Source organism: Solanum dulcamara, chromosome 3 (assembly GCF_947179165.1).
Source record: "Solanum dulcamara chromosome 3, daSolDulc1.2, whole genome shotgun sequence".
NCBI lineage: Eukaryota > Viridiplantae > Streptophyta > Magnoliopsida > Solanales > Solanaceae > Solanum > Solanum dulcamara.
Window position 1 is genome coordinate 72,864,094 of NC_077239.1, and position 72,089 is coordinate 72,936,182.

Consider the following 72,089-nt stretch of genomic DNA (forward strand, 5'->3'; position numbering starts at 1 on the left):
AGATGGCTTAACCGTGAACTGAGGTGGAGCCCACTTAATAGATTTTTATAAAAAGGACATATGATAATTTATATGGATAATGTATGTGAAGTTAAATACAACTCAAGGAGGACCCTTGAGCCAAATCCAAGTGTGAGCCCTCCAAAAAGATGTTTTTAAGTTATGTTTTTGGGCAATCTGACTTGGGGAGACCATAACGCCATCATGGCTCAGGAATTTGGGAAACCTTATGAAATAAAAGTTGTAGATAATTGGATTATATTTCCAACCATAGGTTGTGGTAATTTATTCGATATCGGTATCAAGAGATGTGACTGTTTTACTGAACAAAGGTGCTGGCTGCGAATTTTAATTCCGAATTTTAAAAATGGCTCGATCGGTTTTCAAATTTTTACTGATATAGAAATATTAATCAAGATTAGGAATTAATTAACCATGGTTGAATTATTAAATAGGAATTTGAGATTAATTGAGATTAATTAAGTTAATAGTGGATGAAAAGTGGTCCCCACTGCCACATGGCCAATTCCTATTGGCCCACATTTTTGTAAGGGACAATTAGGCCTCTTGGGCAGCCACTTGGTCCCCCTAATTGACAAAAATCTGCATTCACTTCTTTTGCAACTCTAGAGAGTTCTCTAAGAAGGAAGAACTCTCATTTTCAACAAATGAAGATATAGAGAAGTAACGAGAAAGAAATTGAGAGAGAGATTAAAGGGTCAAGGTTGGTGATTATTCAAGTTTATGGCAGCAAGGATGGGTCCATTAAAGAAGCAAAACCATTTTTGACCAAGCCCTCAAATTTTCAAGCAAATTGTGTCAAAAAAAACCTAAGGTAAGATTTCATCTCCTTTTTCGTTTTTCCCTCATCTTGAAGGTAATTGAAGCTTGTGTGAGTTGATGAATGTATGAAATTATGGGTGTTGATGTTGAGGCATGGTAGGAGACGTTTGGGGCTGTTTTGGTGTGGAAAATAATGAATTAATTTTGCTTAGTATTTGATTGTTATTGTTATGGATTTTGGGATGAGAATGAAGGGATTAAATGGTTAAAGTTGAGGTTGAAATTCATTTGTGGGCTATGGTAGGACTTGTGGTGATATTAACATGGCTTTCTTGAATTTAAATGAGTGATGTTTATGTTGAGGGGCTGCTGCAATAGGTCACGAAAATTGTTGAAAAATAGTATGAAATAAGGTGTAAAAATTATAGGTGGTTTGTTTGGCTTGTGGTAGGTGTTTATGAGGTTTTTGAACATCTTTATGTTGTTAGTTAAGGGCTATTTTGATAGGTTGTTATTGTTCTTGTTGAGATTGGAATATTAATGATAATTAAGGTTATAATGAAGATATTAACTTGTATTAAATGGACTTGGAAGCAAGAAAATCCCATGATTAGTGTTGGTATTAAAATGGACAGATTTGGAGTATTTTTGAATATCGTCTTGTCTTGTCTTGACATGGAATTTGAAGGTGTGATTATTGATGTTGCTTGGGGATTTTATGACTGATTTGAAAGTGGAAAAAAAGTGAGCAATATAAGGGAGTTGCTGCCCAGAATTTTGTGTTTTGCAAACCCGTTTTTGGATGGGACTGCTGTTAGTAAATTTAGCATAACTCCTTGTGTAAAGCTCCGTTTTGGTTGATTAAAGATGTTTTGGAAAGATATTTGATAGATCTAAAACTTTCATTTAGACTCTAAAACCCAGTTTTACTTTTATATACTCGAAAAAGGGTGATGAAGTTAAAGGGAGGTGCTGTCCAGTTTTTTGTTTGTTAGAAATAATCTACTAACAATAAAAACGTTTTATGCCTTTCCATATCTTAACCATAACGCTTAACGTATTAATATCGGTATGAGGCAACATATACATGTTGTGTGTGGATAAACACTAAAGGTATGTAAAGCCTATCCCTTCTTTCTTTTGGCATGATCCATATGAAATCAACGGACGATGAATGTATAAATTCCAAAGAAACTCCTATTCTTAGAGACACTAGGATGGCTAATGTTCGTAAATTCCTAGAAATTATATCAATGTATTTTGATACATGAGTTTGATTCTAGCCATCCTATTTTGATATAATTCATCTTTTGATATAATTCATGCTTTAGTATAATTCATAATGACAATCGAAGGTTACTTGAAATAACTATTATCTTGATTTTTAAATGATAGTTATTTCAATTATTCAATTGATCCCCATATTATGTTTTGAAATATGAAAAATGATTTCTGAAAGACTGTTTTGACATAGACCATCGTAACATAGGAAAGATGTACACTATGATTATAGCTCAGTTTCTTTTATATGACTTGTCATCAGGATTAAGCTATTGAGTCTCTATAAATGTTTTTATATTTTAAATTGCATTTAGTTTCTCACTACTCTACTCGTGCATACTGTAACCATTCTTTCACTGAGCCTGGGCCAGGATATGTTATCAAGCGTACTTTTCTGCATTTTTTTCGCCATGCCCCGACGTGAGGGGGCAGGTATGACATGTACATGGGTTGTGGTGTATGTTATGCCACGGAGTTATGCTGTGTCATGTACATATATAATATGATATGATTTGATATGGCCATCTGATATGATATGATCTGTTACGGAGATATTTCCTACTCTGGTGTTATGATGTGTTGTGGCGCCAATGACAGGAGGGCGACCACGTTTTGTTCACCGAGTCCCATGAAATGGGGCCGGATACGGCATATGTATTTGCATATATGATTTGGGATTATGATAAGTATTTTGAAATTCTGAACATTTATTTTGTTTTCTGCACATACTATTCAGATTATGATTTTATTGTTACAATTCATGCTTTACATATTCGGTACATTTTTCGTACTGACCCCCTTTCTTCGGGGGCTGCGTTACATGCCCGCAGGTACCGAAGTTCGATTTGCTGATCCATCTGTTTAGGATATTTGCTGCGTCGTTGACAGTGCTCCCTTGTTCGGAGCTTGTATTTTGGTACTGACTTTATCTCTGTATATTTGGATATTTTGGTCAGGGGTACGACGGGGCCCTGTCCCGTCATATGACTATGCTATCATCTGTAGAGGTCTGTAGACAGAGTTATGTTGTGGGTTTTGTATATATGTTTTGGGTTGCGTGTGTTTCGTGACGGCCTATCAGCCCTCGTGCCTACATCTATTTTGTGATCTATTTAGCAATCTTTCCTAATCACTATCTATGTTTATTCGGTTAAAAGGCTAATTTGGGATAAGGGTACGTTTGGGTGCCCAACTCGGGCACCAGTCACGGCCTTCGGGGTTGGGTCGTGACATTAAATAACTCGAAGTGATGGAGGCTCGTGATAATAACGTGTTATAAAATAAATGAACTTAACAAATTAATAAGGAATAGTAAGAGAAAAAGACAATGGAGAGAAATTTTGTATCCGTGTATATTCATTTTCTAGTTTCCAAGGCTATTTATAGCCAAGGAAATCAGATGATAGGTAAGAGAGAAATGACAATTTGTCATTTAGTGGGTGATAGTGGAACATCCACTATGTTTTGTCCTAACAACTAGGAAAAATTCAGTAAAAAAAAGCCTAGTAAAGAAATAAAAGTACACACATCTCATAATATGACTTGAATGTTGCCTCTTTAAAAGATTTTATCAGAAAAATTCATTTGGGACAAGTCATGATTAAGCAAAATAGTATAGTGTGTATTTCACTCCCCCTGATGAAAAACTTTACTTGATATCTTGGAGACGCATTTCAATCTTATATCTCAACTTCTCATATGTTAATGTTGGCTAGTGAACAAGTTTGTAAGATCATCACTTGAACGGATATGTTGAATTTCTATCTCACCATTTTGGTGAAGATCATGTGTAAAAAAGAACTTTGGTGAAATGTGATTTATTCAGTCTAGTTTGATGTATCTTTCCTTCAATTGAGTTATACATGTAGTATTTTATCTGTACATGGTGGTTAGTATAGTCCTTTTTAAAGAAAATCATACATTTAATGAATATGATGAGTCATTGATCCAACAAAACACACTTCCAACTTGCTTTATGGATAGCTATTATTTCTGCATTATTGAAAGAAATGGATACAAGTGTTTGCTTCATTGAATACCAAGATATTGTGTACCTCCACATGTAAATACATATCTCATTTGAGACCAAGCTTATACATATCGGATGAATATTTTGTATCTGCATAACTAATCATTTCTAACTTGAATTCAGGGGAATCAAATAAACTTATATCCATGGTTTCCCAAAATTATCTAAATATGTGTTTAACGCCATTTAAAGATCTTTCCATAGGGAAGAAGATAAATCTTGCCAATAAGTTCACTACAAAATAAATATTTGGTCGATCATTATTAGCAAGGTACATCAATCCATCGATTGTATTGAGATATGGAGTTTCATCACCAAGAATCTCTACATGTTTATCTTGAGGTTGAAATGAGTCTTTATTTATGAAAAATGATCTCACAATCATTGGGTTACTCAATGAATGTGATTTATCCATGAATATCGATTTGGGATCCATTTTTATGTGTGGTGGAGTAATTAAATCAGATATCGCACATTCAAAATATAAATGAAAATTATTTGGTTCTTGATCTTGAGCCAATCATATAGCGGAACTTTATTGGCTTGATACGACAAGTATTGTTACATGTTGAATAACACATCTCATATCAAATTTTATTTGGGAGTTCTATTCTAACAACTAGTGGATTAGCTATAATTAGAGACATATAATTTCTTCTAAATCAACCGGCATTATTAATATAACTTTTATAGTTTGGAACTATGCTTTTAATTTAACAATTCAAAAAACAAAATCTTACAAAACAAAAAATGGTAAGTTGATAGCAAATCACGTGTGACCATCCCATAAATACAACTATTAAAATCATATAATTGCAAGCAGTCCATATAACAGGTGAACGGGCCAATATTCACCTTTTTATGTTACAAAACTTTAGGGGATACAATTCCAACCTTAGATGGTCATGAGAACAAGCAACACAAGCGAATTCTTGAAGAATATTTTCAACATATAGCCATGTGAATTTTTAATTACTTTTGCATCACATTTGAACCGAAATGGTCAACCAGTCATGCCAACTGATCTTTATTCCATTAAACTTTTAGTTTACTTCTTCATATGATTCCATCATTATGCACACATTTATATACAACAAACAAGAGAAAAAGACAGGTAAATTTATATTCTGCTTCAATTGTAGTAATCTGGAGATATTCTTTCATAATTTTTGGTCTCAATATAATTAAAAAATCAATTTCTACAGAACTTAAAATTTTTCTTTTGAGACTTACTATAACCTCAATATTATTCCTCTAATAGTAACACAATAGCTCTTTAGAGCTTACAGTTAATTTTATGTACAACAACAACAACAACAAATCCAGTATAATCCCACCATGTGGGGTCTGGGGAGGATAGAGTGTACGCAGACCTAACCCTCACCTTGAAAGTTAGTGAGGCTGTTTCCGAAAGATTCTTGGCTCAAGAGAGAAAAACAAGATAAAAGATAAAATAGGGACAAACATATCAAAAACAAGATGAAAACAAGTAATAGCAAAAGTGTAAAAGTCATGGTAGAATAGTACGTAAGAAAGAGGCATTAACTACTATAAATAAATAAGATAATCAAAGTACAACGGCCCCACACCTATAAACAGCAATACAATGCAGAAATCAAATGGCAATAAACAATGAGCAGAACTACAACTAATATGGTCTAAGGATAGGTCACCTAGCCTTTTATCCTAATCTGAGTCCTCCACAAAGAAAATTATAGTGCACTAATGCGCTTACTAATAGTACAAGCAAGACATGTTTCTTGATTTACTTTTGTCATATCATAGGTACACAACTAATGACAAATTTGTGTTGCCACACAATAATATTATTTTTTTCATGCCCCCAATCTTTATAGGCAAAATTATTTCTTTTTTTTGCCCTTCCGATAATTTATAATAAAACATATCACAATATTTATAACGTACAAAAGTATACGACTAATGACCACTCACGACAAAATTAAATTTGGTTAATTTTTCTCAAACCTCCCGTAGAAGTGAGTTGTGGTATGATCCAATCCATAATACTTTTATCACATCATGACCCATTCACCTTCAGAATGGTCGAGCATTCACGATGCTTATCAAGAGTCACATTCTCTTCAAGAATAGATTAATCATTTGTATGTACTTCATAAATTTGTATTATAAACTCATTGCCATGCCTTTAAAATTTATTATTTTTGCATGACACACCTCAAAACCACTTTAAAATTTCATGTGCACCACCATTTTATATTTCTTTATTTAGATGGAGAACTTGAAAAACTTATCAATTTAGATAGCACGACAACTGCATGTTCAATACCTTTCAAAACAAATTAATGATATTTATTACATTCACTCTTTGAAGAATTATTTTGAGAATCCATAATGTTCTTTCTTTTGTAATTAACAAAATGATGACTATTATAATTTTGTCCCTCCACACCCATATTCATACATTTAACCACTAGTCTTCTTTGAGACATATGATGTCTTGCTACCATATTCACATAAGAGAATGGAGCAAATCAATTAGGCGAATTTCATGAATTTTAGTCAAAAATATATTATTGTCTTAGTCACCATCATAACATCAAAAAGTGCATTGAGACTCAAACTCAATGCCTTACCCATATAAGTGTGTGTTAGACCATATTTTGTTGGGACTTGAACTCAATATTTTATCATCACAGTTGTTATGGACTTAGACTTTAACTAAGACTTATGTATGACACTTGACAACTCACTCATCACTCTTTCACGTTCTTGTAAGCTCAAGTAAGCCTTTTAGACTAAGATCGAGGGAATGGTAAATTAGAAGAAAGACAAGAGAGTTTTTGTGAAGAAGGCTTTGTATATTTCTTTGGAATATTGCTTGTTACTTGATGACTTTGCAAATGAATGGCCTCTTCTATTATACTACTCCCTAGAGGCTTAAGTGTAAATAAATATTACTATACAAGTCCTTTTATATTTATAAAGAAGTCCCTATTCTAGAACTCTCTACACACCTAGAAAATTCTAAAGCTTTCAAGACTTCTCTACTAGGTTCTAGAGTCTTCCATTAACCTCTCCAAGACTCTAGATTCTTCCCTCTTTCCATTGATCAAGTGGCAGGTCATGACATTCTCCTCCACATGATGTGGCAACAACCACGGTGCACTGCTGCTGCAAGAACTCCCAGACTTTGTCTTTAAACTGCCACAAGTCGTCATATCATTCCCATATGTCCTCCTCCGAAGATTTTCCCTTCTAGTGGACAAGGAATATAGAAGTGGCTTGTTATCCCGGCTTTTGTCTGACCTAGTAGTCAATAATGGCCTCAATGTCTTGGTCATGAGAGGTAGTGATTGTGATTAGTGCCCGACTCGATATTTCTCAGTTAGGATCATCCTTGTCCTCATGGTATGACTTGAGGACACTAGCATAGAAGACAAGATGAACCTTGAGATGCATTGGTAGCTCCAACTTGTATGAGATATTTCCAACCTTGGCAATGATCCTGAAAGGCCTTTATACCTTCACACCAAGTTTTGATGCACGCCTCGTAATGCCTTGGGTTGAACTTAACCAAGACCATGTCTCCAACTTTGTAATCTGCGGTCGGCAAATTTCTTCATCTTTTTTATTGCCTTATTCAAGTAGGACTTGGCAGTTTCAAGTTGCTCTTTAAAGTTTTTGGCCATATGTTAAGCCTCAAAAATCTTGCCCTCAAACGTGGTTGGTAGTGAATATAGAGTTTGTGGTTGTTGGCTTGTGGTTAACTCAAACGGTATCCATCATATGGCCTCACTCCGCTGCAAGTTATATGAGAATTGGGCTACATCCAATAGCCTCGCCCAATTCTTTTGTTGAGAGCTCACAAAGTGCCTTAGGTAGCACTCCAACAAGGCATTGACTCGCTCCGTATGGCCGTTCGTCTACAGGTAGCAACTAGTGGAGAAATGTAACTCCATGCCAAGGATCTTGAACAACTCTCTCCAAAAGTTTCCTGTGAAGTGTGGGTCTTTGTCGCTAATCATATGCCTTGGAAACCCCCAATATTTTACCACATTCTTAAAGAATAGCTTGGCAGCCTCCTTAATAGTGCAACTTGCTGTAGCGGGCATAAAACTGGTATACTTAGAAAATCTATCTACTATTACCATGACTGTCCCATACCCGTTGGACTTCGACAAGCATGTTATGAAGTTCATAGTCACTCTCTCCCATGGACTCTCCGCTATAGGTAATGGCTTCAGGAGTCCTCCTAGCTGTCGCTGCTCCACCTTGTCTTGTTGTCATATAAGACAAGTCTGCACATAGTATTTTTTATCTTCCTGAGTGTGAGGCAAATAGTAAATCGCCTCAATCAATGCCCATGTGCGATGCTGCCCTGGATGCCCAGCCTACAATGTGTCATGACTCTCCTTCATAATCTACCGCCTAAGGGTTCCAAACTTGGGAACATATATCCTTCGTCCGGCGGTGCGCAGTAGTCCGTTTTCTACCTAGAAGCACCTCGTTTTACCCTATGCGGCTAGCTCCATAAGTCGTTTTGCCTCTGGATTATTTGTAGTCATCCCTGATTGCATCTTGAATGTCAAAATAGGTTGTAGTGATGGCAGTAAGCTCAAACTTTTTGCTCAAGGCATCAGCCACAACATTACCCTTGTTTGGCTGTACTCCAACTCATAGTCGAACTCAGCTAAGAACTCTTGCCACTTAGCTTGATTTGGTGTGAGTTTTTTCTGTGACTGGAAGTATCTAGTGGCCACGTTATCAGTCTTGACCATGAACTCGGATCCAAGTAGGTGATGTCTCCACGTGTGTAGGTAATGAACAATGACAGTCATCTCCTTCTCTTGGATGGTATACCGCCGCTCCATCTCATTTAGCTTATGACTTTCGAAGGCAATGGGATGCCTCTCTTGCATCAATACTCCTCTTATGGCATAGTCGGAATCATCCTGTGTACCTCGAATGTCTTGGAGAATTCAGGCAACGCTAGGACTGGTTCCTCTATCACGACAACCTTAAGCTCTTCAAATAACTTTTTGCAATGCTCGCTCCAAACCCACAACTTATTCTTCTTCAATAGTTTGGTCAGTGGAGCAGCTTTGGTGGAGTAGCCACTTATGAACCTACGATAGTAGTTAGCAAGTCTAAGAAAAGATCTAAGTTCGGTTACCTTTGTGGGTGCCTCCCACTCCTTGATAGCTTAAACTTTTGCCTCGTCCATCCGTAACTCACCTTTACTAATGACATATCCCAAGAAGTGAACCTCGTGCTGGGCGAACTCACACTTCTCCTGCTTGATGTAAAGTTCATTCTCTCGCAAGACTTGGAACACCTTCTTCAAATGCTCCATGTGCTCCTCCAAGGTGTTGTTGTAGATGATTATGTCATCCAAGTATACTACCACAAAATTGATCAAGGTAGGGGTGGAAGATCTTGTTCATCAGTGTGCAAAAAGTAACAGGTGCCTTGGTTAAGCCGAAAGGCATCACCAACCACTCATAGGCCCCGTATCTCATTAGACACGTCATCTTTTGCTCATCTCCCTCCACTATGCGCACCTAGTAGTAACTTTTTCTTAGATCCACCTTAGTGAAGTACTTGGCTTGACCAAGTATATTGAACATGTATAAAATGAGCGGGATAGGATACTTGTTCTTTACTGTCACCATGTTGAGCCTAATAATCTATGCACAGACGTAGTGAGTTATCCTTCTTCTTTTGAAATAGGATCGATGCTCCATAAGATGCTTTAGATGGACGGATATGACCAGCCTCGAAGAGCTCCTTCAACTGCTTCCTTAGCCCCTATAAATCAGGTGGAGCCATGCGGTATGGTGGGTATGCGGGTGTCCTGGCTACAGGCTCCAACTCGATCTTGTAATCTACCTCATGCCTTAGAGGTAGGTATCTCGGCAACTCTTCTGGCATCACATCCTTGTTCTTTTCAAGCACTTTCTCTATGCAAGGTGGATATACCTTTTCAGAACCATTGTCTTCATCCACGCTTGCAATGGTGGCTATGAATGTTGGCTCCCCCTTTTTTAAGCCCTTCACAAGCTGCATGGACGATAAATGGGCTTGTCCTTCCGTCTTTGCCACCTTGACTAGAGGTACTATTCAGGGTTCTTCTCGCTCCATAACCAATATTTGTTGGAGGTAGGGGTCGATCATCGTATGGCATCTTTGGAAGAATTCCTGCCCAAAGATTATATCAAAGATATCTAAGGGAGCGATAGTGAAGTTGGTCATACCTTACCACTTTCCCAACGTGATGTCTACTCCATGAGCAACTCCGCACATGGTGTCAGTGGTGCATTAACCTTCTTTAGGTGGGTGTTGCTTGGATTGTAGCTTAGCGCCAACCTTGTTGCAGCAGACTTGGTCATAACATTGGCTTCCTCTCAAGAGTCCACCATATCACGAGCTGGCTGACCATTGATGGATATGTCCACATACTACGTGGAGTAATCCTCTTCCATTTCTTCTTTCTTTGCAATGGCTACGCATAGCCCGATCATGCTCAACTGTGTTGTGCCCGAACTCTGCCCTTGGTCTTGTACCTCCTTATCCTTTCGCTCTTGCAATATGGCACCAAGGTTTTTTATCTCTGAGAACCTAGAATAGCCGTGAGGACCTCCACATATGTAACAGTCGCTTTCCTTCGTGATCTGCTCTTGATTCTTGATATAGCCCTATTGTCCGAACTTTTTGTCGTCGTCTTTGTCATGAATCTTAGAGTGTAGGTGTTGCTACTTGCTCTTGATGTGATTTCCCCCACCTTTAGCATGACAACTCCTTGCTTCTTTTCTTTTGCTTATGTCATGCCTAAAGTCCTTTAGGGCTTCAGCTTGCGTGATGGCTTTATCGATGGTACTAACCTATCGGCGCTTTAACTCCATCTTGGCCTAATTTTGTAGCCTATCCATGAAGTGGATAGCATGTCTTCATCCTTGAGGTTGGGAATTTGAAGCATGAGAGTAGTGAACTCTTTCACGTATGCCCTTATGCTACCCGTTTGCTTCAACTCTCTAAACATGTGCTTCGCCTCATAGATGGCATTATTAGGGAAGAAGGTCTTCTTGAACTCATCCCGTAACTTCTCCCAAGTGTTGATGGTGCATAGCCCTTTCCCTATCTCCAACTCCTTGCACGTCCATCACAACATGGCCATCTCTGATAGGTATAGTATGGCTATTTTGATCCTCGTCTCATCTATCTTTACTTTGTTACACTTGAAGTAGTTCTCCAAGTGACAAAGGAAGCTTTCCACCTCTTGCGCATTGCAAACGCCTTTGAAAACAGGTTGCTTGGGAGTCTCAATCTTAGCCTCATTGTCTCCATTGGACGTTGCGCATCTCCCAGCTTCTACATCTCCCTTGAGAGTGCATCCATGAGCCGATACTCCAACGAAATAATCATCTCTTTCATCTCGCACTCTGCCGCCTTACGCGCATCCAACTCTTTCAGATGTAATCATTCTCCTCAAGGGTGAGGTCCTCAAGGGTCTTAAACTTACCGTCGAACTTGTTCAAGAACTTGCCCAAAATCTCTAATCGCCTGCCTTGCAGCATCCACCCTTGCAATCCATTCCATTCCGGGCGTGACATCCACAGATTGCTCGCCTCACTCATTGTCACTCACCTCAGTGGATGAGGGTAAGTAGGATGTTAGGGCCTTACTTGGTATAGGCTCGAGTGGCATCTCCTCGTTCCTCTTAGAGTTCTTCATTCCCTTGCGGTGCTTCTTTCCAACATCTTGCCTGACGTTGGTGGTGTTAGTGGCATTGATGTCTCCCTCGCTTTCTATATCCTTTAATAGAAACCTTGCTCTGATACCACTTTTTCATGGACTTAGACTTCAATTATAACCTTTTGTGCAGCACTTGACAACTCACTCATAACTCGTTCACATTCTTGTAAGCTCAAGTAAGTCTTTTAGACTAAGGTCATTAAGGGAACACTAGATTAGAAGAAAGACAAGAGAGTTTTTGTGAAGAAGACTTTGTATATTGCTTTGGAAGATTGCTTGTTACTTGATGGCTTTATAAATGAATGGGCCGTTCTATTTATACTACACCCAAGGAGCTTAAGTGCAAATAAAAATTACTATACAAGTCCTTCTATATTTACAAAGAAGTCTACATTCTAGAACTCTCTACACACCTAGAAAATTCTAAAGCTTTCAAGACTTCTCTACAAGGTTCTAGAGTCTTCCATTAACCTTTCCAAGACTCTAGATTGTTCTCCCCTTTCGTTGATCAAGTGGCGGGTCATAACAAAGTGTACTGGAACTTTAACCCAATGTCTTCTCCTTTTAGTGCGATGGGACTTGAATCCACCGTCTTTCCCTTCAGCCAATAAACGTAATTAAGCCCATTAATAGATAACCCGTCCAATCCGCCCATAATTTTAGGAGTTAGGTACAACACAATTTAAAATATGTAATTTACATAAATCTCATAGTGTTAAGAGTTAATTATATTATTTTCCTACTCTTTTTCAAATTACAAAAATTTCTTAAAATTTATGACTTTCGGATACATCACTAGACTTTCGGATGCATAGGGGAGGGATGTATCCGAGAGAGGGGAGATGTATTAGAGAGGCGATAGGATGTCCTTATACATAGGGGAGGGATGTATCCGAGAGGGGAGGGATGTATCAGAGAGACGGATAGGGATGTATCAGAGAGAGGGAATTTTGAATTTTTTTAAAATGGTAGAAAATTTTAGAGATTATGATAAAATAAGATGTGTTTTTAGTTAATTTTTCCATTTAAAATTGGGTCAATTTACAGCCTAGTATAGCTTAACTTATTTTATATTAGGAAAATTTCAGAAATGACAAACATATTAAGCTTAATAATTTCCTATGGGTATAGTTTTCGTAATTACTCTTTATAGTTATATTTATGTTTTCTATGGTCATTAACGTTTGTATATCTCGCTACATTATACAAATTGAGATTTTTCCGTTTGTATATCTCACTATATTATACAAATTGGGCTTTCAAAGAGATTGTATATATTCGGTTCCATATTTGTATATTCTCTTTCAGATGTGTATATTCGCTTCCAAATTTGCTTTAGAGATTTATATGTTCGCTTCCAAATTTGTTTTAGAGATTTATATATTCGCTTCCAAATTTGTATATTCACTTTTAGATTTGTATATTCGCTTTCAGATTTGCTTTAGAGATTTGTATATTCGCTTTCAGATTTATATATAAGCCCCAAAATTGTATAATAGCAAATTTCATTAAAGTATAGCTAATTCGTGCACTTAATTGAAACTATATCCTTATCGCGTAATTATAGCATTAATGTTTGTCAATCCTCGTAATTTTCCCTTAAAATAATCCTGAGTTGAGCCAATTAAGTTCCAACTTCAAACTGTTTCGTTAAACATATATCCTAAAGTCAATAGTCTCGCAGCTTACATTTCACAGGTTTCACCATAGAATTCCAGTTGCTCTTCCCAGATTTTGACCATCTTTTTCTCTTCATGCAGTGAGAGTTCAAGCGTTGTTTTGCGATTCTGAGTTCTGACCATCTTTCTCCCACTAACAACTCTTTAAGATATATTTTTTTCTTTTGGGTTTCAAAGGGTTCAGCTACAATGAGTTTTAATTGATTTCTTGTCGTTTCTATGCTAATTAGAGGTTTGTTTACTGTTGTATTTTGGTTAATTTCAATTGGGTTTTGGTTATTTTTTAATGAATATAAAGTTTAGATTGGGTTGTTTCTAATTTGATACGAAAATGGGTTTGAAAAGGTAGAAGTACTACCGATCAGAATAGGTGTTTTTCTTTTGGGCTTTTGACTATTATGTTACATAGTAGTCGAAAGTATATTAGGACTCACCCTCGATCCTTTGAAATATATATAGGGATAATTATAATAGATGGCTATTCGGTTATTTTAATTATCAAAAAAATAATTATTCGGTGTATATTCATATATAGGTAGATGTATAGAATGTATCATAATATATATTCAGTGTATAACTCATGTATAAGTAACCTATATTGTATAGTCCGTGTATACTTTCTATGACTTTTGGCAAGCTATATTGTATAGTCACCATATATTTTTCTATGATTTTGGTTATTTCTTATGTAAATGAACATGGCTATGTTTGTTGTAAACCAATTAGTTTATTGAATATATTTGAAATTGTCCCATATATGTTACAACTTTATATGAATAAGTAAATTAAGTTTCAACAAGACATGAAATAAAAGTGTAGCTTTGTATTCCTTCTTCACATGTTTGCCCAATTCAGAGACAAACTTTCTAATTCTTGACCTCATATCCGGAACCATCTCCAGAGCATAACGAGACAACTGGATAAATTTGGGACTGAACTATTTCACAGTGATCTTTTTTGTTTCAGGTTCACAAACTCCTCCAGATTTACCTCGCTTAGCTCTTGGGGAAAGAAGTGATCCAAAAATGCTTCCTCGAACTCATTCCGAGTTGGTTCTGCATTTTCACCACGACTCTCCTCCTACCGATTGTACCAAATGTTTGCCACATGAGTATGGGGTGTATCTAATCTTGCATAGTAATCTTTTTTTTTATCAGTGATTCATCTGCAAGCTTAAGCCAACTAATTGGATAAAGTATAATTTAATATGCAAATAAAATATTCCTATGTACTCTAGCATCTTAAAGTGAGATAACATATGTTTAGATTTACTGTACAGGTTAGCATCATGTTTGTTGCCCATTGATTTTCCTCTTTCTTTGCTTTGATGGATAAACTTGATCAACAACTATTTACTCCTCCTCATTATCACGATTAACATGGATAACGTGGTGAACAAATTGAAATTAGAAACAATTCGTGTTAATAACGTATTATAAAATATTAGTAATATAGAACAAGAAATATAAATAAGAGACAGAATAAAATGCAGAGATTATCTTATTCAATTGTCTTTGAGTGTATCTCACAATGGTGAATAACAACCTTATTTATAGGTTAAGAAATCACTTCAAATGTTGTCATATTAAATGTTATAACAGAACCTAGGAAATATATTACATGAATAAAATGAATATAAGTAGTTCATATATTAAGCAAATAGACAATCCACTAATTCAATGAATTTTTTTTGTTTTATTTTTCCTTTTGGGATCAAAGGAAATGAAAAACATAAGAAAAAACTAAAGGTTTTTAAAAAAATTATAAAAAAGCTCTGGGCTTTTAGTGCAAAATTTTCTTTTCTTTTTATTTGAAAAAAAATATTGGAGTCAAGTTAAAACTGTTAATAGCCACTTACAAAATCGGAAGAAAATGATCATTTTCAGATCTCTTATTTGTAAAAAAAAAAAAAATATCTTGTAAGAAGATAATAACTAAATAAAAATTGTAGATGGCCTACAGAACAAATAATGCAAATAAATTACATATTTAACTGAAAAATCAAGGGCCAAAATAATAAATACATAACTAAGGGGAGTAGAGAGAAAACCTTATGGACAAAGAGTTAGAAGCTGTCTAGGAAATGTATCAAGAGCCTCAAGAAGCACGAACCATGCACATACATATTTTACTAGGAACAAGATATTTTATATAGATGATACCACAACATCAATGACACAGACAGACCCAAATTTACATCTATGTCAAACTACAGCCTGCATCATGATGTATGTTTCTATCCTATTAAGGACCACACATTTTGGCAGTTACAACTTCAACTACAATCTTTGTTTCACACGTCGACCATTGAAATCACCGCCGTCAAGGACAACCTCATTCCCTAGCTTGTTGGTAATGCCAGAATGTTCATTTACCCTAGCAACATACTCCAACAGTTCTGTGAGGACATGAGGACAACTTTCTCTCAGATAGTCAAAACCATCAGTTTGCATTACAGCTGCATAAAAAGGATTATATGATCAATACCAACTAATAACATAACTCTGACACTTGTATGACCCAGATGAAAATTCACTTTTGTTTCTGCAATGCTGAACCATATGCATGGAAACATTTTTCTAAAGAAGCAGTAAGAAATTCCTCCACATGTGATTACAGTGTGAGCATCAAGTTAATTCCATGACCCCCAGTTGACAAATGACAACAACAAACTGTAGAGTAGCAAGCCCTCTTTCACTTTTTTTTCCTTTTTGGGCCTAAAGCTGAACCCTTTAGAAATAAGGACAAATAATAAAATTTGATTTCAGGGTTACTAATATAGGTTGCAACGGTAGCCAGACATCTCCCCCTTCCAAGTTCAACTTAGGGACAATACTTTTAGCAGTACCTAAAGAGAATTGTTGAAAATGCGATTAGAACTTCTAAATTTTCACTTTAGAGAGATCAAACACGCAGGAAACATATTTATTACAGCAAAAAAAATTTAAAAAGGGGAATTAAATCTTCTAAGAATTATACTTAGAAGAGATTATTTGTAGATCATGGTGACAAAATTATAAATGTAAACTTACCACAAAAACTAGAGTACTTGAACCAAAGAAGTGAACGGAATCACAACTTTGATGTAACATTTTAACATAAGTTGATTAGAAGATAAAAGAGCACCTCTTAGATTTTCTGGCATGGCAACAAATTTGAGACAGACGGATTTCAGCTGGAAACAATGGTGCTGTTCAGCCAGGGCTAAAGTTGTTGCAACAGTATTAATAGCAACTTCCTCACACAGGTTAGCCTCACAGAGCAACCTGAGCCTATCTAACCCATAACAATCAGCTGCCGCAAGCAGATGTTGAGACATCAAGGTTGATGCCCATTTTGTGTTCAACCCTGTGAGTTCTTCCATGTCTGGCAGCACATCCCAGTAAATGAAATGAAGAAGAGCCTGTCATCAACATACACGAGAATTAAGCAAATAATGCAAAACTAAATCACAATGTTAAATGAAAAGAGTGTCACATCAAAATTGGAAAAAAAAAAGTTTTAGCGCAAAAGCGAACTCCAGGTATGGCTTCTCTCTATCAGCATCCTTTCAGCGACTCAGCTTCTAATTGATATCGTAAAAAATTAAACAGCTTCAATGAGTATGCCAGATATACAATGTTTTTTTCTATCACAAGGGAACCCGCAGCTGAAGATATGCATGATAATAAAAGCATGTAATCAAGAGAGGGTTCATAAGAAATGAAAAAAAAAAGATTAAAAATAAATAAATATGTAATGCCAGAAAAAAGTAAAGATAAACTTGAACAACAATTATATTAAAAGGAATTAGAAAAAACTACACTAAAAATATGTGAGCAAAAATTATAAATCAAGTTCAACACCCGACTTAAATTTCTAAATCAAATGTAAAGATAAAATTTTATGTATTTATATTCTCCTAATCATACAAATACATCCATAACAATTCATTGAGATTTGATGCATCACCCAAGCCAATATATAGTAAATAGGCAATGATGTGCACCATTAGCGCCTCGGTGCCTACACTGGAACAGCACCAAAAGGGAGGCAAAACGCCTAGCTTATGTTGTATCTAACCTCAAGACTTAAAAGCGCCTCAAGTGAGCCTTTAAGAACATTGATCATGCCTAAAAGTAGGGATCAGATCAATGCGTAAAAGAAAGAGGCAGAAAATAACAAATAAATGGAGCATTGAAAAAATTGCCTGATCTCACTGTGATAGAAGAAGCAATGACAACTGAGAGAATGGATGGATGAGAAGTTCTGTAGTAGTACAGCTTTGCAGGTTATTAAGTTCAGCAGGTGGTATCTTGAATAATTACAGATTGTGTTAATGATAGATACACTACAAGCAGTCAAATCAAGATAAGGGCAGGAAATGGGTGGGAGGTAGTACAAGGCTTTGACCTTAAAAACTGGGGCTTCCATGTCTTCTACGTTTATATGCTCTGTATTTTGATCCTTCATTGGACCAAAAAGTTGGGCTCTGAACACAGGTGACCTTGCAGCAAGTACCAATTTGTGAGCAGCAAATACCTCTCCATTAACGTCGAAGTTCACATCAGTATCCTTCCCACTTTCAAGGAGCCGTCCAAAATGCAGTCCAATATCTGATGGAGATAGAGGAATCGAGTAGGTTTTAGGTCCTTCGGTGCGAGACCTCACTACACCAACACAACAATGAACTTGCAGGCAATCATCCTTCAGGTAGTCTGATGATTCTAAAGCAGTTCTTTTAAAGAAACGCTTATATCCCCTGCAGAACCATAATTTGGTCATGTAGATTATTGCACGCTGTGTGTTGAATAAAAGAAATGTTCCAAAACATGGCTAGAGAAGTTAAGATGTGAATTAAAAACTTTTAAGTCAAATCTTGCTAGTGAATTCTGGTATTAAGACTGAAATAGTAAACTCTTGCTAAGAATTTCAATCTACAAGAAAACCACCACCAAGCTTCAACAGACTTCAAAAGCTCTTATGAAACACAAACAGTACGCCGTTGCTCAAGTCGAGTAATGAAAATAGAAGTTACAAGAATAAGACTGAATAAGCATGTAAAGGTTATGGAGATGATGACTAATGAGCCGTGCAAGGAAAATGCTGCCTGCAGTTTCTTATAGTAAAAGTTCGGCAAATCTATACTCTGATTCACAAAGACAAGATCAAAGCACTCGGTGTCACAAAATCACAAGGGTATCACAACATAAGCCCATATATTTGAAGGAGGCAGAGTAGGTGTCACTTGTCAGTACTAGAAAATCTTCAACGGTCTAGCTTTGAGATGAGCACATAGGAAAAAATAAACATTTTGATCATTTCATTACCATGATGATATTTGTCTCTATTATACAACCATATACATAAAATCTTCAATTTTGTGTTACATATAATCAAAATGGAAAATGAAAAGGAAGGAAAATCTTAAAGTCAGTGAGGAAAGAATATGATCAGTAAAACACATGGATTGTTTTAGAAAAGTGTTGCCAAACCAAAAACGCCTAAGAAATGTGTCAAGGTTTGTCAAGATTTAAGCAGAAAGCACAACCAAAGGGTTCTTCTTTAACCAATAAAAAGGCCAGATGAAAAATATAAGAGAACATATGTGTAATGCAAGAAAAATAACCATGTGAAAAAAGGAACTGAGAACATAGAATTGAACTAAAGCAAGTAAAGTAAGAATTTGTAAACCAGGTTCAAAAATTATGTTAAAATCGTGATTCAATTGAAAAAATGATAAGCTTGTAATGTTAGAATTATGTATAAATATGGACTTAACCATTAACTTATTATTATGGTTTAGTAAAACGGGCTGAAGTTAGTAGTTGTTGGACAAGACACTGGCAGTTTATTTGTGTGGATTCCATTTCATGACATATGTGTGGGCAATAGTGTAGGCCTGTTGAAGACCAGTGAGCCCGTAATGGGAATGCATCTTAGGTTAAACCAGGAGAGGGGACCTAGCTCATATTTATAGGCTTAAAAAGCCTTAACCTAGTGTGCCTCCCCATTACGGACTCAGTGGTCTTCAACAGGCCTACACTATTGTCAACCCACACATATGACATAAAATAGATACAGGCCCATATAGAATCCACACAAAAACATGTGTCTTATCCAACAACTACTAACATTTAGCCCGTTTTACTAAAATGCAATAATAAGTTAATGTTGTCCAAGTGGGAGAATGTTAGGATTATTTTTTGTCAAGGTTAAGAATGGATGGTACCTATAATCAGACCCAACCGTTGCAAATGTGGACTTAACATTAGCTTATTATGTTTTAGTAAAATGGACTGAATGTTAGTAGTTGTTGGACAAGACACGACCGTGTATTTGTGTGGATTCCATATGGGCATGTATTCATTTCATGTCATATGTGTGGGCTGGCAATAGTGTAGGCTTGTTGAAGACCAATGAGCTCGTAATGAGGAGGCACACTACGTTAAAGCTTTTAAGCCTATAAATATGAGGCTAACTAAGACGCATTCCCATATGGTGCCAGTCGTCATAATCTTAAGGAGAGGAAGACTTAGTCTAGCTCGTCTTTAGTTGGTCATGTCTATGATGGATAAAGGTATGCACCTCCTTTTTCCGTATTTCACTATATTATATAGGTGTTCTCGATCTATGTAATTATTAGTAGTTGTGTTTATAGTTTATTCTAACATATAATTCACATTAAGTGACTAATTCTCCAAATTTCCAGTACCTAATCGCTAATTGATCAATACATATCATAACCATAAAATTTTCAATTCATTAACAACTAATATTTAAGTTTGTCAACTACATTTTTGAGCTGAGGGTCTATCGGAAGCAACTTTTCTACCTAAGGAAGGTGGTAGGGATGAGATCTGCATACATCCTACTCTATCTAGACCTCTACTTGTGGGATTACATTGGGAATGTTATTGTTGTTGCTAGCTACATTTTAATTGAGCAAAGTTACCAACAGCACATTTTAGCATGTCTACTGCACTGAAATGCCATCTAAGCACAGAAAAGTGCTAGTCCTACAATTTGACGACCTTATCCATTATTATGGCGCAGGAGAACACCACATTACTATTCAATCTTTTCTTTTACGAGAATATTATAGATGAACTATTATTGCTTACTTCCTTTAATCAAAAAGGATTGAGGTCGGGAAATCATAACCACCAAACAAGAGCAAACTAGCCAATTAATTGAGTCTCAGTGGTAAAGGATCATGGGGGTCAGGGAAAATCATAACCAACCCACAACAAGAACTGTATAGCACATGAAACTCACCACATGCTTCCACGGTATTTAAGAGTGTACGGTCCACTCTCCAACGCTCTCCCAAAATGGCTATGCACTTTATGCCTACTCTTACCACTTTGATCAATTAGCGTCAGCTCAAAAAGAGCCCTTACATCCGTCCCTTCGCTTGCTAGAGAAATAAATAACGACACATATGTTGAATTATCTTCAGTACTCTTCCCATCAGGATAGAAATAAATCGCCCACGTATACCCACCTACCATAAACGTATCGGAAGCGACGTACTTTCCAATCCCAATCCCCTTGGACAAAGAATACCCAGTAATCTTAAAATCATGAGAGCCATTCACCGTCTCCGTCACCGATGTTGACGTAGTCACCGTAGATGATGATGAAGGGGAGGACGATGAGTAGGGTTTGGCAATTGCCTCTTTTTCAACCCTTCCCATGCCCACCATACGTAAAAATTTCGACTGAAAAACGTCAAATTTTTTTCTAATTGAGGTGAATTCAGAAATGTGGATCAGATCTAGGGATTTGGGGTTTATCGGCGAAATTGCTGGGAGATTTCTACGGTGGAGAGGGAATCTAGGCTAGAAATTAGGAATTTTCTAGGGTTTCGAAAGGCAGAAAACGAATAAGAAATGGAGTAGATGAATGACTTATATAGTTGTGCCAGAAAATGATGATTAGGTGTATATGATTGAGTTGGAACGGAAATGCGGAATGTAACCGTTGGGTCTAAAAGCAGCTGACAAAATCTTCATTAATAAAAATAATGCATATATTAATTTTATGTATTATTAATATCTTATTTTGATATATTTTTTATGCTATGTATATATTACTTTAATGTGTATTAAGATATGTAATAAAATTTAATGTGTACATTAGCATGGTTAGAGATTCAATTATTCCTCAAAATCTTTTTTATATATTTGTCATCATAATTGTTGAGAATATCTTTATAAATAAATATTTTTATGCAATGTAAGTTATTTTTAACACAACGAACTAAATAATACATAAGAAATAATTTATGTATAATTAATGCAATCACAACTAATATAAACATTACTAATATACTCTATTTAGCATTATTTTATATCCTCTACCAAACGAGCCTTAAAGGAGTCGTTTGATTGTTGGTGAGAAATGTACCTGTATTAGTAATATGTGGATGGTCATTGGTTATGAGAAATGAACCAAGGTAAGTTTTGAGCTTTCGATAGTGATGAGTTGGCCAAGATGATAGCAGGCGGAGTTGAGTGAGAGTAGGTGGGGAAGGGTAAGTGTTTCTTGATTGTGATAGTTGTGTTGAACTTGTCTAGTTGAGGATAGATGTGTGGAAAAGGAGCGAGATGAGACCTTGTGATGTGCAATAGATAGATAAGAGTATGTTAGTGTGTCTCCGGGTAAGAGGTCATATAATAATGAAAGTAGAAGCGTTAAAGTAAGCATGACAATTCTTAGATAGGGTTAAAGTGGTTAGAGTGATAGGCTTAAGTGTGTGGTGGTCACTATGAGAGTGATGGGAGTAGGCTATTGTTGACTTTTGGGGAAGTGATTGGATATACGTGAAGGGTGTTATGAGGCTTGGAAAGAAAGGGGAGCTTGGGCACCGATATATTGCCCGTACGAAATTATAAAGAGAATTAAGGATGTCACTCATGAATTGAAGTTCGACGGTTGATGACCTAGATGTTTTAATGATTCGATTGATAGGGTTTCGATTTTCTATTCGTGCCTAATGATGAGAATGACGAAGGAAATGTCCCTACTCTTGACTTGAATTGATTTGGCTATTCTTGAGTTGGAATAGTTGATTGTCTAGATTGCTTAATTTGATTGAGTCTCAATTGTTATTCATTCCTCGAGTCCATCTCTACTTGACCTTCATTCGAGGACGAATGATCCCAAGGGGGAGATAATGTAACACCCCGGATTTTTTTTCGCAAAGACTCGAATATTTCTTCACGTGTATGTAGACTCGAATCGTATGACTTGTAATTTTATATATGAGTTAGGATTAATTCCTAAGTATTTGAAGTGTGTTAGATGTGTTTAGGGATCATAAGGGATCTCTAACACCAAATCGAGTCTAAAGATTTCCAATCGATTAAGTTTCCGGATGGGTTAGTATAAGGGTCAACTTCAAACGACCATATCTTCTAGAATATAATGAACTGGGTGGACCATGACCTACCAAATTAAAGTCTTTGAGTCTTCTTTCCAACTCCACCAAGATTGCAATTTTTAGAGTTCGGAGTCAAAAGTTATGACCATTTTACTACAGACTAGTACTACAGGAATTTCAGGCCTGGGCGACCACTGCAGGAAATTTAGGCTTGGCGCTCCAGTGGCGTGACGCGCCACTATAGCGCCAGAAAACAGCCTCAGTAGTTTGGTCCTTGGCGCGACGCGCCACTATTAGATGTGCAGGGTTTTAAGCCTATTTTGGCTTGGCGCTGCAGTGGCGTGACGCGCCACTATAGCGCCAGCAAGAGTTTTGCCCAATTTTCCAGATTTTTGAAGAGGGGCAACTTGGACTTTTTCCCTAATTATATATACCCAACTTGGAATGTTTTGGAATGATATTTTCAGCCTCCTCACCTCCCAAAAATCCTAATCTTCATCCCCTCTTCTCTTCCAAACATCTCCAACAAGAATTTGCCCTCAAAAGCTCAAGGATTCAAGCTTCTCATTGAAGACCCAACAACAAGGTTTCTTCAAAATCTACTCTAAGGTATGTAAGGCTAACCTAAAATATGGATTGAGTTCTTCCATATGCCCATAGATGTGTTGGATAGAAGTTGTGAAAGATTTGAACCTTTTATGAAGATTTTTGTTGAAATTTCCTAAACTATAGAATATTACTAAAATGTGTTAATGATGTTCTTGAGTTGACTTTGTTGAGGGTATGGATTCATGTATTCATTCACATGAATCCAAGATGAGATTTTTTTTTGGTCATAATTTATCTTGAGGATGAGATTGATGATTTTTATGTATAATAAAAATAATATTATTTTTATAGTGAAACGAGGTATTCTTTTACTTGAGTTTGATGAATTGATTGTGAGTTATATGAGAATTGGGATAGTTACAATGTGAATGGCATAAAAAGAAATAAAACGTTGGTAGAGCTAGAATGTCACTTTTGTTTCTATAAATATAATATAGAATTAAATAAGGATTTTGGAGTAGATGTTTGATTGTGATGTGATGATGATGTTTGATGATGATGTGATGATGATGTTTGATGATGATGTGAATAATGATATTTGATGATGATGTGATGATGATGTTTGATGATGATGTGAATGATGATATTTAACGATGATGTGAATGAAGAGGTTATGTTGATAAGGATGTTGTGTGATGAAGTGGATTGGAGTCTAATGTGATTATGTGATATGTGGTTTGCATAATTTGAGTTGATTGGAGTCTTATGAACATTTTGAAAATAAATGATCTTTTGAGAAGGAGTTTTAAATAAATAATTTGTAAACCTTTTTGCATAAACTATTTATACACTATTTTGAGTTTAAAGAATGATTATTTTCATCTTTGATTTAAAAAGGAGTTTAAGTATGAGTTGAGTTTGAGGAGCCTCCAAATTATCGTTTTTTTTAACATTAATATTTTGAGTATAAATAAGTTGAATATTTTTACATAAAAGTGTCTATTTTGAGGTAGAGTTGAGAAGTTGGAATTATATTTTAAATGCATATAATATTTTTCTATATCCATTGAGCTGAGATGGTATCAAATTTGAAGAGAAGAGTTTGATGATTGAGATGAGTTGATTTGAAAGAAAGTCCAATGAGACCAGATTGATTGAGTTTTGAAAAGAGTCCAATCAGACTAAATGAGTTGATTTGAAATTAAGTCCTAAGAGACTAAATGAGTATTTTGAATATTTTACTCACTTGATAGATATGTGCGTATTGAGTCTTGGGAGGAGTATTGAGAACCAAATTGGGTAAAAGTATAGTCCATACTCGAATCCCATAAACTATGCCGCCAACGTAGGAAGGGATTGTACTGTGTCGGATGTTTCCCTATTTCATTGTCCTGAAATGATAGGACTTGATTGATTGACGGATCCATGATTGGTTGATTCGTTTATACCCTGGCAAGTATGAACGGGCGTGGCAACGACGTGGCTCATTGTGCATCACCTATATATAGGTGGTGGGATTATTGTCGGTTAGAAAAACTCCCAAATTGAGTGGATTATGCATGATTTGATTACTTTGATTGAGCTTGTTGATAATTGAGTTGGATTATATCACATTACTAAGTTCTAATTTGCATATTTATTGAGTTGAGTCCTTTGACTTGATTGTTGAGTTGATTGTATATGATTAAATTGGATTGGATGATATATGATTGGATTGTGTATGATTGGATTGGAATAGGTGATATGTGGTGGATTGGATTAAATGATATATGATCGGATAGTGTACGATTGGATTGGGTTGAATAGAGCGGTATGTGAGTGGATGGGATCGGATTGTAAATAATTTAATTGAACTGTATTATACATGATTGGAATGGGTTGTATGGTATATGATCGGTCTTTGTCTAAAACTGTATCCTTACTTTAGAATTATGACACTTTGATTGAGTCTCTCTTATCTTTCTGAATTGAGATATTTGAACCAACGTTATTCTTTCTTGAGGTATGTTTCATTCTGCCATATTACATACTCGTACATTCCATGTACTGACGTCCATTTGGATATGCATCATTTCATGATGCAGAGATAGGTTTAAGAGATCGTCAATAGGAGCACCATTGAGGACCTATACACACTCAGCGTATTGGTGAGTCCTCCCCTACATTCGGAGGACACCGCTTATGTTATTCTTGCGTCAAGTTAGCCCTTTTCATTTTGATTTGAGGTAGCCATGAATGAACATGTCATTGGCACCAATTAGATAATAGTGATAGAGGCTTCATAGACTGGATAGTGATGGATCGATGAGTATTTTCTTTCCTTGAATTATTCTTGTCAAACTATTTTAATGACAAAGATCGGAGTTTGATTTGTTGGCTCATGACCTTTCTTTCTTGAGTTAGATCGTTGATTTGGATTGCCCACCAAATTATTTCTTTATTTTAAACTTTCCACTGGTTGATGGATATTAAATGGATGTGTGAATGAACCAAGTGGTTCACTTGGGGACCAGCAATGGTCCTTGAGTGCCGGTTACGCCTAGGGTACCCTCTCGGGGCGTGACACATTTTCTTTTTGGTCATAATTTGTCTTGAGGTTGAGATGGATGGTTTTTGTGTATATGTATTGATTGGAATGAAAAGAATGAATTGGGATAGTTATGAATGTGAATGGCATAAAAAGAAACGAAACATTGATAGAGTTAAAATGTCATTTTTGTTTCTATAAATAGAAAATAGAATTAAATAAAAATTTTGGAGAAAGATATTTGATAATGATGTGAATGATGATGTTTGATGATGATGTGAATGATGGTTATTTAACATAAGTAGAATGATTGATGAAGAGATATGTTGATGACGATGTTTGAGGTGAAATGGATTGGAGTTTAATGTGACTACATGATATGTGATTTGCATAATTTGATTTGATTGGAGTCATGAATATAAATTATTGTTTGAGAAGGAGTTTTAAATAAATGATTTGTGAACATTTTTGCATAAACTATTTATACAATATTTTGAGTTTAAAGAATGATTATTTTCATTTTTGATTTAAAAAGAGTTTAAGCATGAGTTGAGTTTGAGAAGTCTCTAAATTATTATTTTTGAACATGAGTATTTTGAGTATAAACGAGTTGAGTATTTTTTACATAAAATGTGTATTTTGAGTTTGAGTTAAAAAAAATTAATTTATAATTAATTTTAAATAATTAAATTATAACCAATAGATGATCGTCATGTATTTTAAAAAAAATATTCAAATTATTTAATTAAAATTATGTTAAAGAAAAAGTCATTTTTGAAACTAAAGGTAGATGATTATCATATAAAATTCTGAAAATTAATGCCTTTGACATCCACCTTTAGGTCCATGATATTTTCTTTAACATAATTTTAATTAAATAATTTTTAAACACGTGGCGGCCATCTATTGATTACAATTTAATTATTTAAAATTAATTATGAATCAAAATTTATTTAACAAAATGTTAATTAAATAATTTGAATAATTATTTTAAACACATGGTGACCATCTATTAGTTACAATTTGGTTATTTAAAATTAATTATGAATTAAAATTATGAAAAGGCCCTAAAATGACCTCGATTTATTGAAAATGGTACAAAAATGCCTCTTATGTCCTTTTTGTTAAATAAAAGGTCATTTTTGGACCTAAATATGGATGTCAAGGGTATTTTAGGCCCAATAGATGATTGAGGGACATTTTTATACCATTTTCAATAATTCAAGGACATTTTAGACCTTTTTCCGTAAATTAAATGACATTGGTAGTATGTTTTTTCTAATTGAAAGTATAGAAAGCGTTAAAACCAGTTGCAGAATATCATATGTGATACCATCAGTAATTCAACAAATACATATACGAGTTTAGTGGACTTCCCAACAGCATCAACTGGTAAAATTCCTTCAAATCTGTAAAGAAAAAAAGTAAATTAGTTGAGTAAGACCAAACAAAAAAATTAATCATTCAAGAAAGCTTAATATCATGGCGCAACGATATTACTTCAGGACAGGGTAGGAGTGACCTTTGTAATGGATAAGGTGAGAGAAACAAAATTGAGATGATTTGGACATGTAAAGAGGGGATGTATGGATGCGCTAGTAAGGAAGTGTGGGAGGTTGATTATGGTGGGTTTGAGGAAAGCCCGAGGTAAGCCGAATAAGTATTTGAGGAGAGCTGATTAGGCAAAACATGACACATTTATAGTTTATCAAGGATATGACCTTAGATAAGAGTACGCAGAAGTCGAGGATTAAGGTAGAAGGGCAAAGGCTAGTAGGTACTCGAATGTTGTCTAGTTTTTTTTTTCTCAATATTATTTTTATTACTCTTCTCTATTAGCTTATTCTTCAAAAAAAAAAATCAACTTCATTAGTGTATATTTTTTTCCAACCCGTTTTGAAATGCTTTACTAGGAAACAATTCCTTTATCTTCACAAGGTGAGTACCCACCACCCACCTTAGATCCCATGCTTTCACACTTGTGAATTATACTAAATATGTTATTATTGTTATTGTTACTAATACTATTTCAATTGGATTTGAAATAATATTTGCTTATTCTTTAGATTCAGTGATCTCCAAGGAATGGACTAATGAGGATGGAACAACAAATAGCATTTCAGCTTCCATCCATCAATGTTCTGCCTTTGAATAGAATATATGAAGCTAATTAATTTGGGATGTATTTATTAAAAAAATTATCTGTGGTCTACCTTTAGTAGATAGTAACAATTCTTAGCAGTATAGGCTTCCTAGTTTCTAGATTTGATTTGTAAGGCATGCATCATCATATTCATTACTAGTTCTTCCATTTCACAGTGAAGAGTAAAATGAACATAACAGAAGTTGTAAGCTCTAGACGAGTTGTCAAAAGAAATACTACTCCATTTGTTTCAATTTGTTTGTCTGAGTTTAACTTGATACAAATGTAAGAAAGTAAAAAATACTTTCCACATAACATGTGGACATTTTGGTACATTCTACATATTATTTTCTTAAATTTCGTGCCGAGTCAAACCAGACAAACAAATTGAAACAAAGGGAATACTTAACAAGCTAGTTTATAAAGACAATATGTTAGTGTGAACATTTTAACATTTTATTAAATTGCAATTTTAGCAATTGTCCATTGATGACATTTAATGTCATCTTTATTATTCTTTCTTTAGTGCATAAAAATGTCTTTCATTATCATCTTTATTTAGTGCAAGACTAAATCATTCCATTATGTATTTTTAATCTAATTATCACTAATAAGTGGTGCACTAAATCATATTATTATGTAATTTTAATCTAATTATCACTAATAAGTGGTGCACTAAATCATAATGGTACACTAAATGATGATAATGATGGCATTCTATTATTTTTTCATCTTTGTATGATTTTCTCTCCTATAAATAGAGAGGTCTTCTTTGTTTTGAATATAAGAATAAGAGAAGAAAAAATTAAGAGAGTTAAGTTTATATAAAAAAGAGAGTTCTTATTAGTTGAAGAGAGGTATTCTTTGTGAAGAGCTTTAAACTCAACTCTTGTCCAGAGTTTGTTGAGTTACATTTTTGTGATAAGGTTGTTGTATCCTGGAGGGGACAAGTCAAGAGGACTACTGCTGGACCAGTGAAATAATTTACTGGGCTTGATTCTCCTTAAAGAAAGCGAGATATCCGCGCCTCAGCCAAGAAGTGAAGTTAATTTCTTCATTTTATTTTTCAATTGTAATTTGTAATCTTGTAATTTCACCAACAATTTTAAGGAGATTCATTATGGCTACAATTGAAAGATCCGCGGATATCAAGATGGGAGATCTAAACAAACCATTTCGGTTTAATGGTAATCATTTCAAGAGATGGAAGGGTAAAGTACTTTTCTACTTAAGTCTTCTCAATGTTTCATATGTGTTAACTCAAAAAAATCCTAATAAAGTTGACATCCTCTCCATGGATAACGATAAACTAATTTCTCATCAAGAGAAAGTGGAAAAGTACAATAATGATTCCTACAAGTGTCGGTATTATATTTTTAATTGTCTATCTGATAATTTTTATGATTATTATGATAGAACTTACTCTAGTGCAAAGAAAATATGGAAAGCATTGCAGAGTAAATATGATACCGAAGAAGCTGGAGCGAAAAAATATGCTGCTAGTCGATTTTTTCGTTTTCAAATGGTGGATGATAAATCAGTGATAGACCAAGCTCAAGATTTTATAATGATCGTTGGAGAGCTCAGGTCTGAGAAAGTCAAAATTGGAGACAATCTTATTGTTTGTGGCATAATAGACAAACTTCCACCTTCATGGAAGGAGTTTCAAAAAACTATGCGCCACAAACAAAAGGAAACCTCTCTTGAGACTTTGATCATGAAAATCCGCATGGAAGAGGAGGCAAGGGGCCAAGATGCACTTTTACAAAATGAAGAGAGCAACATCACAACGAAGGTAAATTTAGTTACTTCAAAATATATTACTCCTGAATCTAACAAAAATACCTCTTTGAAGCCTAAGAAGAAAAAGTTCAAGAAAAATAATGGTAGACTTTCCAAGAAAAATAATGGTGAAAATAGCCAAGCACAAAATCAACAAGTTTATGATAAAGGACCGTGCTTTGTCTGTGGCAAGAGTGGGCATATTGCTCGATTTTGCAGATACCGGAAACGTGGTCCTATACCTCAGGCAAACGTTACCGAAGAGCCTTTTGTGGCAATGATTACAGACATAAACATGGTTGAGAATGTTGATGGATGGTGGGCTGATTCTGGTGCAAACCGTCATGTCTGTTATGACAAAGATTGGTTTAAAAAATATACTCCTTATGGAGAGCCCAAAACCATCATGCTCGGTGATTCTCATACTACTCAAGTGCTTGGAACGGGAGATGTCGAATTGTGTTTTACCTCTGGAAGGATATTAAATTTGAAAGATGTACTTTATACTCCTTCCATGAGAAAAAACTTGATGTCTAGTTTTCTTCTTAATAAAGCAGGCTTTAAACAAATTATTGAATCTGATCAATATGTAATTGTGAAAAAAGGTATTTTTGTGGGAAAGGGGTATGCTTGTGATGGGATGTTTAAACTGAATGTTGAAATGAATAAAATTTCTACTTCTGTTTACATGCTTTCTTCTACTAATTTTTGGCATGCTCATTTGTGTCATATTAATGATCGTTATGTTGGAATCATGAGTAATTTAGGATTAATCCCAGTGATTAAAAAGAATTTTGAAAAGTGTGAAGCTTGTAGTAAAGCAAAAAATCACTAAAAGGCCTCATTTTAAAGTTGAAAGAAAAACTGATTTATTAGAATTAGTTCACACTGATATTTTTGAACTTGGAGGAATTTTAACTCGTGGAGGAAATAGATATTTTATCACTTTCATTGATGATTTTTCTAAGTTTACATATGTTTACTTAATGAAAAATAAAAGTGATGCTTTTGAAAATTTTAAATTTTTTCTCCATGAGGTTGAAAATCAGTTTGGAAAGAAAATAAAAAGAATTAGAAGTGATATAGGCCGTGAATATGAGTCAAATGAGTTTAATTCTTTTGTTAGATCATTGGAAATAATTCATGAAACTACTCCTCCTTATTCTCCTTCATCTAATGGTGTAGCGGAAAGGAAAAATAGAACTTTGGTTGAATTGACTAATGCCATGCTTATTGAGTCAAATGCACCTTTGAATTTTTGGGGTGAAGCTATTTTGACTGCGTGTTATGTGTTAAATCGAGTGCCTCATAAAAAGACTAAACTAACACCTTTTGAGTTGTGGAAAGGTCATAAGCCAAATTTGGGATATCTAAGAGTTTGGGGTTGTCTTGCCTTTGTGAGGCTAATGGATCCCAAAGTTACAAAATTAAGAGTTTAGGGTTGTCTTGCCTTTGTGAGGCTAATGGATCCCAAAGTTACAAAATTGGGTAAGAAAGTTACTACTTGTGCTTTTCTTGGTTATGCTTCAAATAGTACAGCCTATAGATTTTTTAATATTGAAGATAATATTGTAATAGAATCAGGTGATGCTATTTTTCATGAAAATAAATTTCCTTTTGATTCTAAAAATAGTGGGGGTCAAAGAATTGAACAAAATATTTTATCACTACCTAGTTCTTCTTCTTCCATTTTAAAAAATAAAGAAATTGATGATTTTGAGTTAAGAAGAAGTAAAAGAGCTAGAGTAGAAAAAGATTTTGGGCCTGATTTTTATGTTTTTAATGTTGGAGATGACCCTTTCACTTTACAAGAAGCTTTATCTTCGCATGATTCTATTTTTTGGAAAGAGGCTGTAAATGATGAAATGGAATCACTAATTTCTAATAAAACTTGGAAGTTAGTTGATTTACCACCAGGTTGTAAAACAATTGGTTGCAAATGGGTCTTACGAAAAAAGTTAAAACCAGATGGATCAATCGATAAATATAAGGCTAGACTAGTTGCTAAAGGGTTTAAGCAACTAGAAGGCCTAGAGTTTTTTGATACTTTTTCTCCGGTTACAAGAATTACATCCATTAGACTTTTAATTGCTATGGCTGCAATTTTTGATTTGCATATTCATCAAATGGATGTAAAAACTGCTTTTTTAAATGAAGACCTTAATGAAGAAATTTATATGGAACAACCTGAAGGTTTTGTTGAAGCAGGCCAAGAAAGCAAAGTATGTAAACTTACTAAATCCCTATATGGCTTGAAACAGGCACCAAAGCAATGGCATGAAAAGTTTGATTCCTGCATGATTGAAAATGATTTTAAAACAAATGAGTGTGATAAGTGCATCTATCATAAGTCTTGGAATAATACACATGTTATTATTTGCCTATATGTTGATGATTTATTGATCTTTGGCTCGAATATGAATGTTATTGATGATACTAAGAACATTCTTAGAAGCCATTTTGATATGAAAGATCTTGGTGAGGCAAATTTTATTCTAGGAATAAAAATTACTAGAACATGTGATGGAATTTTCCTTGACCAGTCACATTATGTTGAGAAAATTTTAAAAAAATATAACTTTCTTGATTGCAAGCATGTTTTAACTCCTTTTGATTCAAGTGTACACTTGTTTCCTGTTCAAAGTGAAAATGATGTGATAAATCAAAAGGAATATGCTAGCGTAATTGGAAGTTTGAGATATGTGACTGATTGCACTAGGCCTGATATTGCATATGCAGTAGGAGTACTTAGCAGGTTTACTAGCAAGCCAGGTAATGAACATTGGCATGCTATAACAAGAGTTATGAGATATTTAATTGGAACAAAAACTTGTGGTTTGTTCTATAAAAAATATCCTGCTGTACTTGAAGGATTTTCTGATGCAGATTGGAACACTCTAGCAGGTGATTCCTGTTCTACCACTGGTTACATTTTTACATTGGGAGGTGGTGCTGTTTGTTGGAAATCAAAAAAACAAACTATAATTGCTAACTCTACCATGGAGGCTGAACTAATTGCTTTAGCTTCAGCTAGTGAGGAAGCGAATTGGTTAAGAGATTTATTATTTCAAATATCTTATTTTGAAAAACCAATTCCTCCAATTTTAATTCATTGTGATAGCACTGCAGCAATTGGTAGAGTTCAAAATCGTTATTACAACGGTAAATCCAGACCTATAAGGAGGAAACACAGTAATGTAAGATCGTATTTGACAAGTGGTACCATTAATGTTGATTATATCAAATCTTGTGAAAATTTTGCAGATCCTCTTACTAAGGCCTTAACAAGAGAATAGGTCTGGAGCACATCGAGGGGGATGGGATTGAAGCCTATAAATCCATGAGTCATATATGAGGAAACCCAACCTGGAGACTAGAGATCCTATAACCAGGTTCAATGGGAAAAACAAATCATATGATGACTTGTTGTGAATAAATGCACTATTTTTTATTCCCTCCCTATGATGTGAGTGCATTGTTTCCTGTAGTGAATTGTGGAGGTTGAGTTTAAAAAACTCTTAATGAAAATCTGTAGCCCGTATGGGTGGAGTGTTAAATTTACAGGAGCACTCTCGACAGATTTCACCTATGTGAGTATGGAAGTAGGCCGCTTCCTATGAGAATTAGGCTTATTCTCAAAAGCACTCATAAAACCGGGATAGCACAAGGCCGTAATGTGCTGGCTTAAAAAGCTCGTGACAATACCTTGATTACTATGTGTGAGCAGTAATATTTTATGTCCCTTAAGCAGTCATAGTTCAAGTCTGAGACTACTACGACTCTGGAGTAAAAGTTATTGTTTCACTAAGTGGAGGTTCAATGCAGAGCACACCTTCATTATGTATAGTAATCTTCCTTCAGCTGATAAACTCTCTTATACAATATTAAAATGAGTGGGGGATTGTTAGTGTGAACATTTTAACATTTTATTAAATTGCAATTTTAGCAATTGTCCATTGATGACATTTAATGTCATCTTTATTATTCTTTCTTTAGTGCATAAAAATGTCTTTCATTATCATCTTTATTTAGTGCAAGACTAAATCATTCCATTATGTATTTTTAATCTAATTATCACTAATAAGTGGTGCACTAAATCATATTATTATGTAATTTTAATCTAATTATCACTAATAAGTGGTGCACTAAATCATAATGGTACACTAAATGATGATAATGATGGCATTCTATTATTTTTTCATCTTTGTATGATTTTCTCTCCTATAAATAGAGAGGTCTTCTTTGTTTTGAATATAAGAATAAGAGAAGAAAAAATTAAGAGAGTTAAGTTTATATAAAAAAGAGAGTTCTTATTAGTTGAAGAGAGGTATTCTTTGTGAAGAGCTTTAAACTCAACTCTTGTCCAGAGTTTGTTGAGTTACATTTTTGTGATAAGGCTGTTGTATCCTGGAGGGGACAAGTCAAGAGGACTACTGCTGGACCAGTGAAATAATTTACTGCAGTGGGCTTGATTCTCCTTAAAGAAAGCGAGATATCCGCGCCTCAGCCAAGAAGTGAAGTTAATTTCTTCATTTTATTTTTCAATTGTAATTTGTAATCTTGTAATTTCACCAACACAATATGTTTAAACTTCAGTTGCATTTGGATCAACAACATACCTTATAACCAATTTGACGTGTAGTGTTGGAGCATCGTTGATCTACCGGTGGATGATAACCTCAAAATCAGAAAATCCCATCTCTTCAACTTGGATTTCCTTAATGACCATGGCTGACTCGGCGAGTGATTCCTTGCATGACTTTACCTCAATGGATTTCAGAGAAGACATGTATCCAAAGCAAGAAGGGATCGTCTCAAGATATCGGCATCTTTTCAGTACCAAGTGTTGAAGGCATGGAAATGCATCAAACAGTGAATAAAAAATAATGTTTTCTAATACTTTATAAAATTTGTACATGATTAACTTTATATTGATAGCTATTTATCGCATATTATTTTCAATCCATAAAATATGATATAAATAAGTACATACAATCATTGACATAACATTTATCTAACTTTTTAGACTTTTTTCTTGAGTCTGGCTTTCAGATTTTGCTATCTCCTAAGCCATATATTGCACTTCTTCAACAAACTTATTCTTGAATTTTTGGATACCTTTTTTTGATATTTTAATTCATAAGTAGATGTACAATATCATGCTTTTCTCCTATAAATTTCAAATGATATCATGAAAAAAAATGCTGAAAAAAAAGGAAAGCAAGAAAAAAAAAACAGGATAAAAAATACAAAAAATGAAAAATTGAAGAAATTGCTATAGTAAAACATTCTTGGGAAATAAAAACCATTTCCAATCTTTATATAGTTCATTCTCGGTGTTTTTTTCTATTATATCTAATAAATTATAAATTAGTCTATTTTATTATTTATTGCAACTCTTTACTGGTTAATGGAGAAATAAGTTTCAGTTATATGGAAGTTGAAATGCGGCGAACAAGGTGGTGAAAATAAATTCTACCATTCACCATTAATATGATCCAAATTCCCACGTTGGATAAATATATTCAATAATCATCATTACTATGTTCCTAATTCCTACCTAACCACGTTCTTTATTGTAGATTAGATATTTAATTAGATTTTGATTTACTATATTAAAATATTAATATTTAATTAAAAAATTAAATAATTTTAATTTATTATAGGGACAAAATCGTAATTCAATTTTAAACTTAGGAGCTTCCCACTTTTAATATAATATATGATATAATATAATATGATATGATGTATTGAGTTTGAGTTTTGAAATAAAGTAATTTTTCATCTCTCGACTACCCTCCCGCAATTCCACACCGCCTTTAGGCACATCTCCCAAGGTGGAATTAGCAATCAAAAGATCCTGAGTTTTAGGTACTACCTTTTCTGGTTGTTCTTTTGATTTTGATTTTTTTGCATTATTCATGTTATCATTGATCTCCTGTGAATCTATATCGGCGATTGTATCTATAACGACGATGATCGGAGAAATGTGTTTTTTGCTGGATTCTATGATTTCTCTGAGTATAAACTTTGCCAGAGAAACGTCTTTCTTCTGAATCCATCTGAAATGAAAAATCCTAACCTAAACACAACCTAAAAAAACAAACCCAATTTGGGAATTTAGGGTTACCAAAAAAAAATGGAAGTGATCGGAGAAGATGATCGATGATGGAATCAGAGAAGAAACTTACAAAAACATTTTTAGCAAAGCATCGATTACAAAAATGTTTTTGTAAATTTCTTCTTCGATTCCCTGATTCCCCCGTTGATCATCTTCTCCCATCACTTCCTTTTCTTTTTGGTAACCCTAAGTTTTCAAATTGGGTATGTTTTTCAGATTGTGTTTAGATTTAGGTTTTTTTATTTTTGATGGATCCAGAAGAAAGATATTTCTCCAAAAATATTTATATCATAAAAAAACATAATATTCAAAAAAAGATATTTTTTCGCCCACCGCAGTTGTAGATACAATCACTAATATAGCCTCACAGGAGATCAAGAATAACCTGAATGATACAGAAAAAATGAAACCAGCAGACCAATTGGAAAAGATAGTACCTTAAACTCAGGATCTGTTAATTGCTAATTTCACTACGGGAGATGTGTCCGACGACGGTGTGGAATTGTGAAAGGGTAGTCAGGAGATGAAAACTTCATTGCCAACACATTTTGTCACCTTTTTTTGTAAATAGTTTTTTCAATTGACGCAATATTAACGTAGATTGAGCTATTAGAAAAAAATGACCCGTAACATAGTATAATAAATTGGGTGGACCTAACTTTTTAATAATAAATCTCCACCACAAGTTCGAGAAGAATCGAAAGGTTTGTTTTTGTCTTGATTCAAGAATCCATGTAACCCCAAATTCGTCAAGGGCCACTTGAAGTTTGTAAACCACCAAATTACAATAAAATCTCGAGGTGAATAGCAGGATAAGCCCCAGGCCAGATGCTGTGACTATCAATAATCAACAATAAAGAAGAGATTTTTGGGTCAGAAACTCAAGTTTCTGAACTGGGTTTCTCTTAAAAGATGGTTGAACCTTGTATTATGGCTTCTCATGGCTATCCTCCTTGGATTTTTTCACCTACAGAACTGAGGGTTTCAAAGGTAAGCTAATTTTATGAGCAACTCTTTTATGAGTTTGAAATTTAGTTATTGATTGATTGATTAGTTGATGGGGTTTTGTTTATTTTCATATTTCTTTATGTCAATTTGTACTTATTTTGGTGTTCATAGTTTTGTTTTTCCTGGAACATCTGGGCTTTGCTGGTAATTGGGGTTCAATTGTTAAGGTATAGGATATAATAATATGATTATTTTCTTTTTTTGAAAAAGAAGCAAGATTTGATCACGTAATTTGATCCAGATGATCGTTCCATTGTTGCTGATGAAGGTTATGAGATGATATTGTGTTAATGAGTCCAATTTTGGAGAGGCAATGATTAAATTTCAAATCTGAACTATCACCATATATATATATTAAAACACATCTCAAAGCTGATTAGGCCAACTATTGGTTGTTCCTTTTTTTCTACATGAACTGTGACCATCTATGTATTAAAACAGACATAGTTAAGAAGATGGTAATAGTTCAGGTAGGAAAAGGGAATAAGTGATAGTTGGCCTAATAAGTTTCGAGGTGTGTTTTAATACAAAGATGGTGGTAGTTCAGGTAGAAAAAGGGAATAACTGATAGTTGGGATGTAAAATTCACGAAAAAGTTATAGTTCAAGTGTGATTTTGATCATTAACTCAATATTCTTATAATTTTTATTTTGTTTCTAAATCTTCTATACATATAAATAGTTGGAGTGCTACTTGTTTATATGCTGGTTTTGCTCTATGTCTGATTCCACAACATACTAAGATGGTTGAAATGAAAAGATCAGTAATGTGAGGTATTGTCTTCCTTGCTTCCTTCAAGCCTGGAGCGTACTCAAATATTATTGTTGGATTATGCGACCTGAAAAGGAAATATCCCATGCTTATCATCTTCTTGTTCTATGACAGAAGCATATTCTTTGCAATTAGACATGTGTTATTTGCATCAGAGTTGCAACTTTGTATGGATTTGCTTTAATTTTGGGATACCAAGTGATATGCACCTAAGATATCGTAGTTACAACTAAAGTTCTGCAATCTTGTACTTCCTTGCTTATTTATGCCCTGCTTCTGATATCTGTTGTTCCCTGTTATTTAAAGAATTGCTGAGTTGTCTGGCAATTGATGAGCAGTTTATCAATTTGTTCAAAGAATTGCTGAGTTGTCTGGTCTTTACCTTCAAGGATCCCACTTAAATGGTATGCTTTCTTTTTAATTGCAGGATAGTCTTCCTTTTTTTCCTATTCCTGGAGTGAATCAGGATATTGCAAAGTCAAGTTGTGGTAGCCTAAGGTTGAATCAGAGACTGGATTTATGGAAACCGATGAGTCGGTTATTGGCAGGAAATCCCTTTGTCAGGATCGTAGCAACCGTTGAGGGACCAGAACTCATAGATGCACGAGGTTCATAGTTCACACTACCTCAAAATTTTGCTTAAATTTTGAGTTTTAATTGCTTGATTATTTTTGATGGATCCATTACTGCTCATGGATTTTTTTTTAATACTGTACCATGCTGATAATACCATCATGCATGTGGTGGTCTATATGGAGAGAGAAACAACAGATGCTTTGAGGATATCTCTACCGCAATCCAGAAAATTAAAGAGAATTGCATCAATACTATGTATTTTTGGTGTTAAGAAGAGGGTATAGAAGAAGTTGAACAGTTAGTAGACTTTTTAGGATATTTGTAGTTACTGCAACTTTCTACTGTTTTTTGGAGGTTGCCAGCATATATTTAATGCTGAAGAATGCAACTTTACCTTTATCAATAATACTGTACCATGCTGATAACCCCTATCTTTTCCCGCAGACAATCACTTGAAATCAGTGCTCTTCAGCTTTGGGATTGCTGAACAATGCACAAGGCAGGAGAAGATTCTGAAGTACCTGAGGTCTGGATCAAATGATGTAGAAAGTGGTGAAATAGATATGTCTATACTCTTTGATCTCATGGGACCACTAGCTCATGCGATAAACATGCATCAACAACAATTTTCTTCTTTTCTCGAACAACAATCTCATGATGCTAAGTCTCAGGCATCTCTTGTTTATCCAAGTGCTGCACTCCACCTATGGGAACCTTCTTCAAATTTGGTTGGACTTAATTCAGGAAAAATGATTCATTCTGATGGCCGTCTATTAGTTAGTGCTGCCAGTGCTAGCATTGAGATGAAGGACATACTTGCAATTATCTCGGATTTCTACTTCTCAAAGGACTCAATGAAATGCACAAAGCATGCAATGGTGGTTCCATACTTTGACAGGTAGCAATCGTTTCTTTGCTTGAATTCTGCTCTTAAGTTTTTGTTGAGTAGATGACAAGTGTTTCCTTGTTCATGTTGTTTATCTTATTGAAAATAAAACTTGTTGGGCTTCCATACTTTGACAGGTAGCAATCGTTTCTTTTCTGTATTGTTCTCCTCTGTGAACAAATGTAGCCCATAAAAGCTTTCGTTCTGGCTTGCAGCGCCATAGGTTTGATGTCGTTCCGACACTCAAATATAGAGATATGGTAGCTAAATTATTATTTTTCTTTCTTGAATAATTCGGTATCTCAGTTGAAGTGAGTTAGTGCCTTGCCTCTCAGAGGCTACTATAAGGTGACAAAATGTGTTGGTAAAATATAAGAGCAACAGTGATAACGATTATCACATATGAGTACTAGATCGGGAAGTGATTATATAGTTGAATTGAAGCCTCTGCCATTATGAACAAGTAAATGCTTGGCATAGTTGAATATTATCTGAAGGTATAAATACAATGATGCAATCAAGACGGTAGCCAGAGGTGCATGGGAAAAGAGGATGCATATATAGTGATTTACATAGGAAAAGAGGAGTGTAGAAAAATCCTAGTTCGGAAGTTCAAAAACACAAGGTGATTTCTTCACATATGTCCTAGCCTTGGTGGACACAGTTACCTAGTAACTGATGCCCTTGGATGCGACAAGTATCTAGTGGAATTAGTCAAGGTGCGTGCAAGTTGGCCTTGACACCATGGTTATCAAAAAAAATCCTAGTTTGGAAGTGAAGTGATATCCTAATTCAGTTAGAACACCTAGGAAACCAAGGTTTTCATATCAGGTCAAAAATAAGCATCTTAGCATGTAACCATTAGAACTGTTGCTAGTGGGAGGCGACATGTATCTAGTGGAATTGTCAAGGTGCGCGCAAGCTGGCACTGACACCAGTTATAAAAAAAATCCTAGTTTAGAAGTGAAGTGATATCCTAATTTAGTTAGAACCCCAAGAAAACCAAGGCTTTCATATCAGGTCCAAATAAGCATCTTAGCATGTAACCGTTCTGATCCTGTGGGGAAGGGTACCATGCTCAAATACCCTGGTTTACATCCTTTTATTCCAGATTGGTACTTCTGTATACAAGAAATAGTTGAGTTACTGATTGGCGAGTTTAGCTATTGATCCAAACTATAGAGTTTTTGCTCAGAACCATCTTCTTCTTCATCAATTGAGACAGTATGTAATCAGAGTAGTGCCACTAAAATCATCCAGCATGTTGTTTCCATGTCTGTTAATACTGAAAAGAATGCTTGTGTTTGATAAAATGACCGTAGACCCTCAAGGTTTAAGTCAAGTTATTCACTGTGCAGGAAGACATGCAAGACAAAGTCTAAAGGTGAAAGCTCTGCTCCGAAACTTGACGTGAATGCGGATTCTTTAAGGAGGTATCTAGTTCATCTCTCATACCATTTTTTTCATGCTCTCTTTGTTCTCTTGGCTACACTTTTCCTTTAACGATATCTATGACATGAAAATCTCATTCAAAGATTCATTTAATCGAAAGTTTGACTTTTTTGAATATTTTCAATGATTATTTGACTGGTAACTGTAGCAGAATGTGTTGAACATGCAACAAGGATATATTTAGCTAAATAAGGCAATTCGACAAACCAAATAGATTTTATTGCTCTGGAGGTTAATAAGGAAGCGACAATGTAGCTGAATGTACGATCCATATATCCCATATCTAGGATAAGTGGTTCACTTCTCAGATCTGAGGTTTGGCCTTTGTATGCTCTGTAATAGTTTTCTTTAGTGAACAGTTGTTGCTGTATCTCTATTTGACACGTCTACTAAAAACCATGATGACAAGTTCCATATTTCTGCTGGGAAGTATTCATATAATTATTGCATTATGAAGAGGGAAATGAACAAGGAATTAGAATCCCAATCTCAATGTTCAGATACTTGCTTAACTGACGTTGATCCATATGAGTTATTTACTGTACTCAGCTTATTTAATAGGAGGAAAGAAATCTCTACTTTCATGTGTAATAGCAATCAGTTGCATGAGCACTGTAATTTCTAGTTTACACTACCACAGGATTAATCCTCTCTCACACGTTTACACTTTTTGACAGTCCTCAGAAAACTAAGTACCAGACATCACCGCAGAGAAAGAGCAACAAGAAAGCAGTTAAAGAGAGTGAGATCTACAGGAACAATTACCTCCATGCATGTGAAAGCCTTCTGTCCATAATAGTTGACAAGAACCGGCATGGGAAAACTGCAATGCTTTCATTGAAGAAATCGCGACCCCAACTACCACATTTTCTGACCACGTTCTCTGCTACCATTGCTGGAACCGGAATAGCTGTCCTTTTCTCTGTTGCCTGCAAACTAGCTTGTGGAAGAATTGTCTTCTCTGCACCTAGACTGTTGAACACTGGTTTAGGCCTTGGACTTATATGGCTCTCTTGGGCTGTCAATAATTTGAGGGACACGGTTGTGGTGATCAGCAGAAGTCAAGGCAAGTTGGATATGATAGAGGATGACATGATGAATACTTTGGACAAAAATGTGAAGGAAATCTACTTCAGAGCAGCAACTTTGCTGGCAGTCGTAGTGCTGAGGCTTGCTTGATTTCAAGAACACAAGATTTAGAGACTGTAAAAACATGCACAGCTTGGGGGAAGATATCAATAGCTCGTTTCGGGACATCCAACTGTAATATAATAGCTGAGCAGAGAGAAAAGGATTTTCACAGCACGAAATATACGTAGTGAGTAACAAATCTCTAGCACTTTCTGCTCGACTAGTTTGTGTTGTACTGGATAGTCTTGTAAAATGATGTGAATAACGCTAGCATGAGAGTTCTAAGCTATTGAGATCATTAAGAAAGAATTTTGACATTATATTCAGGAGCCTAATTTTAATTCATTCAGACGAAGTTGGATATTTGCTAATATTGAGGCAGCAAAAGGTTACAGAAGGCTGTGCAGGTTAAGTATACATCCCTTACCTTCTACATAACATAGTCTTGACAATATTATGATTGCATTATCAATCCAACTTTATTTGTAAATGTGATTTTGCCCCTAATTAATTGAGTTGCCAAGACTTGTCCGGTTACATTGGGCTTCTTCTTGTTATATACAATTCCCATTTCCAGAGATTAAAATCAATAGAATATAAAGATAATTACTTTTGTTCATCTCATTTCTACACTACTGTCAGCCAAAGTTTCTAGAAACACGCAAATGTGAAAGTCCTTTATGATTTTTTGGGCAGTTGGTTACTCACAAACAGGCCATCATGTTCAGGTTTCTAGTGTTTGTATTAAGTTGTGCCCAGTGTAGGATAGACCGTGTAATAAATATACACTATAGTATTTATGTTTTACCCTTCATCTGCCCAATTTGCCATCAACAGCAGCTAGGATCACGAAAGAATCAGATGCTTGCACTTGAAACAAATCAGGCATAGATGTGAAGGAAAGTTTAAGCCCATCAGACTTCGTAGAAAACAGATTATATACAGAACACCTGAGGTAATGCAAGCAAACAGCTCGAAATGATATTAGGATTTATTGTGTACATACGACCATGCAGCATCTACCATGGAGTTAATCGTGAATGCAGAAAAAAACACAACTCATACACCAAAAAGTTCATTATTTGGAGCAACAACTGCTTATGAACTATAAGATGCTGCAAAGTGCACTACTTTCTCCAATATATTCAATTTCACGACACATGGCCCTCTCGACATTGCAACAGAAAAAATATGTCAAATGATGATTACATTAGCAATCGTCACATTTATTGTGTACATACGATCATGCAGCATCTACCATGGAGTTAATAGTGAATGCAAAAAAAAAAACATAGCTCATACACCAAAAAGTTCATTATTTGGAGTAACAACTGCTTATGAACTATAAGATGCTACAAAATGCACTACTTTCTCCAATATATTCAATTTCACGACACATGGCTCTCTCGACATTGCAACAGAAAAAATATGTCAAATGATGATTACATTAGCAATCGTCACGTGTCTTGTATTTCCGCAAGCAGCAATATAATTTTCATTTGTCAACCCCTCTTGAGACCAAACCAGACTGAAACTTGGCTTGCATTTTCAGAACCCTCAGCTCAGTACTTTGGAAACCACCCCAGCACCAACCGTTCTCCCACCCTCTCTCAGGGCAAATCTTTGTCCTGTAAAGTTACGAGAAGATGGATACTATTTAAATAAATGCAGTAACCTGACTTGAATAAATACATATTTTATCTATGAATAACAATCAATCTCTAAGATGTCCTTAAAACAACACACACTGCATGCATAATTATGAGGCAGCAGTCATACAATTTGACATGACCCAATGATGGACTAAATAATGTGGAAACTTCCAACACGCAAAATGCCAATGCATCAAAGGGGTCAGCATATACCTAAATAATTGCCTTATTGCAAAAATCATTGCAGCCTCGCACAAACTGAATTTACCCCAGGTTGCACGGGAGAGCAATTTTACTCTAAAGAAAAATAAATGAAAGTACAACATCTAGCCATAGAATCACCGAATGTATTATTTTAATTTTTCTATATGCAAAGGACCAGAATAACAATACCTGGGTCTAATATCTTGAAGACTATCTTTGCCCAACAATGAGAAAATGAAGACAAGAAGATTCAATTCCTAAGTTGCAAAATAATCTAATATCTTGCATTGTAATAGGTAGAATCAAATAGGGGCATTCGGATTTAGACAGTTAATTCCAATATTTACACTATACCAATTTTCAGTGGATCTATTGTGTATAACCAACGCATTTTTCCAAACCGATCCAATCAGAGCTTGGTTTCTCTTCTATTTCAGTTCTTAATTTTTGGTACTTTATTTTAAGACCTCACATGAGAATATGAACGTTACTGGGAATCACATTTGTTACATAGAATACTAATGTTTACATGTTTAATTTATATCTTTTTAAGAAAGATTATATGCATAATTTATGTGTGATATTTTAATGCATTGATCATCCGGTGCAGTTCTAGACTCATAGAAACCTGTCTTTATGGGGGAAAATACAATCAATCGGTTCAGTTAGGTTCAATTCTCAGGATTGTAAAAAATAAATTGACCCCCCCCCCCCCCCCGAATCAAATTCAAAAACTACAAATCCAATGGGTTTCACCATACATCAAGGTTAACAGGATGGAAACTTCAGATGAAGTGGGACAAGGCATGGATTCATGCGATGTTGCAAATCCAGTTATTTTGAGAATGAGATTGATTATCACATTAGCAAGAAAAATACTGAAGATAATGTAAATGTTCCCCCAAGTGAGGTGATGATCTCTTTTTGACAAGGTAGAAACATAGAGCCCGTTTGGATGGGCTTAAAAAAAGTAACTTTTATGTATAAAGTGCTTTTAGAACTTTGAAGTGCTAAAAGTTATTTTTATAAATAAGCAGTTGAGTGTTTGGATAAAAGTGCTTATGATGTGAATTTTAGGGTTAAAAGAATAAAAAAAGGTAGTTTAAGAATTTAGTTAAAATATAAAGGATATAAAAGTAATTTCCATGGTCAAAGAAAATGACTTTAAGCACTTTGGAAAAAAAAGTTAGAAATCCTAACTTTTCATTTCTGACTGACTTTAAGAACTTTATGGCTTAAAGTCAGCATTAGACAAACACGTCCAAAAGCTAAAAAGGGGCTTTAAGTTGATTTTGATCAACTTAAAGCCAAACCAAACGGGCTCATAACCAGGATAAGCACAAGTCAATATAAGGGAATCTCCAGATCTGAACTTTATGGCTTAAAGTCAGCATTAGACAAACACGTCCAAAAGCTAAAAAGGGGCTTTAAGTTGATTTTGATCAACTTAAAGCCAAACCAAACGGGCTCATAACCAGGATAAGCACAAGTCAATATAAGGGAATCTCCAGATCTCAATAAAATAGTCACCTTGGAAGGACAATGACCATTTCATAAATAGTCACCATGCAACTTCGAGGGGAAAAAAGAAGAATAACGACAACCGTGGATGAACCCTTACTCCAAATATAAGCAAAAATCACAAAATGACTTGCAGAATATATTTACCTGTTTCAAGAGGAACTGGAGATATCAGCTCAAAAGTAGCAGTAACATTATCACCAGGCATAACCATCTTAACATTCTCAGGCAATTCCACTTTACCAGTAATGTCAGCAGTCCTCATGTAGAACTGAGGCCTATAGTTTGAGAAAAAAGCAGTGTGCCGACCACCTTCATCCTTAGTTAGTACATATATCTCAGCCTCAAATTTCTTGGACGTTTTCACACTACCAGGCTTTGCAATCACCTGTAGACAAAATGCTATATAAGTTTCTGGAAGATACACATGTACATAGTTATTCAGATAATAGATTGGATTTTGACTTCATGAAACATCACATTATCAGACTTGAACAAGTACGACATTGCAAATAGCCAAAGGCGCCACAAAACTGTATGATTCTTCCCTGATACCAAGTTACTTCTAGTAAAATGCCAGGGAACAAACAAACGGCCAATGTAAAATGTAGAACAAAAATGAAAACAGAAGGCACTTTTTCAACTTTTCACTGGTAAACAACTCTGTAGATAAGGTCGCACAAATGCGAAGTCACTTTATGTGTAACACACACAGTGACATTCGGACTTACCATTCCTCGCGTAATATCCTCTCGTTTTAAGCCACGTAGAAGAAGCCCGACATTATCACCAGCCTAATTAAGAAAATAAAGCAGAATAGTAACACACATTAAGTGCTGCATGAAAGCTATTAGAAAGTCACATATATTGACTCAAGTCCTTACTTGACCATTATCCAAGATCTTCTTGAACATTTCAACACCAGTCACTGTAGATTTTAAAGTGCCCTATAAAAGAAAATTGATAACATGAAAAAACAATTAATAAAAACTACACATCCAGCTAAGACTAAATAAAGTATCTTCATCATTACAATAATAGCTAAACCACAACCTAAATATGTTATTACAAGGGGTCCACAAGTAAATAGGTATGCTTTCTTGGCTGGCAGTGAGAGGAGCAATCCAAACAGCTAAAAAAATCGAGAAAAAGAGGGATCAAAAATGTTAACTGGTGCTTTATTTTTAAAATTTTCAGGGGACTTTTTGGATAATTTACTTCCACTTCCTTCCACATTGGGTGGCGCACCTTGTGGCGTGAGATCTTTTTATAATAAGATGGCAATAGGTCATGGCATGCACAGTAAAGGAGGCACTCTATAGTTGGACAGTGCATGAGACATCGCACCATTAGAACTCATGTATGTCTTAGGGAAGAAGAGAAATAGAAGAGCTTTGAAGGGATAGAGAACCATTACGTGTAGCTTTGAAGGGATAGAGAACCATTACATGTACTTGAGGAATACACTCTCATTCCTAGTTTCTTTTTGCCTTGTGGGGCATTTGTGAAGTTTCAGTGGGTGTCTATATTTTTGCTTGTATACAAAGATTTTTCTATACCTTGTAAGAAAATTTATTCTTAACTTGTAAGATTGTGAAAGACTACATACAATAACCTATAACATCAATAAGTTATACATGAAATTAAATTGGTTAGTAATCAGGTATGGTAGCATCATTTATCCTCAGGTTTCAACGCAGACAGATAGGAAAGGCAGATCGAAGTCTAGATCACTAGCAAAGGAAATCTGGAACATGTTATGAACCAATATATTCTCCCCCTACAGAAAGTAGAAAATAGAATAACTGAATATAGTAACAGCTAACCTGCATCAGCCCTAAAATCTCCACATCTTCTCCAACTTTTATTGTTCCCTGTTCAATACGACCAGTAGCAACTGTTCCACGCCCCTTCAAAACATTAACAGCAAAAGATCAGTATCATATTAGAGTCGAGGTTCAAGCATTAGCTTATTTTCCTATTTTGGAAATGAAAGATGGATTGCTACAAAAAAATATTTTTTCTACCTTTCACATAGCAAAAGGATTGTACTAAAATAAGTTGCAAGAGGTATAGCATCACAGTACAAAGGCTACACTAGAGAAAGATTAGTTTCTATGAATATATGGTTTTTTCAGCACTAAAGATAGTACAGAATTTTTCCCTACAAATGACTATAACAATTCCAAGTCGTACCAAGCAATTTCAGTTATTTGCAAAAATATTAGACAGTTATTCACTGGTTTTAAGGTTCTAAAACCATATGCATAGAGGCAAAGAGCCATATAACCAATTCAAAGTTAGAGATAAACCTCAAAAATGAAGTAGAATTCAAGGGAGCGAAAGAAACTGAAAAGAGCAAAGTAGTTTTGACTGATCTCTGGTTAAACATGAGCTACTAGAATATCAGATTACCTGAATTGAGAATACATCTTCTACTGGCATTAAGAAAGGTTTGTCAAGTTGACGCACTGGGTCTGGAATGTATTCATCTACAGCATCCATCAACTTTAAAATAGCTTTCTTTCCAATTTCTTCATTAGTTCCCTGTAAAGCAGAAAGAGCTGAACCACGGATGATAGGAATTTCATCCCCAGGAAACTTGTAGAAACTAAGCAGTTCTGCAAGAAAGGAAATCTCATGTAAGGAAATGACATAGCAAAGTCATGATCGCTGCAAGCAAGTTACCAGGACTTCAGGTTCTGTATAAGTAATAATACAATTGAAGCAAGTACTGGAAAAGCTGGCGCACCCCTAAGCTCCATTTCAACAAGTTCCAACAGCTCAGGATCATCAACAGCGTCAATTTTGTTTAAAAAGCAGACAAGGGAGGGTACACCGACCTGCAAAGTATAAGAAAAGAAACAATTAGAATCACAAAAAAATAATCTGTTTCAGTTATTCTTCTGTCTATCCACGAGTATCCACCTGGCGGGCAAGAAGAATATGCTCCTTTGTTTGTGGCATAGGTCCATCTGGAGCAGATACAACTAGAATACCACCATCCATTTGGGCAGCTCCAGTAATCATATTCTATAGATTAAAGCAAGTGATTATAATTGAATAAAAAGGAAGTTTAGGAACATTAGAATTTTTCAGAGCAACATGCAGTCTGTTATTAGCATTAATACCAGATGTATATCTTTACTATTTTTTTGGTGCAGCATTGCTATTGCAAATGATAGACACCAAGGTTGACATCTTGAGCTTATTACATAATCAGTAATTTAGCCAATATTGTAAATATTTACAGCACTTATTGCTGACATTAATACAATACTTTCAACAATAAAAAAAGGAAGTTTGGGGGGAAACAGAGTTACACTTATACTTGAAATTATTCTGACATCAAGCAACAGAAATAGCCTGAATATGCCAATATGGGGATGTGTTATATATCAATTTTTGCTCCAAAGAACCAAAGAGATTCATCTTTAGGTAGGGACTGTTAAGTGACTTTAATGTCTCAATGCAGATCTTTGCAACTTGACTAAGTCTTCATAAGTTTTATCTTCAACAGAAGAATCAATCCCCACAAGAAGCAACAGAAGATTTGACCAAGCGGGTATGAAGGGATATTACATAGGAGAACAAGTTAAATTATCTCTCACTTCAGATAAAGATTTTCCGTAGTCTCACAAGTTGCTCCCAACTAACAAGTTGTCACTGTTGCTCCTGTCTAACACTACGTTTCTTGTTCAGAGAGCAGAAAGCTTAAAGAACCACTAAACAATGAAACGACGAGAGAAGATCCCACCAAGAGAAGGTTGAAATAATTGGATACTCACAAATCACAAGAAAGTAGTACTGTAGTAGTGCTTTTTACATTAAGTACTCCTTCATAAGCCATAATTTACGACACCAAACCATACCTTTTCAATCGGAGAAAGTGAAGCACAATGAGTTGCCTACCTCTCACAGTATTAGTACGAAAAGTTGGATGATGTCTACTGCTTAAATATTTAACAGGGGACCTCTATTGTGGCACAATATTTTAGCCTCTAAAATTACAACTCCTGCCATTTAATTTGAATTGACACTCTCTACTTTGCAACAACCCAAAATGTATGAATTATTATACCATCTTATTTATGGTATACTTCCATACAAATTTTGACAAATCCACGTTTCGGTCAAATATTATATACAAGTCAGAATTAACTGCTTAATCTCAGTAATTAACTACTAGTGTCAAATAAAATGGGACAATATTTAAGGTAATGAGGATAGATGGTCTAATATCATGAACTTCCTACTTACTTTAATAGTTTTTCATCAGGAATAAAGCAAATGAAGACATTCAATACTATAAAAGAACAGAGCTTATAGTTTTTAAGCATTTTCCGTCCTCGTTCACACAAACTTTTAATCTTAATGGGAACTAAGTAAATTGCTTAATTACAGGATTCATGGTCAGTGAAATGAACTCTAAAAACGCAATCAACTGAGTACTATTCACAATTCAGACAAGCCATAATTAAACACTCCTACAGCAGTCCCGATACATAAAACATGTTGAATGAGCACTCTGCAGTAAAAATAGGTAGGTTTTGCATCTCACTTTAACGTAATCTGCGTGTCCTGGGCAGTCAACATGAGCATAATGTCTTTTTGCTGTCTCATACTCTACATGGGCCTACAAAAACATCAGCTAAAGCATTAAATACAAATTGAAATTAAAAAAATATCACACCACTAAGGAAGGAGAAGTATCCCCTACCGTGGCAATAGTAATTCCTCTCTTTTTCTCTTCAGGGGCTTTGTCAATTTCATCAAATGCAATCGCCTTGGCCTTTCCTTCTTCTGCTAGAACCTGGACAATGCAAAGGTTATTATCAAGCAATTGGTAGCTTATATAATGAGTGGAAAAGAAAAAGGAAAGCAATAAGAAAAAAGGGATCTAAAATCATTCCATAAATAATATATTTCTATACAACCAACAAAAATCTCAAGAATTCAAATCCGTTTGAGTCTACTTTAAACTTTAAAGTAACATTTTCTATATGGCCTTTTAATCCACTGCCACAAGTATAATACACTAATCAACTCCACATTTTTAATCTCCGATTCCCTGTCAAATGCTTTCATGTAAAATGAAATGGAAGCAGTAATAAATACATAAGGTCCGACCACACTAACCTTTGTAATTGCAGCAGTAAGAGTAGTCTTCCCATGATCAACGTGGCCTATAGTTCCCACATTTACATGAGGTTTCCTGGAGGAACACATAAAATAAAATTAGATATTTAACAAAATTCAGCTTAAAGGAATCAAAATGGCTACAGTTCAGGAACCGAGGATCACACAGGAATGTAATAAAATAGTATTGGATCAAGTAAAATATTCAGCCTCCAAATATTTAAAATCCTGCATCCACCCCAGGACCAAAATTTATTATGTTGAGCTACAGTAGTTGAAGTTTTTATAAGCTTACGTTCGAGTGAAGGTGGCCATGGATCTCCACCATGGATTAGAAAGATTGGAAGTTTCATTTGCATTTAGCGTCTCTGAGAGTGAAAACTGAGTGGAAACTGATCCTCCTCTACAGCATGAGTAGATTTGAGGAGAGAGTGCTAACACGCGCTTCGAATTGGGATTTCTGAAAGCGACGGACGCCATTGAAGAACAAATGGAGAAGATGAGAAGCTGGAAATGGCGTTGGAGGGTTTTGAAGGGTTTAGGTTTTCTCCGGCTGTACAGCAGGTTTTACTTGGAAAGTGATAAAACGACGACGTTAGAGTGCTTACCTTGTTGATGGGCTTCACGGCTAATCATACGACATGGGCTTTTCCCTACGTAAGCCCATGCAGTTAGCCTCAATTGAACCATCAAAAATTGAATGATAAGTCATATAGTATCTCATTTCATGTAGTTTTCAATTCATATTTTCTTCTAATTTGTGTATCCCTCAAGTTATATCCCTCACATGTAACTTTTTCCTTCATTAGACTTTTTCCCACTGAATTTTTCTTAATAAGATTTTAACGAGGCACAACATCTATGGGGGTTCAGAATAACTACTATGTATATTATTTCTTGTAAAGTTTTTAATGAGGCACATTACACGTGTACATCCAAGGGGGAGTGTTAGGAAATAGCAAGTGGGTGTTCCACTTTATAAAGGGGACCCACAAATGAAAATTGAATTTGGCTTTTCCTCCTACTTTTCTTTCCACTCCCCTTTGTCCCTCGTACGTTGTTCTCTTACTCTCGTTATAAATTGTCAGTTTCTTGCAATGAAAAATAGATACAAATACGTTTCATCTTCTGCTCCTCTTTTTTTCTCTTACTCTCTTTTCCTTCTTAATTTGTTAAGTTAGTTTATTTTATAACAAGTTATCAGCACGAAACTCTAATTTTCTTCAGACAAATTAACTTCTATATCAGGTATATCTATTGAAATTTTTTTATTTTAGTTGTCTTTTTTATTTCTAAATTAATTTCTATATCAGTTGTCATCATATCAAATTTAACAAAACTTGAGTTTGTGGCACTTGACATTTTCAGAAAAAATTATTTATCATGGATCCTTGATGTTGAAATTCACATTGACGCTAAAGGTCTTGGTGATATTATTAAACAAGAAAATAAAGCATCAAGCCAAGATAAAGCAAAGGCCATGATTTTTCTCCGTCGTCATATTCACGAAGGATTAAAAATTGAATATTTAACTGTTAAAGACCCCCTTGAATTATGGACTAATTTGAAGGATCGATATCACCACCTAAAACTTACGGTGTTACCAAAATCCCGATATGACTGGATACACCTTCGATTTCAAGATTTTGATTTCAAGATTTTAAAACTGTGACAGAGTATAATTCTGGCATCCACAAGGTAAGTTCCATGTTAAAATTATGTGGAGATACTATCACTGATGATGACTTACTTGAGAAAACTCTTTCCACTTTTCACACTTCAAATGTGTTGCTATAACAATAATATCGTGAAAAAGGGTTTAAGAAGTATTCTGAATTAATTTTATGCCTACTTGTGGCTGAGCAAAATAATACTTTACTGATAAAAAATCATGAAGTCCGTCCCACTGGGTACGCTCCATTCCCTGAAGCGAATGTTATAGCAGCAAATAATCAGTCTTAATCAAGACAAAATAATTATCGCCGTCGTGGTCATGGCCGTAGACGTGGGCGAGGACGAAATAATTATCGTCATCATGATGGAAATAAACATGAGAACAATAAAGTTCCTCAAAATAATCCTTCCAGAGGTAAATCCAATATTTGCCACCGCTGTGGTATGAAGGGTCATTAGGCATGTGAATGTCGTACGCCCGATCATTTTGTGAAACTTTATCAAACCTCTCTCAAAAGAAGAGATAATAATGTAAAGGCACACTTGAATTTTCAGAATGATGATAATGAAGCAACTCCCTCAAATAAATATGAAGATATTGAGGCGAATCTTGCTTATAAAGATGATGCTTCGAAGATCTACCAAATATTACTCATTTGGAAGCTGAAGATTTTATGAATGTTGTCTGAAGAATTTATCATCTAACTAGGGATAAAGATAGTTATGTTTTTTTTAATTATTTTGATATTATGTTGTCCTTCGTAAAATGTTTCATTAGGCAGTACAGTTTCTTAAAGTTTCTTATGTTACGGTTATCTCGGACTGCATTCCGGAAAAAGCAGCCTACTTGTGGGGCACTGTGTACTTACAGCCTCTACGATAAGTAAGTGAATGTGGCCGGTGCGTGGCGAACGGTTCATCAAGCCATTTTTCGCCTCAACTCCCTAAATAGGAATAGGGGTAGTTTCCAAATTCAGGTAAGAAATTTGCACCTAACTGTGATAGCCCTCTCTATACCTTATGTTCACTTTGTAACTAGTGGCCGATTTCCCATCGCATTAGCCTTTTCCCAGTGCGCAAGTCAATTACGTTCGAGCTTTTTGTCAACTGATTCCACTCAAGCAATAGAAAGAAAGGTTATCTCCTCTAATCTCTAACTATGCTGAGTTCAATCAAGCTAAGAACTAGTCGACCTCCTTACTTCTTTACCGCTCTTTCCCCTCACCCTCAAGTCACGACCTAATGTAAGTTCTTTCAGTCCTTTTCGAGCTAACATAGCTGCTGATATGGAATAGCCCTTCTCTAGCCTAGAGCCTGGAAAAGCAAAGTCCGATCTACGATATGCCATAACCATCCACCCCGTTCTGAGCCTCGTTTGCTAAGCGGGCTCATAGTCCAAGCTTGAAGGTCCGAGGAAGGGGAACCCCATCGTGCTGGTATGGCTACCCAGCGAACATGAGGTCCTACTCACTATTCATGGCCAGACAAAAAGGGACCACTAGCCTAGAGAATCAAATTGGGAATAGTTCCTGAGTTCACCCGCTTGCCCAAAGATGAAGGGGAAGAAAGGGATGCCAGGGACAGAGTAACCGGAGGGGGCATGAAATGAACCCGGAAGGGAAGCCACATGAGCAGGAGTGGAGAGAAAGCGAAATAGGAAAGGTGTTTTCCTATTATATTGATCGATTCAGAGTCCCGAACCGAAGCCCAAGCCCATACTCTGACTAAGAAAAGTGGAATTTCCTACCCTGGGAGTTATTAGTTTTTCACATTCTTATAATGTATCTTTTGTTTATAAAGAATATGGGAATTCCCTAGTCATCAGTTGGATATAAAAATAATTATGATGATATATGTCTTATTGATAGTGCCACAACACACACTATTTTAAGCGAATATATCTCTTATTTGATTATGAAAGAAGTTAATGTTAATACAATATCTGGCAGTACAAGATTAATTGAAGGATCCGGAAAAGCTAAAGTTGTACTTGTCGGAGGAACAAATTTAACAATTAATGAAACATTATATTTTAGTAAGTCTCAAAGAAACTTATTAAGTTTCAAAGACATTCGACAAAATGGTTATCATATTGAGACTACAAATGATGAAAAGAGTGAATATCTTTACATTACTACAATGACATCGGGCAAAAAGTTTATACTTGAAAAGTCATTCGCTCTTTCATCCGGCTTATACTTCATAAGTATTAGCATGGTTGAAACACATGCCATAGTAAACCTTTGGTTTACTAACTCAAATGATTTTATTATTTGGCATGACCGGTTGGGCCATCCAGTTCTAATATGATGCGCAAATTAATTGAGAGTTCACATGGACACTCTTTGAAGAACCAAAAGATTCTTCAATTTAAAGAATTCTCTTGTGTTGCATGTTCTCAAGGCAAATTGATTATTAGACCATCAGTAATCAAAGTGGGAAATAAATCTCCAGCATTTTTGGAATGTATACAAGGTGACATATATGGACCCATTCACCCATCATGCGGACCATTTAAATATTATATGGTTTAATAGATGCGTCTACAAAATGGTCACATGTGTGCTTATTATCAACTCGTAATATGATATTTACGAGATTAGTTACTCAAATAATCAAGCTAAGAGCACAATTTCCAAATTATGCAATAAAGACAATTCATCTTGATAATACTGGTGAGTTCACATCTCAGGCATTTAATGATTATTATTTGTCCACTGGAATAGCAGTTGAGCATCTGGTTGCTCATGTTCATGCTTAAAATAGTCTAGATGAATCATTAATTAAACATCTCCAATTAATTGCTAGGCCAATGCTTATGAGAACAAAACTTCTCATTTCATTATAGGGGGGGGTGCTATTTTGCATGCAGCAAGTCTTGTGCAGATCAGACCCACACGTTATCATAAAATCTCCCCATTACAATTGACTTTTGGTCAGGAGCCGAATATTTTCCATCTTAGAATATTTGGATGTGCAGTATATGTTCTAATTGCTCCACCACAACGCACAAAAATGGGACCCCAAAGAAGATTGGGGATATATGTTGGGTATGAATCTCCTTATATCATAAAATATTTGGAACCTATGACTGGAGATTTATTTTACTGTAAGATTTGTTGCTTGTCATTTTGATGAATCAGTATACCCAACATTAGGGGAGAAAATAAGCAGCTGAAAAGAGAAATAGATTGCAAAGCATTATCACTATCTCATTTAGATCCTCGTACAAATAAATGTGAACTGGAAGTTCAAAAGATAATTCAGTTACAAAATATTGCAAATCAATTGTTAGATGTATTCACTGACCTATCAAGAGTTACTAAATCTCATATTCCAGCTGTTAATGCTCCAATTCGAGTTGATGTCCCAATAGGATAATTAATTAATACAAATGAGTCTAAATCACATTTAAAACGTGGTAGACCGATTGGTTCCAAAGATATAAATCCTCGAAAAAGAAAAGGAACAAACAATCAAGATGGTCATGATATGAAAGAACCTGCTTAAGAAGAGCGAGGCGACATAACAATTGATAAGACCTTGGAAGAGGTTAAGGCACCTGAAAATGATAAAGAAATTTCAATAAATTATGTCTCATCAAGAAAAATATGGAATCAAAATAATGTAATTGTCGACAATAGTTTTGCTTATAATGTTGCTATTGAAATAATGCAATAAAATGGGGATCTTGAACTAAAATTTATCGATGAATGTAGACAGAGGAATGATTGGCCAAAATAGAAAGATGCAATTCAAGTTGAATTAGCTTCGCTTGAAAAATATGAAGTTTTTGGACCGATAGCCCGAACACTTAAAGGTATAAAATCAGTGGGGTACAAATGAGTCTTTCTGCGAAAAAGAAATGAGAAAAATGAAGTCATAAGATATAAAACACGACTTGTGGCACAAGGATTTTCGCAAAGATCCGACATTGATTATATGGAAACATATTCTCCTATGGTAGATGCATCATTTTAAGGTATCTTATAAATCTGGCAGTTCATGAAAAACTCGGCATGTATCTGATGAATGTCGTTACAGCCTATTTATATGATTCTCTAGATAACGATATTTTTATGAAAATTTCTGAAGGATTTAAAATGCCTGAAATATATAATGATTCACGGGAAACTTGTTCAATAAAATTTCAAAAATCTTTATATGGGCTGAAACAATCAGGGCGAATGTAGTACAATTGTCTTAGCGAATATTTGCTAAAAGAAGGATATAAAAATAATCCAATTTGCCCTTGTGTCTTTATGAAAAGGTCTGGATCTGAATTTATCATAATAGTCATATATGTTGATGATTTAAATATCATCGAAACTCCTGAAGAACTTTTATAGGAAGTAAAATGTCTAAAAAGGAATTTGAAATGAAAGACCTCGGAAAGACAAAAATTTGTCTTGGTCTACAAATTGAATATTTTGCAGATGAGATATTTGTCCATCAATCAACATATACAGAAAATATTTTAAGGAGATTTTACATGGATAAAGCACATCCACTGAGTACCCCAATGGTTGTGAGATCTCTTAATATTAAGAAAGATCCATTTCGACCTGATGAAAATGATGAAGAACTTGTTGGTGCTGAAATACCATACCTTAGTGCAATTAGTGCATTAATGTATCTTGCCAATAATTCTAGACCAGATATAACTTTCTTAGTAAACTTGTTAGCAAGATTTAGTTATTCCCCATCGCGAAGACACTGGAATGGAATTAAACATATATTCAAATACCTCTGAAGGACCACAAATATAAGATTGTTTTACTCAAATGAATCCACGTCAGAATTGATTGGTTATGCAGATGCAAAATATTTATCCGATCCCCACAAAGATCGATTGCAGATGGGCTATTTATTTACATGTGGGGGTACAATTATATCATGGCGTTCAACAAATCAAACTATGGTTGCCATTTCTTCAAATCATGCAGAAATAATAGCCATTAATGAAGCAAGTTGAGAATGTATTTGGTGAAGATTAATAACTCAACACATTCAAGAAACATGTGGCCTTTCTTTGATAAGAGACACTCCAACAATATTGTATGAAGACAATGTTGCATGTATAGCTCAATTAAAGGGAGGATACATCAAAGGAGACATAACAAAATATATTTCACCAAAATTCTTCTTTACCCATGATCTTCAAAAGAAATATGAAATAGATGTTCAACAAGTTCCTTCAAATGATAATTTAGTAGACATGTTCACCAAGGCATTGCCAACTTCAACTTTTGAGAAATTGAGATACTAGATTGGAATGCATCATCTTCAAAATATTAAATGATGTCTTCATCAAAGGGAGTATAATACGCGCTGCACTCTTCTTTCCTTAGTCTAGGTTTTGTCCCACTGAGTTTTCCTAGCAAGGTTTTTAATGAGGCAACACTCAAGGCGTATTATCAGATGTGTGTACTCTTTTTCCTTCATTAGGCTTTTTTCCACTGAGTTTTTCTTAATAAGATTTTAACGAGGCATAACATCTATGGGGGTTCAGAATAACTACTATGTATATTATTTCTTGTAAAGTTTTTAATGAGGCATATTACACGTGGACATCCAAGGGGGAGTGTTAGAAAATAGCAAGTGGATGTTCCACTTTATAAAGGGGACCCACAAATGCAAATTGAATTTGGTGTTTCCTCCCTTTTTTCTTTCCACTTCCCTTTGTCTCCCATACGTTATCCTCTTACTCTGGCTATAAATTGCCAGTTTCTGGAAATGAAAAATAGATACAGATACGTTTCATCTTTTGCTCTTCTTTCTTTCTCTTGCTCTCTTTTCCTTCTTAATTTCTTAAGTTGGTTTATTTTATAACATTATGCTATTAATTGGATTTTTCGTCTGTATTCATCATTGTGGTCCATGGACCAAAAAATATTCCAACCATTCCTAGCTCTAATAAAAAGATTAAGTCATGCTTGTAGATTTTATCATCACAGTGAGTTATTTCATTCCTAAGCTGACACATATCTTTTCGTTAAAATCAGAGATATATTTGTACCAAAGTATAACGGAATGAGTATATTTGTATCAAAGTATAACGAAAGGGGTATATTTGAACCAAGTTTATAACGAAGGGTATATTTAAACCATTTTCAATAATACAAGAATATATTTGACCATTTTCCTTTTTTTAAAATTATATGAGATATACAATGTCAAATATATCAGACACATGATATATGTTATATGTTTGATTTTCTCCTTAATTTATGTCTTCAGTTACACTTCTTATATAATATGTATTCGAAATATATGTATTTACAACAGATACATGTTTCGAGGTGCAAATTATGATAAAAATGGTAATATTGCAAATTAACAAAAGGGGGGGTGCAAATTATGGTTGAAATGGTAATATCGCAACTAATGGAATGAGGGTGGTGGTGGTGGTAATTTACTCCTAAACTAATGAGATTTATGTTGTTTTCCCTTTTGGTTTTAATAAGAGAAATTGGAATAAGTAGTCGCATATCAAAATGATAGCCAACAAATGTATATTTGTTGAATATTAATGTATAATATATATAAATTATATATCTTTTATACAAAGGCATTTATTTAAACAAAGGAAACCAAAAATTTCCTTGCATAGTAGTACGAAAGTAATAGTGTATATTTCTCATATATTTTTCTAATTAATGCAATTACTTTTGGCTGACGGATCAAATATGTAATTCGTCCTTCTCGAAAAGCAAATTTAGCTAGTCGATTTAGGGAGTGTTTGGATTGCTTTTTTTTAAGTATAGGTTAAATGTCAAAAGTAATAAGTTGGGAACAGCCAATTTTTAGCTTTAGTTCTTTTTTGATACTTTTCAACTTTAAAAAGTGCTTAAAAGCACCTTATGTACACTTTCAAAACTAAAAAAAATAATCTTAAAAATCAAAAAAAATAAGTTAATCCAAAAACCCACTTAGCTCTTTTATTATCGACTGAACATAAGTTCTTATTAACAAAAAATATTAATTGAATCTTACCTATATGTACAATCTAAACAAACAACTTACAGTGAGCATTAGCCCAAAATCCCTTAACATCTAGTATAGCCAATATATGAACCTTTGTAGTTCTATGAGTTTGTATTCTGGACCTTTTTACTTAACTCTTTGTCAACTGAATCTTTTAACTCAATGAAACTTAACACTTTTAAACCCCTATAACCGTTAACCAAGCTTATGTAGCAACTTAATTATTGAGATGGAACAAATACGTGATTTCACATGCAAAAAGAGTGTAGACATAAAAAATTGAACTAAAATAGTTAAAAGAAAGAAAATAGAATAAAAAGAACCAAAAGAAAATATTAGAAATAAAAAGACTTCACTTTCTTTTTCTTTTCCCCACCCCTCCCCATTTCTTTTTCTTTCTATCATCACCTTTCGTTCTTCCCCACCCAATCTTCCATTTCTCTCTTTAGCCCCTTCCCCATTCCTCTCCAATTTCTTTTTCTATTTCTTCTTTTTCATTTTTTCTTCCCCCCAAATTAGAAATGAAATTGTGCAAGAAATGAGAACATAATAAGCACAAAAAAATCAGAAAATTGGTGCAATACACATAGCTGGCAGAAGAAATATGCCTGACATTCATAATGAGTATCCTGAACTTTTTTTGCTGTCAAAATTGTTAGCAATTTTAGTGCTCCATTTTTAAATTTGCTATTGTTCTTGATTTAATTCTGCTAAGGATTTATCAAGTCTGATTTATTTTCCATCCAAGTCTTTTGGTGCCAAATCTTTGTTTAGCCAAAAAAAAAGTGGTAAAGATAATTGAAGCAACTTGCAGAAACTTCTTACAGACTAGAGGCACTGAAATGTCAAAGAAAGCTTTATTAGCTTGGGATAAGGTATGCTACCCTAAGTTAGCTGGGGGTCTAAATCTTCTTGACATTTTTGTTTGGAATAAGGTAGAAATAGCTAAACTCCTATGGAACATTTGCAATAAGAAAGATAAGTGTTATAATTTCAGGTTTTGATGCATAAATAAATTATTGGACTTGATTGGTGGATCTGATCTCATGATCGATGTGTGTAACAAATCAAATGTAAATAAACTGTAAAAGCTGTCACCATTTGCTGTAGTTAGTGGCCAAATCATAGAAGACTACAAATTATGGGACCTAATCGGCAGACCTAGTCCCATAAACGATGTGTGTCATAGACCAAGTGAGAACCAGGTGTAAAAGCTGCCACCACCTGCTGTGGTTGGTGGGAGGTAGCTGAAGGACACCAAGCGTCCAGCCTGTAACACCCCAAAAATTTCTCATTAAGATTCGGACCGTTCTTCGTGTACATATAAGATCGTACTAGATGATTGTAAAGTGCATCCATGAGTTAGGATCAATTCCTAAGAAATTGAGATTCCGAGTTGATTTGATTCTTCCTTGATGTTTGTTTCATTCGACCATTTTACATACTCGTACATTCCATGTACTGATGCCATTTGGCCTGCATCATTTCATGATGCAGAGACAGGTACTAGAGATCATCAATCAGTGCACCATTGAAGATCTATTCACTTCCAACTAGTTGGTGAGTCTTCCCTGCTTTCGGAGGATGCCGAGATTTTATTTTTAGCTTTGACTAGTTCTACTTTATTTTGATTTTTGGTAGCCATGGACCTGTCATCAGCACCTCCTAGATTGTTGATAGAGGTTTCATAGACTAGAATGTGGAAATGTTAAATTGTTCATTTTGACTAGTTTTATTCTAGCTAGTTATTGATTGGATATTTATTTGGCCTTTGGCCCTAGATTATGAATAGTATCCTTATGATGGAGTCTTCCGCTGATAGAATGTGAATGAATGAAAGTGTAACTGGACCAGGTGGTTCGCTTAAAGGCCAGAAATGGCTTTAGAGTGCTGGTCACGTCTAGGGTACCCTCCCGGGGCGTGACACAGCCAATCAGAGGAGACTAGGTTGTTTCATCCATACATCAAATACTATCCTTAGGACATGAAACAACTTAGTTCTACACATCATATTTACAAGTCAAAAGGCAAAAGGTGTGTGTGCTAAAAAAAATAACAACTTCCTCAAGGCAGCAAGGGACCCGATCGAGCTACTGTTGAAGAATAGTTTTTAGGTTGTTGCTTTGTTGTAATGTTGAGTCTTGTGTGCTAAATATTGTAAGATCAGTTCCTACACTATAAAGAAATATTGATCAGTTTGTTTATTATAAATGTGTTGGGTTCTTGGTTAAGTGTTGACCTTGAATCAGTAAGTCGAAGTCTACATTAACTTAAGGGTAGTTGTGTAGTGGAAAATAGTTTTATTGCTTAGTTTCTGAGTCATTGCTAGAGTTAGCGTTGATCAAAATGTTCAAAGTCTACGTCAACTAGAGTTAGTTGGGTTAGTGGGAAATAGAGATATTGCTTAGGCCAAAGTCTTGTAATAGAGGTATTGGAAGCCGAGGGGTAGAGAGGGTTAGTGTCTAGTTACAATAGGTTGTAATAGAACTCTTTGCTTTTGCATCTTAGTGAAGAATAGTTGGTAAAATTCTGTTGGACAAGATGTGATTTTTCCTCCTTTGAGTAAGGAGCCTTTCCACGCAAAATCTTGTCTTGTTCATTACTTGCAGTAGCTTTTCATTTATTGATTATTCTGTTTAGGGACCTGGTCCCTAAGTGACAGTGAACAAATACATTCTAACAATAAGCTAGGGGTAAAATGTATTCTTAGTTACTATGGAGGAAGAAGGAACCTGCTGGAAGACATACCAAAATAGGCAGCTTGGACTACTCAAAAGATCCTTCAAGTATCAAAGTACATTAGAGTAGGGTATTCTATTACAGATATCCATGACATGCCATACCTCTCTACTAAAGACCTCTACAGACTACAACAGGTTAAGAGGCCAATATCAGAAAGTGTAATGGAGAAAGCTAACTTGTAATAATATGGGTTTGCCCAGATAGGTATTTATACTGCAACTAGCTGCACACAAAAGGCTTACTACTTGAGATAGATTACACAAATGGGGTGTCCCAACAAGTCTGATATATCCTCTCTATGAAAAGGAAAATGAGACCATGGCACATTTATTCTTTGAATGTGATTTTTCAGCATATATATGGAAGATGTTGCTACAATGGCTGAGTATCATCAGAGACCCTATGCAATGGGATGCAAAACTCTCATGGGACGAGAACTGGGTAATAGGAAGAAGACCAAGAAATTGCGTGAATAGAATGATGCTAGCAGAGGCAGTTAACCATATTGGAAATAGAGGAATATGCGTATCTTTCAACAAAAAAAGCAACAACCAAATATCTTGATCAGAAGCATCATTCAATAGATTCATTATAAGGCATATCCTATGTAATGCTAGCAGTGGTAATCCATAGATAATTTGTCTTAGTAGATTGAACGGACTGTTGGAACGGTTGTCCGGTAGCATGTTCTCTATGTACTTCATTTCTCACTTTGGTATAATACTATTATTTACCAAAAAAAAATTAACACCACTTCTTTTACTTTTTTCATATCTAGGCTATCTGGATTTAACTCAGATATTAGCTTTCGAATTTTTCATTCAACTCAATACGAGTAAAAAGAACCCATCTTCAATACAAGTAAAAAAAGATTTCTTGTTCATTGCTAATAACACTACTCAAACAAATGCTAAAACTAGCGAGACTTCATTGAGTTGTTATCGATTATTTTTCACTCGAAAATACAAAAAAACTCTCAAAAAGAAATTGTTATTTTCAAAAAATAAAATCACTATTCGTGTAACACCCAAAAAAATTTCGCCAAGACTCTAACCATTCTTCATAGGCGTATAGACTCGAACTCGATGAATTTTAATTATATATATGAGTTAGGATCAATTCCTAAGTATTTGAAGTGTATTAGAAATGAAGTATGGTCATAAGGAACCTCTAGTACTAAGTCGAGTTGAAAGATCCTTTACCGATTAAGTTTTCATATAAGATTTTATAAGGGTCAACTTCAAATGACCATAACTTTCAGAATATTAAGAGTTAGTGACTCATAACCTATCAAATTAAAGGTCTTTGAGCTCTTTTTCCAACGCCACCGAGTTTGCCTCATTCCAAGTTTGAATTCAAAATTTATGAAAGTTTTACCAAAGACTATTGCTGCAGAGCACCCGAAAACTAGCTGCAGTAGTTTGGGTGATGGCGCGGCATGACACTATCGTGCTTACAGGGTTTTGAACCCATTTTTTTAGATTTTTTCTTGAGAAAATGGCATTTTGGACATTGTTCCACCTATCCCAAGTATAACCCTAGCCATTTTGGGACTAAAAAATCAGTTCCCTCATAATATCCAATGAGGTTTTCCTCTCCTTCACCTTAGGAGTTTTGAGAGAAGAGACTAGAAAGGAGAAGAGGAGCTAAGATTCAAGATCTTCAAGCCATGTCTTTGATTCTTGATGAGATAATCTTCATTCCAGGTATGTAAGTCTACTCACAACGTTGGATTGATTTCATCCACGTGTCCTACATCTTCATTGATTTGAGTTGAGTTGAGTTTTGAGGTTCCATGAGTTGAGTTCTTGAGTTATCTATAATTTCTATTGAGTCTTGTATATAAATTCATATGTGTTAATGATGTTCTTGAGTTGAATTTTGTTGAGAGTATGGATTCATGTATTCATTCACATGAACCCAAGATGAGATTTTATTTTTGTCATAACTTGTCTTGAGGTTGAGATTGATGGTTTTCATGTATAAATAAAAATATTGCTTTCAAAGTGAGATGATGCATCTTTTATGAGTTTGATGAAATTGAGCATAGAGTTAAATGAGGATTTTGAAGCAAGATGTTTGATGATGATGTAAACGATGTCTATTTTTAAAAAAGGTAAAGTGATTGATGAAGAGGTAATGTTGATGACGATGCTTGAGATGTAGTGGATTGGAGTCTAATGTGACTACATGATATAATTTACATAATTCGATTTGATTGGAGTCTTATGAGGATTTTGAGTATAAATGATTGTTTGAGAAGGAGTTTTAAAAAAATGATTTGTGAACGTTTTTTGCATAAATTATTTATGCACTATTTTGAGTTTAAAGAATGATTATTTTCATCTTTGATTTAGACAAAGTTTAAGCATGAGTTGAGTTTGAAAAGTCTCTTAATTACTATTTTGAGCATGAGTATTTTGAATATAAATGAATTGAGCATTATTACATTAAAACATCTATTTTGAAATTGAGTTGAGGAGTTAAAAAACTATGTTTTAAATGCATTCATTGAGTTGAGATTGTATCAAATTTAAAGAGAAGAGTTTGATGATTGAGATGAGTTGATTTTGAAAGAAGGTCCAATGAGACCAGATTGATTGAGTTTTGAAAAGAGTCCAATGAGACTAAATTAGTTGATTTTGAACTAAGTCTAAAAGAGACTAAATGAGTATTTTGAGTATTTTACTCACCAGATAAATATGAGCATATTGAGTCTTGGGAGGAGTATCGAGCACCGAATTGGATAAGAATATAGTCCCTACTCGAATCCTATGAACTACGTAGCCAACGTAGGAAAGGATTGAACCATTAAAGTCGGATGTTTCCCTATTTCATTATCCTGACATAATAGGACTTGATTGATTATTGGATCCATGATTGGTTGATTTATTCATACTCTGGCAAAATATTGAATGGACGTGGCAACAAAATCGGCTTGTTGTACATCACTGGCTCATAGGTGATGGTTGTAGGTTAGAGAAACTCCCAAATTGAGGGTATTATACATGATATGATTGGTTTGATTGAAATTGTAGGTGATTGAATCGAATTGTAAAACATTGTTAAATTCTAATTTGCATATCTATTGAGTTGAGTCCTTTGACTTTATTGTATATGATTGGATTGGATGGGATTATATATGATTGGATTGGATGAGATTGTATATGATTGGATTGGATCAAATTGTATGTGATTGAATTGGATGGTATGTGATTGGATTGAATCGGATTGTACATGATTAGATTGGATCGGATTGTATATGATTGAATTGGATCAAATTGTATATAATTGGATTAGATCAGATTGTATATGATTGGATTAGATCAGATTGTATATGGTTGGATTGGATCGAATTGTATGTGATTGGATTGAATCGGATTGTACATGGATTGTATATGATTGGTCTCTGTCTAAACTGTATTCTTACTTTAGACTTATGACACCTTGATTGACTCTCTCTTATCTTTCTGATTTGGGATATTTGAACTGATATTATTCTACCCTGATACATATTTCATTTTGCCACATTACATACTCGTACATTCCACGTGTTGACGTCTATTTGGACCTGAGAGACAGTCTTAAGAGATCATCAATAGACGAACCATTAAGGATCTGTTCATACTCAGCTTATTGGTGAGTCCTTCCCTACATTCAGAGGATACCACTTATGTTATACTTGCGTTGAGTCTAGTCTTTTCATTCTGATTTGAGGCAGCCATGAAGCTTTCATTGGCACCAATTAGATAGTAGTGATAGATGTTTCATAGACTAGATAGTGATGGGTCGATTGAATATTTTATTTTCTTAAATTGTTCTTGTCAGACTATTTTAATGACATAGATTGGAGTTCGATTTGTTGGCCCATGACCTTTCTTCCTTGAGCTAGATTGTTGATTGGTATTGCCACCTAATTTTATCTTTATTTTAAGTATTGCACTAATTGAATGAATGAACGGATGTGTGATCAGACCAAGTGGTTCGCTTGGGAGCCAGTAATAATTTCTGAGTTCCGACCACGTGTAGGGTACCCTCCCGGGACGTGACAGTTAGTCCATCAATTTTTTATTTTTTTACGAAAACTAATTGACGAATGTCAATTTTTTAAAATGCAAAATTGTAGTAGAAGAGCATAAATAAAAATAAATAAATCATAAAATTAGTATTTTGTGTTTAAATGGTACATAAAAAATAGAGTTGAATGGTTAAAATGGAACAAGACTAAGATGGAGTCCCAAAATGAAAATTAAGGACAAGTTAGACGAGTTGTGTATGTATTTGGCCCCAATACCAAAAGGTCGGTTACAGAATATGTGGTAAAGTTTGGAGAAACCCTAGTGTCATGGAAGTCCAAGAAGCAACAGACTGTCTCCAGAAGTTCAGTTGAAGCTAAATATAGGAACATGGCTTCAGCTATGGTAGAGATAACTTGGTTGCTTGGATTGTTCAAAGAGCTAAATGTACCCATTCAAATGCATGTCACAGATCTGAGTGATAGCAAATCTGCCATCCAATTGGTAGCAAATTCCATTTTCCATGAAAGAACTAAGCATATTGAGATAGATTGTCACTTTACTAGAAACAAGCTCAAAGCTGGATTAATGAAGACATTATATGTGCCTACACAACAACAACTAGCTGATCTTTTGACTACGGGTTTAGGACAAGTCCAACATCAGCATTTGTTAGGCAAGCTTGGTGTGCTTAACATTTTGCACCTTTCAACTTGAGGGGGAGTGTTGAAATATATACTTGCATCATGAGTTCGTTGTGCCTAGTCACAGTTAGTCATTACTGTGCCATTGAGTTTGTTTTACTATTCCCAAGTTAGTTAGATGACAGTGAGTCAGTTAGTTAGTTAGAGGTTGTTGGGAAGATATTTTAGGTGACACACTGCTTCAGCTGAGAAGCTATATATAGATGCACAATTGTAAAGCTCAATGCTGAGACATTTCATTCTAATGAAGCCTTCTCCTCCTCCTATACTAAATTGAGCTCCATTAATGGAGTTTTGAGTTCCTTAGTGCAGTTTTTCACAAGTTGCAAAATGAATAGCTCGTGCGTTGAAATTTTTCTCCCTTCCTTTGTAGTTAACAGTAAGTGAAGGTAATTCAAGTTCTTCCTCTGGATTCAATAGCTTGATTCCATCCTCGAAAAGGCGAATTTGGAGACCAGCTTCAACAAAAGACAACGTGATTCAGAAACATTTTCATCACAAGAAAACACGAAAAGTCAAGACGGTGGAGTAGAATACAAGAGCCATGCCATGTACAGTAAAGGAGGCACTCTAATTGGACATCGAGAAGAAGAAGAGAAATCAAAGTGCATGAGACATTGTGCCATTAGAACTCACGTATATGTCTGTCTTAGGGAAGGAGAGAAATACAAGTGCTTCAAAGGGATATACAACCACTGTGTGCTTGAGGAATACACTCTCGTTCCCAGTTTCTTTTTGGTTCACTCATGAAATTTTTGCTTGAATACAAGAGATTTTTCTATACCATGTAACAAAATTTACTCAACTTCTAACATTGTGAAAGACTACATACAATAACCCATAACAGCAATAAGTTACGTCAAACCAAATATTTATTAATTAACTATGACATCATTCATCCTCAGGTTTCAACACAGACAAATAGGAAAGGCAGATCCAAGTCTAGATCACTAGCACAGAAAATCTAGAACATGTTATGAACCAATATATTCTCCCCCTAAAGAAAGTAGGTAATAAAATAACTGAATATGATAACAACTAAACCCGCATCTCCACATCTTCTCCAACTTATATGGTTCCCTGTTCAACACGGCCAGTAGCAACGATTTCACATCCCTTTAAAATAGCAAAGGATCAGTATCACATTTGAATCAAGGTTCAAGCATGCTTTTTTCCCCTCTTTTGGAATTGAAAATTCATCATACTAAATAAAGTAAAAGTCTGCACTATGTATTAAAAGTATATTATGCCTGTAACAAAAATGTATTATAGATGTATTGAAAATATAACAAACCTCCATTGAAGTCTAATCCACCCGAAAATGTCTCGCGAGCCTCTTTGTTAAATGGTTTCCTGACTTTTCGAATAAAGAAACTGCTATCATCTCTCTTAGCAACCAACAAAGAAATATCCTCCAATAATTTTTTGTTGGAATTCACCACAAATTCTTTGATTTGCATAAATCCTAAATCTATCTTCTCTTCAAGGGCTTTGTGATTTTCATTTGCCTAGTGTATAATCAAACATAACACAAATATTAGAATATAACAATTTTGAAAAAAAATAAAGCCTAAAGTCAAGATTGTATATACCTTTACAAATTCTTTTGGCAATTTTATAACCTCATTAGTCAACACATCTAGACCATGGCTTGATCCTTTCGACTTCAATTTCAAGATTCCATCATTGTAATCACGAGATTCAGGAAGCTTGAATTTAGAAACCTCCTCTTCACTTGCCACTATGTTTTCAAACTGAAATTCAAATAATGACAGAAACAGATATATTAACTTGAGTTGAACTAAACAATATCTATATATATGTCATAAAATGTATTAATTTTGTATAAATAACTTGTTTTCCATAGGCATGAAGAGTCCATTCTAATATATTTTTGCCATGGATTTTCAGCAATTGTTTTCCACCTCAAGATTCTTGGAATGGAATCAAAAACCCGAATAGCTATACCTTCATAAACTCTTGAACAACACTCAAATATCCAAATTTAAAGGGCAAGAGGCAATACACCCAACCTATAGCATTGATTGGTTGACTTAAGCTTGTGTCTCACATCATCAACAACCTTCTTGTAGACATCTAACCCCCACGGATATGAGTTGAATTGTCCACTTTCCACAAGGTAGAAATCTTTATTACTAATTTAGTGTTCATTCTTCTCATATGAGAACAAAAAATTCACTAATAAAGAACAGAACAGTCAATGAGACAACAGAATCATCATCTATGAACTTTTTTGCTATAAACAACGCACGAAGATGATCCTTTTGAACAGTGATTCGTTCGGAAAAATAATTGCTCAACAACCTACAATTAGAATCTGGAACATTGACAAGTACCATCGCTAACACAATTTAAGCCAGTAATTAACCCAAATTTCCTAAGATTCTGGAATGTGTTTTAACTCCTTGTTCATAAGGCAATGAATAAGTTGGAGTTGTGTGTTGACATTCGAAAGGTCAAGAAAGTAACCAAAACAAGTATTCCTGAACAATTCGAGCCGTATTTCAGATAAAGAAATTTTTATTTGCTCGATGGCGTCATGATTAGTGAATGACGACCACCTATTTGTAGCATACACAACATCCGGATGTCTCCAGTATTTACGATCCTGCATATGAATAGAAACTAAACTTCAACTTTTTAATTATCCAACTAACTTTCACTAGACGAATAAATCTATACGATGTAAATAATAAAAGTATCATATCCACAATTTTTTTCTTTAACATCTACCACACAAGTCCAAAACAACAACAAACTAAAAATACAGAAATAGATGGAAGATCATATCAATTAAAGCGTATTGATAGAATGACATACCGGATCTCTACTCTCTGATAGAATGATATTTTTGGGCAAGCGGTTCGTGTCTTTGTATTCTTCTCCGGAGCAACTGTATTTTTCACTTTTTTTGACTGAAATTGAGGTGGTAAATCCTCAAAATCGTCATCACTGTCAATGACTTTCTTAGAGGTAGATGCAACATCAACTCGTCTTCTTGTATACACCTTTTGAATAGACTCATCAACATCTTCATAGCCACCACCGATTGAATCAATAATCTGACTTCGTGGAATTCTTGATAGCATCGACGTTGGCATACCTCCATTAAAATTGTCGGATTTCAATAGAAAATAAAGAATGTTTACCATGAAAGAAGTGTCCAAATTTAAGCCCTAAAGAAAGAAGATCGTGCCACATGAAGCCCCAAAAGAGAGCCCAAAAAGTTGAACATTTAAAGCCTAAGTTTCCTAGTTTAAAAAAGTTTTATAGTTTAAAAGTGTCCTAGTTTAAAATTTTCTAGTTATTATTTCCATAAAAGTAGAATTTGAATCCCATTCTATTTGGATAGGTTTTTCCTATATATAGGGATAAATTTTATTATTTTTAAAAAGACAAGATTAATATTATTTAAGAGGTTTTTCTTTTCTACACCTTTGTGTGTGGTGACTATGGATTTATCTTACAACCTTATAAGGACAATTCTTTAAGAGGTAAGATTAATTCTTAATTTTATATTTTTGGTTTCTATTCATAAATTAAAGAAGGTGATTAGTTATACTAATTGTTGTCTCTAAGTTCTAGAATTGGCTCTATTATTATCATAATTAGTTTTAATCCACTACTTTTGAATATTAAGATAAATTAGGGTTCTTAACACTTTTACTTGAAATTTCGAGATTTTATTCTCGAATTTCACATATCTTTCAATTTCTGTCTTTAATCTTTATAATTGCACTTCCGCATTATTTTCTTGTTTATTCAAGTAACTCGATTCTTATCACTTCTTCTAGGAGTTTTTTTTTTTACCTTCCATTAGAATTTTAGACTAGAAATCAAGGAAATTTGTATAAGAAACCAACGAAAATTGAAGAAAAATAAAGATCAGACCAGAAGAATGAAAGCCTAAACCCTAACAGGGAAGAAAGACGGAAAGAGCGAAAGAGATGATTGGAAATTGTTTAAAAAAAAAAAGGAAATACTACATTATATTTTCCTTATTTAATTAAAATTTTGTTATCCATTATGAACCAATATATTCTACCCTAAAGAAAGTAGGTAATAAAATAACTGAATATGGTAGCAACTAACCTGCATCTCCACATCTTCTCCAACTTTTATTGTTCCCTGTTCAACACGGCCAGTAGCAACAGTTTCACGTCCCTTCAAAACAGCAAAAGATCAGTATCACATCTGAATCAAGGTTCAAGCATGATTTTTTCCCTCTTTTGGAATTGAAAGATGGACTGCTGCAATAGAAATATTTTTCAGCAGTCGTCAGGTTTCAACACAGACAAATAGGAAAGGTAGATCAAAGTCTAGATCATTAGCACAGGAAATCTAGAACATGTTATGAACCAATATACTCCACCTAAAGAAGGTAGGTAATAGAACAACTGAATACAGTAACAGCTAGCCTGCATCTCCACATCTTCTCCAACTTTTATTGTTCCTTGTTCAACACGGCTAGTTGCAACAGTTTCACGTCCCTTCAAAACATTAACAACAAAAGATCAGTATCACACTAGAATCAAGGTTCAAGCATGATGTTTTTCCTCTTTTGGAACTGAAAGATGGACTGCTGCGAATTTTTTTTTTTTACCTTTCTCAGAGCAAAAGGATTGTACTAAAATAAGAAGCAAGAGGTATAGCATCACAGTACAAAGGCAATATATGGTTTTTTGAGCACTAAAGATGGTACAGAATTTTCCCCTACAAATGTCTGGAACAGTTCCCAGTCAAACCAGCAATTTCAGTAATCTCCAAAAATATTAGATCGTTATGCACTGGTTTAAGGTTCTAAAACCATATGCATAGAGGTGTAGAACCATCTAACCAATTCAAAATTGGAGATAAACATAAGAAATGAAGTAGAATTCAAAGGACCAAAAAGAAAGTAAAAAGAGCAAAAGTAATTTTGACTGATCTCTGGCTAAACATGAGCTACTAGAATATCAGATTACCTGAATTGAGAATACAGCTTCCACTGGCATTAAGAATGGTTTGTCAAGCTGACGCACTGGATCTGGAATGTATTCATCTACAGCATCCATTAACTTTAAAATAGCTTTCTTTCCAATTTCTTCATTAGTTCCCTGTAAAGCAGAAAGAGCTGAACCACAGATGATAGGAATTTCATCACCAGGATACATGAAGGAACGAAGCAGTTCTGCAAGAAAGGAAATCTAACGTAAGGAAACGAGCATAGCAAAGTCATGATAGCTGCAAGTCAGTTACCAGGACTTCAGGTTCTGCACAAGTAATAATACAATTGAAGCAAGTACTGGAAAAGCTGGCGCACCCCGAAGCTCCTTTTCAACTAGTTCCAGCTGCCCAGGATCATCAACAGCATCAACTTTGTTTAAAAAGCTGACAAGAGAGGGTACACCGGTCTGCAAAGTATAAGAAAAAGCATAAATTAGAATCACCAAAAATAATCCATTTCAGTTATGCCTCTGGTCTATTCACGAGTATCCACCATGTGGGAAAGAAGAAGATGGTTATTCCTTTGTGGGTTATTCCATATTGGCACAATTCCATCTGCAGCAGATACAACTAGAATACCACCATCCATTTTGGCAGCTCTAAAAGTCTACGGATTAAAGCAAG

At 34.9% G+C, this 72,089-nt stretch overlaps 4 protein-coding genes and 1 long non-coding RNA gene across 5 annotated transcripts in view; 2 read left to right on the forward strand and 3 right to left on the reverse strand.

Annotated features, from left to right (window-relative positions):
• The first annotated feature begins 1,863 nt into the window (after positions 1–1,863).
• Positions 1,864–3,128, forward strand: LOC129882859 (uncharacterized). Its single transcript, XR_008765838.1, has 2 exons — positions 1,864–1,896; positions 2,895–3,128. It is a non-coding gene; the product is annotated as an uncharacterized LOC129882859 (long non-coding RNA).
• Positions 3,129–15,474: 12,346 nt separating this feature from the next.
• LOC129882857 (BTB/POZ and MATH domain-containing protein 2-like) lies at positions 15,475–21,447 on the reverse strand. Its single transcript, XM_055957343.1, has 4 exons — positions 20,764–21,447; positions 17,899–18,247; positions 16,633–16,909; positions 15,475–15,964 (listed from the first exon to the last, which is right to left on the reverse strand). Exons 1-4 carry the CDS (start codon positions 21,192–21,194, stop codon positions 15,786–15,788), a joined length of 1,236 nt encoding a protein of 411 aa, XP_055813318.1. The 5' UTR covers positions 21,195–21,447; the 3' UTR covers positions 15,475–15,785.
• Positions 21,448–36,624: 15,177 nt separating this feature from the next.
• Positions 36,625–42,139, forward strand: LOC129882860 (uncharacterized). Its single transcript, XM_055957347.1, has 5 exons — positions 36,625–36,985; positions 38,202–38,382; positions 38,795–39,248; positions 40,595–40,669; positions 41,366–42,139. The coding sequence occupies exons 1-5, from the start codon at positions 36,908–36,910 to the stop codon at positions 41,865–41,867; spliced, it is 1,290 nt and encodes a 429-aa protein (XP_055813322.1). The 5' UTR covers positions 36,625–36,907; the 3' UTR covers positions 41,868–42,139.
• Positions 42,140–42,994: 855 nt separating this feature from the next.
• Positions 42,995–50,891, reverse strand: LOC129882861 (elongation factor Tu, mitochondrial). The gene is made up of 12 exons (XM_055957348.1): positions 50,631–50,891; positions 50,336–50,411; positions 49,917–50,009; positions 49,758–49,832; positions 48,125–48,229; positions 47,949–48,039; positions 47,612–47,817; positions 47,023–47,106; positions 46,081–46,143; positions 45,928–45,990; positions 45,344–45,584; positions 42,995–43,447 (listed from the first exon to the last, which is right to left on the reverse strand). The coding sequence occupies exons 1-12, from the start codon at positions 50,813–50,815 to the stop codon at positions 43,377–43,379; spliced, it is 1,353 nt and encodes a 450-aa protein (XP_055813323.1). The 5' UTR covers positions 50,816–50,891; the 3' UTR covers positions 42,995–43,376.
• Positions 50,892–66,925: 16,034 nt separating this feature from the next.
• The window catches only part of LOC129882862 (elongation factor Tu, mitochondrial-like), a 7,216-nt gene continuing 2,052 nt past the window's right edge, over positions 66,926–72,089 (reverse strand). Inside the window, exons 3-10 of the mRNA XM_055957349.1 lie at positions 71,782–71,872; positions 71,444–71,649; positions 70,852–70,969; positions 70,572–70,729; positions 69,300–69,582; positions 68,051–68,212; positions 67,753–67,966; positions 66,926–67,574 (exon numbers count right to left, since the gene is read on the reverse strand). Coding sequence (XP_055813324.1) covers positions 70,686–70,729; positions 70,852–70,969; positions 71,444–71,632 — 351 coding nt within the window. The 5' untranslated portion in view covers positions 71,633–71,649; positions 71,782–71,872 and the 3' untranslated portion in view covers positions 66,926–67,574; positions 67,753–67,966; positions 68,051–68,212; positions 69,300–69,582; positions 70,572–70,685. The remainder of the gene's footprint in view (positions 67,575–67,752; positions 67,967–68,050; positions 68,213–69,299; positions 69,583–70,571; positions 70,730–70,851; positions 70,970–71,443; positions 71,650–71,781; positions 71,873–72,089) is intronic.

Coding starts and splice junctions, on each gene's coding strand:
- LOC129882857 (XM_055957343.1), bottom strand. CDS start 21,194: ATGGTGGGCATGGGAAGGGTTGAAAAAGAGGCAATTGCCAAACCCTAC. Junction 16,910..17,898: donor TGGAAGCCCCAGTTTTTAAG/GTCAAAGCCTTG, acceptor TGTTGATGACAG/GCTCTTCTTCATTTCATTTA. Junction 15,965..16,632: donor CATGCCAGAAAATCTAAGAG/GTGCTCTTTTAT, acceptor CTTTTTATGCAG/CTGTAATGCAAACTGATGGT.
- LOC129882860 (XM_055957347.1), top strand. CDS start 36,908: ATGGTTGAACCTTGTATTATGGCTTCTCATGGCTATCCTCCTTGGATT. Junction 39,249..40,594: donor GTGGTTCCATACTTTGACAG/GTAGCAATCGTT, acceptor TTCACTGTGCAG/GAAGACATGCAAGACAAAGT. Junction 40,670..41,365: donor AATGCGGATTCTTTAAGGAG/GTATCTAGTTCA, acceptor ACTTTTTGACAG/TCCTCAGAAAACTAAGTACC.
- LOC129882861 (XM_055957348.1), bottom strand. CDS start 50,815: ATGGCGTCCGTCGCTTTCAGAAATCCCAATTCGAAGCGCGTGTTAGCA. Junction 50,010..50,335: donor TTACTGCTGCAATTACAAAG/GTTAGTGTGGTC, acceptor TGCATTGTCCAG/GTTCTAGCAGAAGAAGGAAA. Junction 49,833..49,916: donor GAGGAATTACTATTGCCACG/GTAGGGGATACT, acceptor ATGTTTTTGTAG/GCCCATGTAGAGTATGAGAC.